We start from the raw sequence: 72,089 nt of genomic DNA on the forward strand, positions 1-72,089 counted from the left end.
AATTAAAATGGAAAACTTGGGTGGAAAACAAATTTCACATTTTGCAAACATTTATCTCCAAAAATGGAAGGAAACCAACTTTGCTCAACCTTTCCATCCCCAAAACCTTCATTTTTCCCAAGTTTGATTTGCATTTTTCATTAGAAATTATTTCCACCAAACCAAACATTCCTCAAGAATTTTTCTTGGGTTGGCTTGGGACATATTGATGTTGACGGGGGTTTATTATGAAGAGATTAACTCTGTGGGTTGGTTTGGTTGATTCAGTTTAGCAAGGAGGCAGGACATGTAGTTGAGGAGTGCAAATTGAGAGTGGTTTATGTTTCCCGACCTCAGCCAGCCTCACCGGTTCCAGAAGGTTCAGAAGAAGGGGGTTCCCCGAGGGGTTCTGCTTCTGACAATGGTCATTTCAGCAATATAGAGTCTGCTGCTGTAAGTTTCACCATGTTTTTCTCTTATTAATGGCTTGGCTGTTTGATACGGATTGGATTCTGATCATGATATGATTCAAATTACTGTTTGTCAAGTAAGCTCGACTGATAGTTGGGGTCTTACTTTAAATTTCAGGCATTAAGAGCATTTGGCGAATTCCAAGAGAAACCTACAGAGGTAATATAGTTTAACAGCTACAACCACTTTGATTTTTCCATTTTTTCAATAACTTGTCATTCCTATTCCATGAGAATCATTGTGTTCCACAATATTCCACATAAGTCTACTTATGTCTATTGGAAATGTTGGATATTGGCTTACAAACTCGCAAATAGGTAAGCTAAGAATAGGATGTTACATAAAAATAATATTAGCGTCCTTTATTTTATCTGTAATTCTGAAGGGGTTTGTATTTTGTATGCTGTCAAATTACAGAGGTGGATTTTTAGTGTTTTTCAGGTTACTTTCATTTCCATTCCCAATACTTACGTTTGGTAAAAAAGGTTAAAGATGCCTTTTGTGTGTCAAGTGTTTTGTTGGTGTGAGGGGATAAGAAAAGAGATTTCAAGATTTTATTCATGCTAAATGAAATTGTAATTGAGTTGGTGCATGCAGGAGGGTCATTAGTGATTAGACTAATAGATAACTGTGAAATTTGGATTTGTTAGCAACGGTGTAAATTTTTTGCATGTGCCATGAATGTAAAAGTATTGCTGCCAACTTGCTCTTATCTTTTGAGTTTATTAAACTGTTTGAAAGAAACCATATTTTATGATGTGGCTTTGTGTTTGTTTCCTATTGCTTTGCATCAGGAAGCAAAGTTGGTTTTGTAAAAGATTTTGTCTTTGTTGTTTTGTATATTGGTTTGTGGACAATGTTTTGGGGATTTGGTTTGAGGAAAAGTTCGTGAAGTTGGAAAATTTATCTTTGTTGCTTTATATATTCCTCCATCCTACTGAATTTGCTTCATTTTGCATTTTAGTCTGTCTCAACAAATTTGCCTAATTTTTTATTTTGGACATGACTTCGCCACTTTTACTCTCAATATACTCTCTTATATCTAAATTTCTACTACTTCAACTCATTATGTCTAACTTCTTAATCTTCGTACCAAAAGCAAATGGAGAAAAATGGTTGTGAGCTCAGAGAAGTAATGATTTATGGACAAATTTTTGGAGAGCTGATTGATCTTTTATTCGTTGTTTTCTTAGTTCTATAGAGAAAATGTTGGGTCTTCTTATGTGGTCATCACATTATTATTCATGTTTTACTCTAGAAAACATAAGAAACTTGGGAGACATGGTCCCTTTTAAGTATGTTTTTATCATCGCGGACTCATGAAATCACGTGTAATGTGTGAATTTGTATATGATACAAAAGGTCAATCGAAAACAACTTTATTATTATTACTAACTAGGATAAGGTTGCATACTTCTGAACTCCCAAACTCCACTTTAGGTGAAGCCGCTAAATGAAATTGGGTCAATGACATGGAAGGGGTTTGAACTTAAAATGTACATCTAGACAAGTGGAACCTTTTGAAGATCCAATAGTTTTTGGGTTCTGTCAAGGAACCAACTCAACCAAAATCTTAAGCTAATGGTTGAGGCTCCAGGATATGTTATATACTCTAACATGCCCCCTTACACGAGAGCCCATTGGGCTAGAAGTATGGATTCAACAGAGTCCTTCTCATACCTGGTGCTAATATTCCACTTTAAATGAGGGTGTTTGAGATTCGAACCCGTGACCTCTTGTCACACTAGCTTCTGATACCATGTCAAGGAACCAACTCAACCAAAAAACGCTTAAGCTGATGGTTGAGACCCCAGGATATGTTATATACTCTAACAGGTTCTTACATTTCTCATATGTGGTGCACTGCTTTTACCCCATGACTTGATTTGTAGGAGCTTTTTAGTCAAATTGCGCAAAAAGGGGATGAGTAGCTTAAGAAGTACATATTGATTAAAAGGATAAAGAAAGTTATAGAGGGAGGCTACGGTGCCTAACTAAATGAAGATTTGCCTTTTCCTTTGGTAGGACCGAACTGTTTTTGCTGTGGGAGGGGTGGAGGAGGTCACCTCTGTTGAATGCTTTACAATTTGTTCAATATCTTTGTTCTTGTGAGCAACTGGACTTAGATACTTGAAACACTCACTAGAGGGGAACTATTTCATACCTGACACATGTCTCTACATCTCTATTTAGTATAGACCCTGTTTTTAGTTTTGTCATATCACGTGTAAATTTTGGAAAACCTATTCTGTTTTGGGGGTTCAAGTTTATACTTTCTTGTCTTCTTGATGGAGCTTTATGGTAATTTTATTTGGATTTGGCCACCTTTTGAAATCTAATCTCTAGAGTGGTTAGTTGTGGATATATTAATGTGTAAATCAAAATGTGAAGTGCTAGTTTCTTCTGAAATGACATGCTTATTTGAATTGTGTTAAATTCATATGCTGTATGCATTCTGAATTTATGTAATTTGATACATAATTCAGGCAAAAGCTCTCATTGCTAAGCTGACCGAGGAGAAAAATGCTGCAATCCATCAAAATAAAAAACTTCGAGAAGAATTGGTAAGAGCTTTACTGTTTCTCTTTATCATTTTGTTTTTAGTTGGCGAAGCATGGGTTTGAAATCGACCACTTGTAAAATACATCCTTAAGTAATACTTTCCGCTTTCCATGAGATCTAAATTTTGATTCCTGAACATAACTCATGGTTTGTCCCATGAAAATTTCTTGTCAAGTGGAAATTCTAGTTAATATTGGAATGTTTGGTAAATGACTTTTGGGTTGAATTTTGGACTTTGGTTTTTGGATTAGTCAAAAAGTCTGAAAAAGATATAGTTGGTAAAAGACTTTTTAGGTAGGTGGCTTTTTAGCCAAAATGAAAGTTACTTTAGTTGGCTATTTTCATTGACTAATGGCTTGTTAGTCCATTTTTTTTTCTAATAATTAGCCAACGCTTATACCTAATTTTACTAAACATCTCCCTGAACTAACTTATCCGTCTAGCTTAAAAGCGTAGTGCTATGTCGTCATTCTTTGGTTATTATATTTGCATTAATCGGATGCTTTGAGAAGGATACATGTGAGATGATGACTTTTCTGAAGATCATCCCTTATGCCCCCATTCCCCTTTGTGTTTATGGGTTTTGTAGTCATGGAGAGGCAGCTCACAAACATACCTGAGCAACGGGTGGTGGTGAGTAAATTTAAATTTAGGATGGGTAAGCCCCTCAAATGAAATGATAATTATTAGCAAGGTCACATGTTGTGAAAATTTGAAAAAACAATTTTTAAAATAAAGAATTGAAAAATAAGCATGGGAAAAACTCATTTGTCAAAATAAGCGCCTCTGCGTAACATGTGGTCAGAGACAAGAAACCATTTAAAATCAGTTCAATAATTGCCCATTGAGCCATTTTAAAAGATTATAAGGCAAAAAAAAAAAATAAGAGAGGGCAATTCATGGTTTATTTTTTTCAAAGTTAGGTATCACCAATTCACCAAGGTTATCTGAATTATTGTCCAAGAGGCAAAGTCAATACCATAAGAAATGATCAATAGATGCAGAAGTTGACACGCCTTATCAGGGTATTTCTTCGATAGCTCAATCAATTGAAGATGAACTATCTGTCCTTGTGCCCTACCTAAGAAGTTTGCCAAGTACTTCCACCTTTACAGTGGCGAAGGCTGAATTAAATTAGCTCCTTTTTTTGTCATTCCTCCATCAGCATTGCCAGGGATGATTATTTAATATCTGGAAATATTAGGTTTCCTAAATCTTTTTCACTTAGCTGTGAAAGATACAAGCTTTATATAATATTTGGAAAATTCAAGGAAGATGATGTTTCTTTCTCTTTCAACCAAGGTAGTCAAGAATTGCTCGCGGGCGATTTCTATTTTATTTCTTTTGCTTTTTTTACCTTTTAAAATGGCCCGCTGTTACTAACAATTGGCAAATTATGAGTTGATTTTAAATGGTCCGTTGTCACTCAGCAGACAATTCCTTACCAAAGGTTAGGGCTCATTGACGCTATATTGGGAATTAAGTTTTTCCATGCCTATTTTTTAAATTTTTTATAGAACACTTTTTTTTTTTTTTATATTTTCAATATTTGTAATTTGTAAATGAATATTGTTCTTGGGACTTCGGTAGAGTTTTCTATCAAGGGACAGTGAGTGAAATTTTAATTTTGTTTTAGATTTCACATCAGGAAAACCCTGCCTTCCTGTTTTATTTGCTGATATATATTGCATAGGGTACTTTGTACTGTGAAGCATGTTTTATTCCTGCTTATACAATTTACTCTGCTGTTGTGACAACGCAGGAGCTTTTGAGGCGCAAAGCTCATAAAAGCCAAGGCGATGTTCCCTTTATGCTTGTAATATTAGTTGGCTTGATTGGAATTATATTGGGCTATATCATGAAGAAGGCATAAGGAAACCAGAAAAGGCAGGCAAGAAATTTCCTGTTATTTTCTATTATTATTTATACATCGGTAATTAGACAAGGAATGGATGTGTAATGGTGCTAGCTGTTGTCTTTGCAGACAAAGGGGAGAAAAAAATTTGTTTAGGTAATGTTCATGAGTTTGTATTTAACTATTCACTAGTATTCATGGACTTGTTGAGATTTTACTTTAATTTAAATTTTTTGGGGGGTCTAAACAGTTGATGTTTATGAAGCAACATGATTCTTTTGCTAATTTAACAAATTTTTTATTTCATTTCAGCCTCAATAGACCAGAAACAACTTCTATAGTCATCGTGTTTGGTACTTTTAAAGATTATACTCCAATATGAGGTGATAGTAATACACCAAGAACACATGTTGGTGAATAATAAAAGTTTGTTAATTTTTCTACAATAATACTAACTATTGATTAACCATAAATAATACCAACTTATGAAGTAATTTCCTAAAATAATACCAATTTTAATTTATTAACTAATATACTAATTTTTTTTGTCTTATAATCACATATAGTTTGGTTTTTAACATGTTAGGGATTTTCTTGGAAAACACTCCTTTAAGTTGTGGTATTATTCATGGTTAATCAATAGTTGGTATTATTGTAGGAATATTAACAAAAGATTGTATTATTGACGGTAAAAATTCCTTTGTTGCATGCGAGCAGTGATGTTTGCCTGATTGTTTCGTTATACAGTATTTTAGGTTGTATTCGTATTTCTTGAATTTGCCTCGTTTGCCTTTTTGGGCTATCCTAGTAAAAATACTCCATTGTCCATACAGTCATACTATGTCAAGATTCTTTGAAAAGCAACAAAAATGCTCGCGGAAATCTCAGTAGAACGTATGAAGCTTTATGGGATTCACAAGTCATTTAGCTTGCAGCTTTGAGCCTTTCGTTTCTTGCATGACTTCTTTCAATCCTTTGCTTTTTTGGATATGATCGGCTTCTGATCATGTACTTGGAGAACATCTTGTATACCACGGGTCAAATGCAACATCTATGGCTTCTCAACTTGTAGCTAACAAGACATACATTCGCTTGAATTAAGATGCAATAATCTAGTTCAATAAAAGACCAACAAGTTCAATTCTTCTTGTGTAACGGAAAAGGGGTTGAAATAAAAGCCTCAAAGAGGTTCAACAATGAAAAACAAAATGAAAATCAAATGCAAAATGAACACAAGTGTTTATTGAGGTATTTTGGATACCTCCCCCTCAAATGTAGTTTATTATATTGAGTTTAACAATTACAAGTAAAATAAACCTCTCCTTATCTTGAGAATAGTTCTTTCAAACATTACAAAATGCTAAAACAATGATGAACACTCTTAAGTTTCAATCAAAGTAATAGCACTCTCTCAAAGTGTGTGGTGCTCTTTGTTCTATGAATGATGTGTCCTTTTATAGAGGAAGAATACATCTTTCTAGAACGACATCATTACTCACCATAAACTCACATTTACATCACACTATTAACTATGACGATAAACATAGCAATAAACATGGCATTAACCAAAGGAATAGAATGTGCATCAATGCAAACCGTAGCTCAAAAGTCCCAAAACAACATCCTAGGCAAAGTGCTCGTTCAAGGCACTAAAGTGCTCGAACAAGCACCCTCATCAGAAACCAGAAGTTGCTGAACAATGTGCTCGAACGAGCACTCCCCTCTGACACCTTCTGTTTGCTATTTTTGTGTTGCCTTGATCGAGCAACCCACTTTCCATGCCTTGCCTCGTTCAAGGCATGACTCCTACACACTTAGTAAAGCCTCAAACGCCCCACATCGAGCACTTCATTGATCGTTCCAAACACTATTTCACTTACATACGATACATCCTTAAAGTCCATCTCCAAAGTAAAAGCTAAGGCATATTCGATTAAGTGATCAAATTCATCATTATTATTAAATGTTTTGGCACTTGCATCAACAGGGGTAATGCACGTGAACGACCACCATGACCTAATTATTTGTTTATATAGTTTGAGGCTTTGATATTATTGTCATAGATGAAGTAATTTTGTTTCAGATTTAATTTTTGTGGGATTTAAGTTTGTAAGTTAATGATTTTAATTATTGAGAGAAATTTGAGCGCATTAGTTTGATTTGTTTAATGTAGATTGTTTTTAGTTACTTTTCCTCTTAAATATGTGAAAGTGGTCCACAATGAAGGTAGGGGAAGGGAATTGCGTATGAAAGGCTGCTTTAGACTTTCTATTGATATATTCATTGCAAATGGTATTCCACAATTGTAAATTTCTTCCTGTTTCATAATGTTTGCTCGAATGGAACTCTTGATAAAATACTTAATATAGTGTTTGGAAACAAGTATTTCATTTCAAATTATCGATTTTAAGAATTTGAAAATGACAAGGTTTGGATAGTCATTCTCAAATTCTCAACTTTAAGTATTTTAATAACAATAATGGAATTTGATCCAAATTCAAATTTGAAAATTTTTGATTTGTCAAACAATAATTTAAGCCAATTCTAAATTTTCAAATGAATTCATTGTTTCCAAACATTAAAAGAACTCTCAATTTTATATTTGAGCTTAGCTGTTGGAGTTAGGGAGAAAATTTGAAAAAAATAAGACTATTTAACAACAAACTTTGGGTAAAGTTTATTCCCAAAATATGCGTGCTTGCCTTCAAAGCTAGATTTGGCATATACTCGCTGTTATTAACAGTGAACAAAGTATGTGCTGATATTTAAGTCAAGGGTTTATTCGCCGTTAGTAACGGCGAACAAAGATTTTGATAAAAAAAAGTCGAACGTTCTGTTCACTGTTACTAACGGCGAACAAAAGCAGATCTGGTCAAAGCAGGTCAAATTTTTGTTCGCTGTTAGTAACATAAAATAAAGGTTTGACCAAGTCTGTTTTTGTTCGCTATTACTAACAGCGAACAGAGACTTGACTATTTTTTGACCAATTTTCTAATTTAGCTGTTATTAATAGCGTATATATACCAAACCTAGCTTTGGAGGCAAGCACACTTATTTTGGGATTAAAGTTTACCCAAAACTTGAATTTTTAGTATTTTTGTTAAATAGTCTTATTTTTTTTCAAATTTTCAGTTAGGGATGGACATTGGTCTCGGACCCTAAGGGTCTAGACCCGACCTGATCCTAATTTTAAAGGTCTGTATCCACCAATTATTGGACCCCTGTGGATCCAAGTCGGATCTGGATCCATGACTTTAGGGTATGAATCTGGGTCCGGGTCCACACATCTAAGACCTAGATCCGACCCAGATCCGACCCGTGGACCCATTTACATCTTTTTTAAAGAAATTATATATTAGCTATCAGCCTATCACGTGTATTTAATTGTTTGATTTGGAATTTCGTTATATTTTTTAACTTTAAGTGATTTTAAACTTTGTCGGTTCATGTAATTTGAAATTTGGTCGTAAAAATTAAAAGACTTGATAAATATTTCGTTATAAGAGCTTGTATGTTGGAAAGCTTCATACACTTATTCGCTCAATAGTATAAAGTATCAAAAGATCCTTGTTAGTCGAAACTATTTAAATAATTTTATTCGAATCACCGAAAATTGTGTAATATGGAGTATATTTTTAAAAAATTTCTAGAAAAAAATAAAATTATTTTGGACTAAATCTAGACTCTAGACTTGCTAGATCCTTAGGGTCTGAGTTCGGGTCCAAAGTTTTCAAACCCTATGAATCTGAGTTGAGGTTTAAGTCCAATAAAAAAAATAGGGTTTGAATTTGAGTCTAGCTGAATTCTTTTTTAATTTGAAAAATTCTAAAAACAAGAAAATTTTTATATCAAAAACTACCTTAAACATAATCTTTCACAAAGAAAACTATTAAGAGTAGTTTTTGACAAAAACATTTAAAATTTAATGTATGTAATCATGTAAATCATTATCAGGTAATTTTCAGAAAGAATTTTTTTCATTGGTTTCGTTGAAATATTATTTATGTAGTTTTTAAAAAATAAATTTTACTAAGTAGTTTTGCACAGTAATCTTTTGTTATTTGAACCAATTTGTTGGTGCTGAACCATGTAAATTGCAACAATTTAAGGTTTTAGAAATTTTATTTTAATTTTCTCTGTTTAAGCGGTACATAACGAAATTAAAAACAAAAAATTACACCGAAAAACACCATTAACTCTTATAGCATAATAAAAAGAGAAAATAGATTTTAGGTTAAAACTTTTTAATTAATATAATTTGATATCCATAAATGACCTGGCATATATATACTAAAACAATTAGGTAGAGTTTTCTTGAATTGTGGATCATAATAGAATTATTATTAGACTAATTATAACTCTAGAATAAGAAATACTCCCTCCTATTCAGCTTATGTATCTCATTTTCTTTTATGGTCAAGGCACTTTAATTGTCCCATTTCTATTTTTGGTATGGGTTTTTGACTTTTATGCCCTTAGTAACTTTATCCTATTTTCAATTATACCCTCCATTATCCATACTAATTTTCCTCTCTTACATTAAAAAACCCATAATAGCACTCTCTTTTCTACCCTTAAGGTCCCACTTTTGACTCTCCTTAAAATCCGTAAAAAATCAAATAGGACTCCTAAGGTGAATAGGAGGGAGTATATTGTTATTCACAATATACTTTCATCCTCTTTTTGATTTTTTTCCAATGTCATTTCCGACTCTTGAATCACTTTAGGTTGCGTCGGTACTTTGCATTTCCGTTCCACTTTTTGTTCCCCGTACCAAACAAAATTCTATGTCGGGCAACATTGGCCTAATTTTAAATCTGATTGTTAAGATTTACTTCTTTAAGTATTTTTTAAAAAGGTTTAATAAGCAAAGTCTTTAACAATTAGATTCATGGTATGGCGCACACATAAATACTTAAATATATAATTGTATATATTTCGATCTCTTTTCCGGCATAAATGAAGTTCTTTTTGTTGTTCGTCACAACTTGTAGAACGTTGAAAGAACCTTTTTCTTTGATAACTTTTAAAAAATATTGTTGGGATTATTTATCCCACATTGAAAAATTAAAAGATGGTATGCATACTTTATAAGATATTAAAGACCTTCTTTCCATTGCCATATAGTTTTGAGATGGTATATATCACCTTTGCTTATAAAGTGTGTGCACTTGATTTTTCCCTATTAATATGCTGATGTTCGCAATAAATCCAACCTAATTTGACAGATACTCAACAATCACTTTGACGATCTTCTCTATTCAAGTAAAGAATGTCGGACTTAATATACATCACACCACGACTATTTGTTGCAATCACATTGATTAGTTGGTCTTGTTTGCAATCATGTGTCTTTCACTGGATCAATTTATTTCATGACGTCCCCGAGACAACCTTCTTACTTGAAGGTGATTTGTAACCGAACCATTTCACCTCGGTGAGGACTTAAAAATTAAATGAAATGACATTTGTGCATAAACATCTCATAATTTTTCTATCAACAGCTTCTGTGTTCTAAGTATCAAATGATAGTGTTTGAATCGCATGCTTAGTGTATGCTTCTTGATTGTTGTTAACTGAGAACCCTTTACATTTAGCATCTTGTACCTTTCAGCTAGTCTCTTGAAAGACCGTCTGTTTGAGAGACGCATCCCCAACCCAGACCATTAAAGATTAATGTCTACTTATCGTATTTTTAATGCCTTCTTACTTTCTTTTTAATGCTTACTTACCGTATCCTTAATCCTTACTTTCAGTATCTTAATTGTTAACTTACATCATTCTTAATGCCTAATTACAATATTTTAAAAAATATATGATGGGCTAGCCCAATTAGAGATGGTCTCTCACAAAAATTAGTGGGTAACTTTTCCTTACCCTTCAATACTCATATTTTGAATATTCATGAGTATTTTGCATCTTTAGATATTTGATTATTTTCTAGGCTTAAACCCGAAAAAATGTACTTGATCCTTGAGTAAAGCTTGTTGATTTTACTTTGTAGTGTTTGCAAACCCAAGTTGAAGATCCTTCAAATATATCTATTACCTCAAGTAAAGGAAACTTTGTTTCTTCTTTATTTTTATGCCCTTCATCTGGTTAAAATATGGATGAAGAGGGTTATATTTAACTGCTTTTTCATCCTCTCTTTATCGGGCATAAAAATAAGGGTAAACAAAGACTTGCCTACTTGATGAAGTAGATATATTGAAGGATTCAAAAGTTGGGTTTGCAAACACTGCAAATTAAAATTTACAAGCTCTTACACAAGAATCCAAACACTTAGCCCGTTTAGTAGGTGATAATAAATGGTGGTAATGAAAATGAAAAATTAGTGTAATTTTGGTTAAAAAAACTCTTGGCTACCTTGATAGTCATGCTTGTTCTACTTCAATCATCTCATTTTCTTCATAAAATTCACTTCAATACATTACCATTAGGAGATGTAGTATTAGGTCGTAATGGAAATTTGTAAATAAAAAAACTTTTTGTGATTATAGTTTTATTACCATGGAAATAATATGGAACTTTTGATGAAATTTTACACTATAAACATTTCCATTACCACTATTTAATACTACTACCAAACGGGCCGTCAAAGTACTCGTAAATAGAATCAGCGAGTAAGGATAAAGGTTTCAGATGCTAAATGTTAAGGGGTCTCGGCAAGGTTGAATCAGTCAACAATAATCAAGAAGCATACACTCAAGCCTGCTATTTCAACACCGAATGAGTTATCCATTGTTAAAAATAACAGTTTTTGGAATGAAGTTCATGAGGTGATTAAACACACTAAGCCACTTTACAAATAGTTGAAATTATGATGGTGAAGGACCAAGAATGAGGACATATGAAAGAATGGATAACATGTTATGAGAGGAGAAAGATGTAATAGAACACAAGTAAAAATCCAACCTAAATAAGATGGTGAGTATAATGGTCATTTGGTGAGATAAGATAACAATATCATTAAGAAAACTCACCCAAAAGACTAGCTTAAGTAGGTGAGAGAGCCTATTTACTCTATAAACCCCATATTAGTTGACCATACAACCGATGTGGAATAGAGTCCCATAACCTTATAATAGCCTCAAATCCATTCCACTACATTCGAACCTTCATAAGTTTCAACGTTCTCATTGATCACGACTAGCTTAACCCAGGCCACACTTTGAGTTGGATACTCGTTGGTCACGGCTACGGTTGGTCAAATAAACTATCTAATGGCATGAAGACTGACATACTGGTAACTAAATACTGCACTAAATCATCTAGTGCCTATGTTTAAGGTTTTTACACCTGAAATAAAAGTATATCTCAATTTAGAGGTTGTTACTTGTTAATGTGTCATCATCTATGGATCTTCTCTTGATGCATATCATTGTCTATTGGGATTAAATTTTATGATTTATTAAGAAAATTTTTTATCATTTCAAAATGCTGGTACTTGGTATCAGTTAAGAGGAATTAAAATCATAGTCTATGATACTTGCATGTGGTTTGCTTTCTCCTGCTGCTAGACCCTGCAGCAAATAAACCCACAAACATATTTTGTTGGGCAACCAATCAAAGTTTATTGTCCTGTATCCCACTTGGGCCGGGCTTGGCTGTTTCTATTATAATGGTAGATGATCTTGCGGCGTACCATTGCCTGGAAATCAATTCATCAGACTGTGTTGGAATGCTGAGGTTTAGGACTCATATTCTGCTGTAAGTTGGTCTACTTAATCCTTGTGTTTGTGAACAAGCTGTCATATGAATATTTCCAGCTTGTCATGTCTCTGGAATTTGAGTTGTTTGGTTTTTAGCTCAGTCAATGTGTTAATATGAACAAGGAGACTTGACATATTCACTTATAATTGAGCAAGATTTTGTACATAGCCCTTGCTTTTGGAAGTCATGAACAGGAAGACTTAGGGGGTGTTTGGTATACTTTATGAGTGTGTTTGGATTGAAGGAAATAGAGGAAAAGGAAAAAGAAGAATTTAGGGGAAGAAAAAATCTTTTATTTGAATAGCAAAATAGGAAGAAAGTAACTTGAAGGGTAGCAAATTGAAAGGATTTGATGGATATTTTGTTGTTAAGGTTTCAATCTCTTCAAAGTTGGAAAAATTTAAAGGAAAAACTCTTATCTCTCTTTTTTTCCTTTTATTTCCTCCTATACAAATAAGAGCTATTTCCCTTTCATTTTTCTTCCCTTCCTTTCCATTTCTTTTCAAAATTGTTATCCAAACATAATGTAAATTATAGAAAAAGAAAGTATTAGGATAAAATCAAAAATGAATTTAAATTGTAATCAAATCCGTTACATTCCCCAAAGTGTTTTGGTTACTGCATCTAATGAATATGGTAGATTGACCAATGACACGATACCCCATATTTGTTCTCACCCTTCAGATGGTGATGAATTATGAAAAAATTACTATTCAACATAAAATAAAGTTGTTTTCATTTATGCTTTGTAACTGATTATATTACGTGTCATGTAGGTATGATAACAAAGTAAGGAAATCATATACTCTCCAAAAACGAAAATGAAAGAGATTGAAAATAACCAAACGAATAGTAACACTAATACTATATCATGTCCGTTACCAACTAGCTAATTGAAATCTCTTTATCAAACACCCCCTGAAAGTTATTCAGCTGTAATTAATTTGCATTATTTTCTTTTAATTCGCTGGATTTGCCCGGTAAAATGATGCATCCATCTTTTATTTGTCTAATAAAGCCCTTTAATTTTCATCGGCAGGTGTAGTTTTTCATGTACTAATGCTTGATTATATATATCCTCTGGTGTTGGGAGATATTTCACGGCATTCCAAAGGTAAAACTATTAAGTAGCAAGCACATAAAAAGTAGAAAGCATTCGTGGTGTTACGTCCACTAGAAATTTTGTAGAAACAGAAGGCCCTTTTTATGGTTTCCAGTTGATTAGAGTTGGACCATGGTGTCATGATCAATGTCCCATGTTGTCTGGAGAAGTATATCTCTCTTGATTTAAGTATATTATTTTTATGATCAATTTGTATCACAAAATCAAATCGATCAATATAAAAATGAAATTACAAGTATAGTGAATTATTTTTATGAGTTGTAATATTTGCATTTTCAAACATTTTCTTAACAAAGTTGATAATAAATTTTTTACATATTTATTTTTCCTGATATTTTATTAACAAGTTTGATAATAAGTTACTGATATATTGATGATTATTGAAACAATTTCAAAACTTGATAATCTTTTGATTGAATTTTATGAAATTATATGAACTGTATTTCTATCGATAGAATCAAGAACAAGGTGTTTAGAGAGAAATTAGGCGTTGTTCTATTATCTGCTAAAATGCGTGAAAATAGATTAAAATAATTTAGACATGTGCAAAGATAGTCGACTCTTCCGTTAAAAGAAGTCAAGGAAAACCTAAGAAAATGTGGGTTGAGCAAGTAAAGAACGACCTGAGTGACCTGTGCCTCTTCGCAGACCTACACTAGTGGAAAAAACCTTATTTGTTGTGCAACAAATACTATAGTTCATTCAAGACGCAACATAAAATAAATTGAAAAAACGAGCAAAAAAAAGGAGTATATGTTGCGATTCCTGTAGAACCGTAACATATAATGTCTTATATGCTGCGGTTCTACATAAATCGCATCATATACCCCAAGGTTATTAGGATCGAGATTCTACCTAGGATCATTAGGATCATTGAGGGGGTAGGATCGAAATTGTTAAAATCGGATCGTAGACTCGTGTGATCCTACAAATATGCATTATATTTTGTGATCCTACAAGGTTATTATCAATTATATTTGTTCTCTTTTTAAGTTTTAAGGTGTATTTAAAAACTTATTTGACTTTATCTATTAAGTTTTGAAAATAAAGCTTTTACTCATCATTTTTAAACTGCAAATCAAGAAAAAATTGATATTTGTAAAGGCATTGATATAATTATTTTAAATCTGTATTATACGAAAATATTTTATGATTGAAATTACTCATAGAGGATCGGAACGTTGAATTGTAGGATCATAAAATCGTGTTATGATCCTACCACCATAATTCTTGAGCTAATTAGGATCGCACGATTCTACCACATTAATATTCTACCGACGATCCGGATCAATCGCCTAGTTTTGGATCATAAGATCGTAGAATCGTATATCAGAATCATGATTCTGATAACTATGATATACCCCATTTCTTTTTTCTTTTTTTTTTCAAAAAAAACTCGTCATTTACATAGAGTAGTATATACTCCTTTTTGTGTAAACCCACGATATTTGCTCTTCTTCTTCCTTCAAGCTCTTCTTCTTCTTCTTCTTCTAAAATTTGTGCTAGTGCTACTGCTCTTGTATAAACTCAACCCACGAAATTTGTGCTAATGCTACTGCTCTAAAATTCCGTCATTGTGAGTAGGTATTAAGGATACAGTAAGTAGGCATTAAGACTAATGTAAGTAGGCATTAAGTTTTAATGGGTTGGGCTTGAGAGATGTCTCTTAAATAGACGATTTCTCAAGAAACTAGCTGTTTAAGGAATAGTTAGAGACGTCTGGTTCATATTGTAGATTACTAATAATTTCTTTAGTTGCCTTCTTGCCCTAGTGTCTAGTTGCATCTTAACCATTCCATTTTGTTTATTTATATACTCATCGGTTTTTTTAAAGTCTTTTTATTGCTTGTGTTTTTCTTTTACTACAGTTTTTGTTCTCTTTTGACAATGTTATCACTCATATCCTCTTTATGCAGGGCTCTTACATGTTTGGGGGTAAAATCGACCAAATTTCTCTAGTCCTCCATGTGAAGGGAGTACATATATGAATTGTTCGTCACCTTCTCTTACCTAAACGACTATACTTTCGAGTGGGGCATTGGGTATGATGATGATGATGATGATGATGATGATAGGTCAAGTAGTTATTACGGATAATTTAAGTTAAAGTTTAAAATGTCTCAAATATCAGTTTAGAATACCTTAATTCGGCATTAAGGATACCTTAAGTGGGCATTAAAGAGACCTTAAGTAGGAATTAAGGAGACCTCAAGTAGGAATTAATTTTAAATTAAGTAGGAGTTATACCTCAAGTAGTCACTAAGAATAACTCAACGAGTTAAGAATACATCGAGTAAGAGGTTAGGATAACTCAAGTAAATATTTAAGATGATGATAATACACAAAAACATATTGAGCATAGTGATAGTGATGATAATACATTTAGTAAAGCTAAAAGCCAAGTTAGTGACCTAGAAAATATTGACATTTTAGGATCACTTGAGGGAGTTTCTCCTCAAATTTGAAAGATCTTGAGCAATTATATTTATCGCATGCAAGGGTAATAGAATTTAGTATTAAAAAATTAGACTCAACGATCAAGTAAGAATAGTTATTGATAACTAACAAGTACCTAGTTTGTTTTAGTGGAGGAAAAACTCAACATTTAACTCTTAGAAAAATAAAATATAGAAACAACCTACTTCATCAAAAAAATCAAGCTTGTTCCAATCACTAGGAGTGAGTGTAAGGCAAGGTGAGAATAAAACTAGATATAATTGGTGGCCTATACTATATCAAGCAGCATATAATATTACATACACATGCGTTAACAAGGGTTGGCAACAGATGCATAGGTTAGAGAGACATATATCTATTGTAGACACCCCACACACCCCCAGAACCGCCCCTATCATTGACATAAATCTTTATTAGTTGTAGAGAACTACCTGGCAAAGTTATGGAAAGAGATAGGCATGCTTTTAGAAAAAAATCTAGTACAAATTAGAGTTGATCAGAAATTCAGATTTTGGTAAAACTAGTGGTTATATAAATTTGCTCTTTTTGTTAGTGCAAGTGTCAAATTACTTATGAGTAACTCGATGACTCAATAAAAGGCACGTCATGTTGTGAGCAAAAATGAGGGTGCAAAGGGTTTGAGTGTATTGAACGTGGAGTGTATGGAGTGCATTGGAGAAATAGAAGGCTTTCGTCAAGGCAACAAGAGCTTCTACTAAGAATGTTAGACCATTCCTTGAATGAGGCAAGACATGGTAATTGAGTTGCTCGATCGAGGCAACGAAGAAAAACAAGCAAAGGAAGGGAAGAACATTGTGCTCATTTAAGCAAGGTGAGTACTCGTCCAAGCATAGTTGTCAAGCAAGGTGAGTAGCTTCATAAAGAAGTTGCTCAAATGAGCTAAGGGTTGGTTTGAACGAGTAGCTGCCTAGGATGCCTAACAATCTATTTCTCTTACGTTTTGGCATTGAAGAGGGCTTTATTTTTCTATATATTGATATATATGTTTAATGTTGAGTTTAAGTGTGGTTCTAGAAGGTGGTGTGGCCTATATTTAAGGAGCTTTAGACTTCATAAAACACAATGCACAACACATGTCGAGAGGGCTAATTCATAGTGAAAGGGCAAGAGTAATGGTTGTGCCCTATATTCTGTTTTTCATCATCTTCTACATTGTTTCTTACTCTTATTGGATCCAAGCACCCTCTTTCTCACTTTTCTCTCTCTGATGGGTCTTCTTAAAAAAATTGTCACTTCATTTTGTAATAGTTGTGCTTTGGTTTTAGTGAATTAATTACCTTTAAAAAAGGATAATGGAAATATGAGTTTGTGAGGGAATGCATGATATTTTACAGGTCTTAGGCAAATTGAAAGAATTGGACCCTCTCTATAAAAGTTTAATTTGAAACTTTAATGTGTGTTTGAAAAAATAAAAGTAACGGACCCTGTATGTTATAATTATCATTATAAATATAAACGTGTTATACACTTTTTAATTGATAAAAGAACTAATCATATTTGCAAATTTTTAAATGTCTATTTTATTAACAATAGTTTTTATATATAAGGGTTCTTTTTAACTCTAAGACCTAGATAAATGTCTATCTTACTTAAGGTTAATAATAACAACTTTGATTGTACTAATCTTGCTGCAATAATTTATTAGTGAGACTTAATATCGTATATACACTTTCCACATATAGTGTTGTATTTATTACTCAAAGGAAAATCATGAGAACGTAATTGGACACATTTGTATGTAACACTTGAAGAATCCAAGGAATAAATGCATAGAGACAGTGGTCGGAAGCCACGTGAAAGAGAAGACGGCCTTTCCCTACTTGATTTTTCCAATTGATAGAGAGATCTTTTAGGGCGCAAAGTTTTGGACATTTATATGATACTAATAATGCCACCTTAACTATGCCATTACCATTCACCAATCTATGAATTCTTCACTATCACCTCTAATTAAATAAGACACGACTATTTAATTGATATCTGACATCAGCACAATTTAATATGAGAAAATCGATATAGTAAGATTTCGAATCAGAGTCTAATCAGAGTTAAATCTCTTAAAAAGTTGGCAATCTGACTCTACTTCGACACAAACTCCAACTCAATCTAACAACTTACTTTGAGTTTGACATGTTACTTCAAGGTCTTAGAGTCAGTTTGAGTTGGAGTTGAAAAAAATATTATTTTTTATGATAATATTACTTTTATTATGAGCAAAGTCATAGTTAGTAAAATCTAATCCGAATCCGATTCTATTCCTATTGATGTACCTAATTTACACAAACTAATTTGACATCTGAATATTTGACAATTATAATAATATAATTACAACTATTTAGACAGATAACAACTACCCATACAACTACATTGCTTAAACAAAACCTTAAATTATCTCCAACTAATTAACAATATTTTTGTAGTGAAATAAACATAATTGATGAATCATGAGAATCATGCCAATTATAATAAATCAATTAATTATAAAAAGATATAAATTATTAGAAGCAGAATAATAGTTGAGCTCAACTGAAAGTAGCAGTTATTAACAGATATTTGGTGCATGATCTTAATTAAGGATCACTCTCATGTAATAAAACACAAGCAGGGACCATACTTGTTAAAAATGGCCCTCCACTTGAAGTTATTTGGTGTCTTCATTTATTCACAACAATAATAACTATCAAATACTACTATATATTATCAGCACAACATGCCACCAACCCTTTTCAATACACTGTTCTATATATGAGGACACATAGACATTAAGATATGAACTATATTGACATAATTTAAGAAATTAGCTAAATATGGAATGGAGAGCGAATCAAAAATTGAAAATATTTTTAAAGTTCATGTGTAATTTTAAAAATTATTATATTTTTTAATAATTTTATATTTATAGACATTAAATATATAGCAGTACTATGTAATTTAATATCGAGGCTTTTAATTTTTCGGAACCTTATGCTGTGGAACATGCTCAGAACCTTCCCTGATGGAGTTTGGAAGAAGCAACTCATTTATAAGTTCAAATGAGCAAGGTTCACTTTTAAAATCAATCACTAGTACTAATAGCATATTTGGTCGTTGGGAATAAATAATGGTAATAAGAATGACTTGTATGTTGATGAAATTTTGATGATTAAAACATATTATTTTATAATTTTTCATTATTATCTTATACCACCTTTTCAATCTAGAATAAATTTTGCAAATAAAATGAGATGGTTGAGGTTGAACAAACATAACTATTAGATTAATTTCTCATGTCATTTTCTTACTAAATTACAATAGAATTTTATTATCATTCTCAACCATTAATACTGACAACCAAACTAGCTATAAGAGTTAATGGGCCCTTTATATAGAAAGTCAATTTTGAACTTCAAAGGGTGCGTGGCAAAACAACATTAAAGACAAACCGATATATTATAATTATCATTATAAATATAGCTTAGGCGTGTCATATACTCTTCATCGATGAAAGAATTAATCATAAATTGCAAATTTCTTTAAGTGTTTATTTCATTAACCAAAATTTTTAATATTAGGCCCTTTATAACTCAAATTTATAAAATGATATATTGTCTTCTCTTCATCCCATGTAGAACAATTGACATATAGGCAAAAATGAACACTTCACTATACACTATAAGTATATTAATATTTATTATATATTTCTGAAGAAAAAAAGTGTGGTTCATGAGTAGATCCACTTGATTATGTAGCTTTGCTCCTGTTACTGAATATAGTATATGGTTTGAAAAACAAACTCAAAAGAAGGGAATTACATAACCTAATTAAGTTTACATGTAAACTTTGTTTAAGATATCAATTATCAAACATAGAAGATAATTAAGGATTAATGATGGTTATGGATTGGAGATTTGCGATGGGGAGAAACATAATCCATCACCACGGCGTCTTCCACAGCTTCGCCTTCATTTGGATTAGTTGCCTCTTTGGTCTCATCTTCTGACTCGGATTCCATCATTGATCTTGGACTTCGGCCTTTCAAACCCTACCAATTAATACATAAATGACCCGTTAGACTATGTCAGAGGCGGAGTAAAGATTTTGGAGTATTTATTTATTTTTTCAATGTCTATCAAAATGGAGCCCTTTATTATATCAAAAGATTAAAAAAATTTCCACAATAGGAAAATTAATTTAAGACAACAAAATGAATTGTAAAAGTATATTCTAAAATTACTTCAAATATAAAAAAGTTTAAAAACAAATCACTTAAAAAGTGTTACTTAATTAGAACCCGGTCTGAATAACATTGTTTAATATTTAAGAGAGCCCTATGTGATCGGCTACCCAAAATATGCTAAGAACCGGCCTTGAACTATGTTTGGATACCATTTTTTGTGGCAAGTAGCTAGAAGGAGAGTCCGAGGAGGAAAATGATTAACTAAGTTCAAAAATGATTGAAGTTTGTTGAAGCAATGTTTATTGTTGTCCACACGTGAGTTATCTCACATTATTGTTAAACGAAAAGAAAGAATATTACTTTATAAACTCAAACAATAACACCAATTAATGTCAATTGGTTTTAGTAGTAAACTTAGCTTGTAAATGAATTACTTATTTTCTTCTTTGTTTGGCTTTTCCAAACCCACCTCTTAAATTCGAACAAAGTTTATCATGAACATTATTTATGTATATAAGCAATCTAGACAGGGTTACCTGTTTTTCCATCACTTGGCTTGTGTTCTTGTCCAAAGTTGCACTTGATGTGACTTGAGTTAACTCTAAAAAAAGTTCATTTGTAAATCAGTTCACATAAATAAAAGAGATCACTTAGGGCAAGCTAATTATCAATTATTTTTTGGTTTCCAATACTATACTTGAACATAATTATAAATAAGAATATATGAACACTGCTAGAAATCTATTTAACGTACCGATAGAGAATATATAAAATCACATACCAACATAAAATTCTTGATTTATTTAGTACGAGATAAGCTTATTATTTGTCATTGCTAGCTTATAACCAATACACGCCTCTCATGTAGAAGAGCGTAATAAAGTACAATACAAGATAAATTTTAAAACATAAATCATCAACTTTAATTTAACTTTTGTTTAAGATAATTCTGTAACAAATTTCCTAGTTAACGTGTTTTTTTAGTTAAATAGGGCAAACGGCTAAGTCACGGAGGAGAAAGTAAATCTTAATACATCAATTATCAACTTTAAATATCGTTTATATGGAGCCATACACTATAATTTCCTAGTTAAGTTAGTCATCCAACCTAACTCTTATGTGCATCACTTACACATGAATTAATATATTTATTCATGCATATGAAGTATTAATACTTAATAAAGCCGCCATATGATAATTAGTTGTATATCAATGATTTCTTACTAATGAATTAATGTATGAATGTATAACATATTTATACCTGAAGATGCTGCTTTAGTGTCCTTAAAAACAAGAGATCCCTTGATCTCCATTTCATGTGCTAGCTTTGTTTTCTCTATATCATCCTGCAACTATATATTACAAACCCAAATAAATATACATGAGTTGATCCGCATGCAGCCATGCATAATAAAAATGAATATACATGAGTTTTTTTTAATATACATTATGGACTATATTTCTCTTTGCCCTCTCTTTGAAGGGGTCGGGTATGCGGGATACTGGGTTCAAGGCAAATCTATGCCTAGTCAATGATGTCAATGGGCAGCATTCAATGACTTATGTATTAAATAAACCATATATATACCTAGAGATATTAATGTATATACTGGTTAAGTTGGTAGGAGCTTTGCTAAGGGATAGTATTGACCCGGGTTGAAACCTCAATAAGCGCATTTTTAAATATTATCAACATTATTTGATTTTATTATTAATTAAATTCGCCACTGACTGGGTTGATGATTATGACTATGACGATAACTATGATTATAACTAGTGAATTACCTTGTTATAGGAAACAAGATCAAAAGTATGCCTTGCACTCCATGCATGCATAGGAAGTACTAGTAACATGGCCATAATATGAGCAACAATTGACATGGTGAAGATGATGATGATGTTGATGAAAATGTTGGTGATTCAAAGATGAATGTCTTATTGTATGTAAGGAAAACTAATTAAGTTCAAGAAATTCTAAAGAAGGTAGCTAGCTAGGGTATCTTATTTCTTGAGTGTTTGTTTAGTGTAAGATAGATAATAACAATAATAATAATAATAATAATAATAATAATAATAATAATAATAATAATAATAGAAGTTAGCAAGTATTTGTAGTGGTGGATAAGTTAGAGAATACAATGATCCTAGAGTGCATTTATAAATGCAAGATTTTGTAGGGAAAAAATTAATGAATAAGAGAAAGAAGGAGGTTCTTAATTGCAAGAACATGGAGGTGTTTTTTTCATGATGAATCTTGATTTTGCCAATACAATATCTTTAGAGACTACCCTTGTCCCCTTTCTTTCTAGCACTTTCTCTTGTGGGGGCTATATTATAGCCCCACTGCTACTAGTATATACAAGTATGTGGGACTATTTGTGTCAAAGAGATACCAACGACCTATATCTTCATTGAAATGGATGCATGATAATTTCTCCTAAGATAAGAATAGAAGGATTTTGAAAAACATATATAAGTACTCCCTTCAATTCAGACTAACATTTCATTTGCTTTTTGGACATTATTCATCTCTTATTCTTAATTTGTATTTTATTATTAATTTACAAGTTAAAATATAGCCATGTGAGATCTTGTTTTATTCGTCTCAATGCAAGGATTATTCATATCAACTTTCCATAATTTTTAATAATGCACAATTAAAGATATTAAGGATTGAATAAGTGCATTGGATAAAATATATAAAATAAATGGGACATTAGTGCTGAATTGGAGGGAGTATTTTTCTGTCTATTTGAGTTTGTAATTGAAAATAATGTTATGAAGAAGAATGTCACATTTAGCAACAGATATAAAAGGACATTATAAGGTGGTATCTTCAAATTCAGATTTGATTATTATTTGTTTGTTGTTTATAGGTTTGTTTGGAATTGGCTGATAATATTGTATAGTATAGATTATTAGTTTGTTGTGGGTTGATTATTGGTTGTTTATTAGTGAAAATAGGACAAAAAGGCAAAAAAAAACCCCAATAAAAAAATTGACTAGATTAACTACTTCATTGCTCTAAAATCATTGTTTCAAGTAACTGAAACGCTATTTGTCAAACTAAACTTTTTTCTATCTGACTAACCAACAAAGTAACAAACTAAAAGAACCAATAAACTGACAAAAATAATTATTTTGCCACTTTACTAGCTTTTTTTGTGGCTTTTTAAAAAATAAGACATATTAAAATGATAAATTCTTTATTAAGATCGTCTCATCGTGAAATGACTTTATATATGGGCTGACCCTAAAGCTAAAACTGTTGGTTCTCTTTTGAATTTCATTAATTTTATCTCTAAAATTACAATAGTTTAATATTTTGGGCTGCTTGTATGAGCCCGTCTCACGATGAGACGATCTCATACAATACTTGTTGAACTTCAAATATAATGAACGAATTCTAAATTGAAATATTAATTGACATACAATATCCTCATCCAAACTTAATTACTCAAGTTAATATGTGGTGGTAAAAGCTATGAGTTGATCTTGCATAAATCTATTTAGTGCTACGCACTAATTTTTAACTTAGAGAGCAACAGTTAAGAAGTATGGATAAGTAGAGTGAAAAGTAAAAAAATAAATAAATAAATAAATAAAATAAAGGTCAAGAAATTAAAGGATTTCTTTTTGGGAAATAATGCACAATCAAAACATTATACACTAAGTTTATATTATACTTATTTAAAAGCGTTTTAATGATATTGAGATAATATTAGAATTAGTATATACTCTCTCTGTCTCTTTCATTTTACATCGCTTTCCATTATAATTTGTCTTACTTATTTTGCACATTTTCATTTTTTGCAATATATGTACCCTCTCCTATTCTTTTAATTTCATCCACAAATTTATAATAATAACTTTCCATCTTAATCACTCGTGCTATCTTCCACTTGTGTTTTTGTCTAATTCTCCAACTTAATTTTCCTTTCCACTAAATTTCACTCATTTTGTAATAGACACGAGAGATGGAGGAAGTAATTATATAGAGAAGAATTGTGACTAATTTTGTACATCCACCGTTCTTATTTACTTCAAAAATCTTAGTCAATCACGGTTATTTGTAAATAATCATAAAAAAACAAAAATAAAATCAATAAAATAATAAAAATAAAAAATAAAATATTATAAAATGATAGACCTATGGTATAGTGCCACATACCAGTGATTTACATTGATGTAAATAATGGTGAGTGATTTACATTGATGTAAATAATGGTCATTTACCTACACACTTTTTGCGCATTCTAATGCGTTTGTCGAATTATTATAAATAATTAAAAATTATGAAACTTTGATATTATGAAAACATGTGTTCAAATTAATAAAACAAAATCCGACATAACAATGTTTTTTCTTATATGAAAGCCACAATATGCAAAATACTTTAAATGATAAATAGTATAAAAGTTAATTTTGTGAAAGTAATATAAAAAAGTAAAGAAAGTATAAATCTAAAAACAAAGGATGGGTGGGGGGGCGGTTTGCCCATTTGTTACCAAAGTGGAACACCATTTCTTGTCCTGTTTTTTGAGGATCATAATGTGGGACATGTCTTGTGTCTCCCTTCATCTATGTTACAACTCATAATTCATTATTTCAAAATCTTGAATTTTCACAATAACCTAACTAAGCTTATTTTCTTGCAGGATTTACTGAGCTACCTACATGTTAAAAGGTGTAATTTAACATTTTTATTCCTCATTTTTTGGAAATAATGTCCACTAATAGTAAAAATGGTAATTAAGTCTTGTTTGCACCATTTTCTAGTTAGTCTAATTTACTGTTGATTTGCATGCTATTACTATTTGATAGCTAGTCTTTTTTTTCCCCGAAATGTAGCGTTACTGCATGGGCAATGCGCCTTCATGAGTGTGCTATGGGAATTCTAATTTAGTAGAGTGCATAATTGAAGCTACATGCATCTTGCAAAGGATTTTACAATTGCATGTATTAATCTCACTATCCACTAAAATCAAAGAGAATCATTGCTCATTATTGTGAAATTTTAAGATATCTTATATACATAATACACTATTATGTATTCTCATATAAGAGCCTTTTGGACTAGAAGTAACGACATAACACGTTGGGATAGGGCGATGAGCTAGCAACCAACCCCAGTTGTCGCCTAGCACAAAAACCAAAAAGAATGTTGAAAAAAGGGACGATGCAATAGCGACCAACCCCAGTCGTCGTCCTATTTCAGAAATCACTTGGCAATGAGATGGCCCATCTGCGATGAAGGGTTGTCGCCCTTGTGCAGTCACCTTTATGCCGTCACCTTTTACGCATTTATTTGTACTGTGAGGGAAGGAAAAGGTATTGATTTTATGATTTTCTGTTATGTTGGTTTTTGATATATCATGTCAGAATAATACTCCCTCCATTCTCTAATGTTCTTCCCATTTAGAATATTCCACCTTAAGTAAAGAGAAGTTTAATTAATGTATTTAACACATATTTAGAAAATAAAATATATCCTTATGAGATCTCGTTAGATTCGTCTTAAAGTATACCTTTTTATCATGTATTTTTTATAATTTTTTATTATGTGTATTTAGAGATATTAAGGTTTAAAATTTGTTTTGAAAACTGTGTAAAAAGTAAACGGAAAGAACAAAAGAAACGGAGGGAATATCTACCAAAAACTTGATCTGAAGGTAGAATCCCAAAGTTGGACAAAAAGTGAATATCTTATTAGTTGTTGGTAACGACGAACAAGACTTTATTATTTTTTTTCCTTGAAAAAGTTATAATTATAAAAATTAAAAAAAAATAAATAAATAATGTATCATATGTAGACCTGGGAAAATTTGATCCGACCCGAAAATGAACCCGGGACCCGACCCGACAAAACCCGAACCCGACCGACCCGAAAGCGACTTAATCCGAAACATGACCGACCTGATAATTACCCGACCGAAAATGACCCGACCGAAAACCGACCCGTTTTGACCGATTTAATATCAATTTTTAGAGTAATTTCAATGTTAGAATTCATTTCAAATAAAATTTTAGTTTTCAAAGTATTTCAACATATTGAGTATATCACTTGAACCCTAAAACTCATCAATAAATCTCAAAAAATACGTATTTAACGTCTTTTTAGCCATCGTAATTATTTTTCTTTAAAAATAGGACGTTATAATCATCTTAATTGAATACATGTATCTTGTTAAATCAGTCAAATGAGTTTTTAATTCTTCTACATTTCATTAAGCAAATCAATATAATTTATACGAACGTTTCGCACGTTTGAATGAGCTTTTCAAAAAACGAATGTCGCTACCCTAAATTATAAAACGCGTATCTTATAAGACGAAATAAGTACTTAGTTAGTTGTATATCTTTCCAACATGAAAATTGTGAGATAATTTTAACGTCATTTTTATCTAACGTTACAATTATAATAAACAAAATAACTTTTATAAAGCGCGTATCTTACAAGTCTTTCAAAATAAGTATTAATTCCCCTATTTTTCTTGCACTTAAATGAACCTGACATACCAACTATTTTTTGAAAATCGTACATGTAATTTCTCTAATGATTTTTTTTAGACATTTTAATGATTTTTTTTTATGTTGAATTAGTCGATTGGATATTCTAATGTTTTATGGTAACCCGTTGGGTCAATCCGAACCTACCCGAAACCCAGAGTAATCCGACCTGAAATTGACCTGATCCGAAATTGACCCGACCCGAAAATGGATCGACCGAAATTGATCCGACCCAAAACCCGACCGACCGACCGTTTTCCCAGGTCTAATCATATGTTTGTATAAGCGAACAGCTAATACAATATTTTTTTAATTAACACTACATATTCACCATAAAATATGGTGAGGAACAATAAAAGCAAAGAATAACGTTTAATTTATTAATATAAAAAAACTAATTGACATTTTTCTTGGATTAGCTAGCTTTAGTTGATTAATTAATACAGATAAATAAATGCTTTGTTGTGTGGGATCTGGGGTAAAGCTGTAATTAAACGTGTAAATAGTTGTATTTTAGATGAAATTAATCAGCATAAAGTACGGTGAAGAACAATAAAAATAACATATCCCATATAAATCCATATTATCTCAGGAGTACTACTTTCTTTCTATCATCATCATCTTAGTCATTGTGTTAATCATCTTACTTAGTGTGTTTCATTTATAAATGTTATGATCAGGACCTGGGGAGGAAATGATTGCAGCTGTTATGAATGGTGTGACTTGAGTGCACAATTGGTGTGCATTCATGGTGACTCTTGGGATGGAATCCCATAAGTATGTCATGAATGGGTGTATTAAGATGAGTCTTGATGATTGTGGTTTATAATGATGATTAAAGTATGAATTAATTAGTTAATCATAGAAGTTATGGGACTTAATGAAGAAGTGTAAAGGTTTAATTCAAGATGCTCTACAATGCAAAGTCGAGCAAAACTATCAGAAGCTCACTGAAGTGCCACTCGACCAGCTCGCTCGACCGAGCGAGCTTCAGAATGAGTTGAGCGAGCAGACAAAATGCAACCAGACACTTCCTGCAGCCCGCTCGACTGACCGAGCGAGCCTCTACTTTGGTCGAGCGATGTCTCTGATGCTCCTAAGATGCTGTTTTTGACTTTTCAAGTTCTTGGGGATGTTTCATCATCATTTATTCATAGTTTTAATGTACTTAATGTTACTTAGTGAGATCTCTCCTATAAATAGAGAGCTCTCATTCACATTGTAATAACATCAACATCCACAAAATACACCGCAAGCCAAACACTAGCCTATATCTCTTCTCTATTGTAATTCTCCATATTTGAGAGTTCTTTGAACTCCTTTGATAATATAAGAGATACTACACACCGGAGGACGTAGCCTTAGTTAGGTGAACCTCGTTAAATCTTTGTGTCATTTTATTTCTTTACTTTCTCCTACAAACATCGATATCATTGATAGCGTAATTTGTTTGTCACTAAACCTCATACATTCGATCTTGGCAATATTGGAATTTGAAACACATTGTTCGAACTCTAATATAGCATCGTTTTCAGCAGCAACTCATACTCAGAAGGAGGATGCAGTCAAAGAATCTCTCAACTCGGAAAAGATTGGTCAGAAATTAAAAATGTTTTGTTGTATGAGATTTGGAAAAAAGCTGCAACTAAAAATGTAAATAGTAGGAGTACTATTTTGGATGTAAAATGTGGTGAAGAACAATAAACATGTAAATAACTATATTTTGGATGCAACTAATCGTCATAAAATATGGTGAGGAACAACTAAAAATAAATAATATATCCCATATCCATCACATACTAGTTTATTTGTATCCCATCCCATAATATTAAAAAAAAACACTAAAATAGACATTTTTCAAGGATTAGCTAGCTTAAGTTGATAACATGGAATAAATGCCAATTTTTTATGTTAATTAATCGAACATTTATCCCATATTATTCTCTGCTTTGTTTTATTTCATCACATTTTATGCCGATTATGTAATGTTTATTAAAAATTAACGTATCATTTGTTATTTTTTATTTTTTTATTAAATGTATAATATTTTTTTTAAAATATATAATAAAGTTTTGTTCATTGTTAGTAAGATACTTGAGTTTTTGATAAGTTTTTCTCATTTGTTGTTACTAACAAAGAACAAAGTTTGTCTAATTTATTGGGCTATTATTTCCCTCCAGTAACGCACTTAAGCGATTTTACGAAAGATCGCCTTACGGTGAGATCACTAAATTAATCAATTAAGGTCATAATTAATACTTTTGAAGTCAAAATTGATATATTTAAAAGTATAACTGATCATTTATAACTATACTATCAGGTCAAAATTGACCACTTTAATTTTCATTGGTCTTTTTAAAATTATAATAGACTCCTTTAAAATTGTAAGTTTTAATTAATCAATATATAGGTGGTGACTTATAATTTAACAGTATAATTGATCACTTTAAGTGAAAATTAATCACTTTAAAAAGATCATAATTAATTTATTTAAAGTTATATACTTGAAATTGATCCATTTTAAGTCAAAATAATTCACTTTAAAAGGTTATAATTAATCTATTTAAGGTTATATACTTTAAGTTGAAATTGATCACTTTTAGATTAGAATTGATCATTTCTAAGTCAAAATTGATCACAACCGCAATCACAGAAAACAACCAAAAAAACCATCAAATTGAAAATAAGGCAGCCTATATGTATTTGGTCTCACTATGAGTTATAGGAAAATGTGAAAGAAATAAGCAAAATTAACAAAAAAAAATAAAAAAATAAGCTTCGAGTAAACTTAATTTCAAAACTAAGCATCTTTACGTCCGAGCCTAAGGATAGATTAGTTCGTAGTTACTAACAGCGAAAAAAAAAATTGGTCAAAAATTGTTTGTTCGTAGTTATTTACTACGAACAAAAGGATACAATGTCATACCGTTAGAAGAGACAAAAAATGAAAATTATGTTTGTTCGCAGTTGGAACAAACATGTTTTTAATTTTTTTTGTCTCTCCTATTGTTACGACATTGTCTCCCTTTTGTTCGCAGTAATTAACTGCGAACAGACAATATTGACTTTTTTTGACCAATTTTTTGTTCGCTATTGGAATTGTGAACTAACTTAACCTTAGGCTCGGATATAGAGACGCTTATTTTTAGAATTAAGTTTACCCTGCTAATTTTTTTATTTTTGTTTTGTTAAATTTGCTTATTTCTTTCGCATTTTCGAGATATAGTTTGTGTATTTTTTTTTCTTTATAGGTGTGGTTGTTTCCACTTTAAAGGTTTGATTTTAGAATTCATTTCAATCCTAAATGATTCGCCTTCATCCTTTTTGGTCTTGTAATCGAGATATCCGATCTCATCGTAAGATGACCGTATATATAGATTAAATAGTCCAACTAACATAAATAAAAAAAATATAAACTTTTTATTTTAAGATTGCCCTCCGCTATTTAAATATTATTGTTAGTAATAGTAATAAAATTTTATGTCAACAAACAAAAGCATGCCTTAGCATCAAAGCACAAGATCTTTCAAGAAGTCATAAACTGCACCACTAAATCCATGATCTGAAGAAATTATATACATCATTTTCAAAATGTTTACTCTTTCGAGTGCGCAAATGGAAAATGAGTATAAGTATAACTATAAAAACAGAATAAAAAATAATCCCTACTAAAATTTGAAACTTAAAAAAGAATCACCAAAGTGAATGATCCATACTCATACTAATCGAAGGCGAGAAATCCGAATGTGTTCTCGCCACTGTAAGTTACGTAGAGGAACCCATCTTCATCTTTTTTCTCTTCATATACAGCAGACACGATCGACCCTATCAGATCCATAATTACGTTGATTATGAGCAATGTTAAATGATAAAAAACGCACAGAAAAGGGAGAAGAAAGTAGTAGAGAATTACCAGTAGATGGAAGGACGTTGTCCACGAAAATAAAGATAGCTTTTTCTGGACTAAGCTTAATCCTCTTGCGAATCACATAAACGAATTGTCCAACAGTCAAGTCGGCTGGGACTAAGTATCTGAGAATATCGCCAATTAACACTATCATCCATCACAGTTTACGAGAATTTGATTATATGCTAAACAAAGGGAACAAATGTCTTACTTCTTCTTGTCTATGCTTGGGATATCACTACTTTCCGCCTTCTCCACAATCACCTTGAAAAACACAAGAAAAAAAAAACATGTCTCGACAATTTAGTAAAGCCGGTAGATCATGTTCAATAAAGCTGATGATGCAAAATATACATCGACAACAGAAAATATTAGCATACATTTGAGATCTCAGCAATGTAACAACAATCATGTTCCATAAAGCTGATAATGCAAAATAGAAATTTCACGACAAAAAATATAATCACCGGAAAAACCCAATAATACTCAACAATATTTAGTGTTAAATACAATTATAATCTCTCGGCAATTCTGTATGGGGAATGGAAAGAACAAGGAAACTAATTCTGAGGAAATAAAAATATTCTTACTGGTATTCTATCTGGGTATTTCTCTCTGATCCTTGCAGCCTCTGCACGTCTTTGCTCTAAAAATAACGACGAATAATATTAGTTAGGAAATTTGGAATTCAAATGCCTCAAACCATCAAATATCAATAAAAAAAAAAAAAAAAAAACCAGAATTGATCACATGAACCACCTACCAAGACTATTTTCTTCCTTGAAGGATTTCTTTGTCATTTTTTCTGAAATAATGGATCCAATATTTCAGTTGAGCAGCAATGAAATAATGCTAGTTAAAGAACAACAAAATAGCAGTTCATAGAGTGCAGATTTTCAGGTTAGAGTCATTAGTCTTATCACAACAGAATCAACCACCTAATATATTATACTACAAGACCTGTACTTGGCTAAATCTTTCAAACTCGACCTTAAATCGAAAGTTATAACACGAAAAAGGTCAAGAATTATTCTATTCACCAAAAATCTGAGCTTGGAACCATTACTATCACGACCCGTTTGATAATCGGTATTAAATGGTTGGAATGGTAATAAAATGTTAGTATAATTTTGGCAGGAATATCTCTCGAAAAATTTAATAGTTATGCTTATAATCCTTCAACAATCTCATTTTCTTCCCAAAATTCATTCCAATCCATTACAATTTGATAATGTGATATTAGATGGTAATGAAAAATGGTCGTGGAAATCTCAGAAGAATGTATGAAGCTTTATGGGATTCATAAGTCATTTAGCTTGCAGCTTTGAGCCTTTCGTTTCTTGCATGACTTCTTTCAATCCTTTTGATTTTTTTGGATATGATCGGCTTCTGATCATGTACTTGGAGAACATCTTGTATACCACGGGTCAAATGCAACATCCATGGCTTCTCAACTTGTAGCTAACAAGACAAATACATTCACTTAAGAATTAAGATGCAATAATCTAGTTCAATAAAAGACCAACAAGTTCAATTCTTCTTGTTTAACAGAAAAGGGATTGAAATAAAAGCCTCAAAGAGTTTCAACAATGAAAAACAAAATGAAAATCAAATGCAAAATGAACACAAGTGTTTATTGAGTTATCTTCTCAAATGTAGTTTATTATATTGAATTCAACAATTAAAAGTAAAATAAACCTCTGCTTATCTTGAGAATAATTCTTTCAAGATCACACAATGCTAAAATAATGATGAACACTCTCAAATTTCAATCAAAGTAATAGCACTCTCTCAAAGTGTGTGGTGCTCTTTGTTCTATGAATGATGTCCTTTTATAAAGGAAGAATTCATCATTCTAGAACCACATCATTACTCCCCATAAACTCACATTTACATCACACTATTAACTATGACGATAAACATAGCAATAAACATGGCATTAACCAAAGGAATAAAATGTCCATCAATGCAAACCGTAGCTCAAAAGTCCCAAAACAATATCCTAGGCAAAGTGCTCGTTCAAGGCACTAAAGTGCTCGAACAAGCACCCTCATCAGAACCCACTGGAAGTTGCTGAACAATATGCTCGAACAAGCACTCCCCTCAGACACCTTCTGTTTGCTATTTTTGTGTTGCCTTGATCGAGCAACACACTTCCCATGCCTTGCCTCGTTCAAGGCATGATTCCTACACACTTAGTAAAGCCTCAAACGCCCCACATCGAGCACTTCATTGATCGTTTCAAACACTATTTCACTTACATACGATACATCCTCAAAGTCCTTCTCCAAAGTACAAGCTAAGACATGTTCGATTAAGTGATCAAATTCATCATGTGTTTTGGCACTTGCATCAACAGGGGTAATGCAAGTGAACGACGTAGATGAAGTAATTTTGTTTTAGATTTAATTTTTGTGGAATTTAAGTTTGTAAGTTAATGATTTTAATTATCGAGAGAAATTTGAGCGCATTAGTTTGATTTGGTTAATGTAGATTGTTTTTAGTTACTTTTCCTCTTAAATATGTGAAAGTGGTCCACAATGAAGGTAGGGGAAGGGAATTGCGTATGAAAGGCTGCTTTAGACTTTCTATTGATATATTCATTGCAAATGGGATTCCACAATTGTAAATTTCTTCCCGTTTCATAATGTTTGCTCGAATGGAACTCTTGATAAAACACTATGTTTGGGAACAAGTATTTCATTTTAAATTATCGATTTCAATTATGAAATTATAAATAAAAAATTTGATAATGACAAGGTTTAGATAGTCATTTTCAAATTCTCAACTTTAACTATTTGAATAACAATAATGGAATTCGATACAAATTCAAATTTAAAAATTTTAAATTTGCCAAACGAGAAATTTTAGCCAATTTCAAATTTCCAAATGAAATTATTATCTCCAAACATGACATAAACGAAATTTGGAAATTTCCATCAAAAATGGAATAGAGAAGATTAATGGATAAATTCCATCATATTAGAAAACTGAAATTAAAACAAAATCAGGCAAATAACAAATTATTAATAGTAGTTATCAGATGATGGATACTAAGTAAGTGATCACCCATGAATATATGATTATACCCAACAATAAAAAAGCAAAATTAAGAAAATTTAAAAGAGTTTAAGAATCATCAAACCTTAAAAATGGTAGATAATCAACAAAGGAAAAGTGTAACAAAAAAGGGAAAACGAAGAACAGAAAAGGAGTTTTTTGTGTTATTGTGAAACCCTTTGTTCGGTGAGGTGGTTTAAGGATAAAGATTAGAAGATTGGTTCTAAAAAGCGATATCTTTCTTTGTTGTTCCAACCATATATATATATATATACATATTAGTAATGAAAATGAGATTGATTATTGTTGGGTTTTTCTTTTTACCTTTTCTTAAGGCTTTATTTCAGGATGGTATGGTAGTTGACTGAAGATGCTCATGTAAGTTTTTAAGGCATATTAAGGCCGCAACGCAACTAAGGATGTTTTTTTTTTTTTTTTTTTTTTTTTTTGTATGGTTATCAACTCCACTATTGAACTGCTTTTATTAACTTTTAGATGGATCACTTTATTTTGCTTTTTTCATGCACATATTATTGTGAAAGACGCACACTTAAATAGGCTAATTATAATAAATTTAAAAAAATAAAAATGTAGATTTCTTATTTTAAGATCGTTTTTTTAAGAAACGGTCTCTCATAATAATAGCTGTTTTTGATCATACAATAACTTGTATGATGGTTGCATTGTTGCAACCTTGTAAATGGGCTAAATAGTCCACGACTAATTTATTTATTTTAATATTTTTATACCCAATTTAAAATTTAAATAATCAAATTCAAGACCTAAAACGCTTAATATAACACTTAAAAGATTAATCGATTTAAGTCGATTTTGTTTTAATTCTTAAATTAGGTATTACATTTTTTTAGAAAATAAATCCAATTTCAAGACTTGAAAAACCAAATCCAAGGCTTAAAAAACCAATTCCAACGTTATTTTGCATTTGGCCTTTTGAATCTCAAATTTGGATTAAAAAAATTATATAAAAAATGAATTACAAATTGGGCCTTTGTTGAGGTTAATATTGACAATTTAAGTATTGAAATTGACTTTTTATATTTTGGAACAATTGGTCTTGGACGAGATCGTCTCAATATGAGACGAATAGCCCAATTAGCCCAAAATTTAGTTTTCCTCAATATGCGCTTAGTATTTGATTTATTTAAGGTTATAATTGATATCTTTAAGGTCAAAGTTGATTTTTCAATTGATCATTTTAAGATCTGAATTGATCATTTTTAGATCAAAATTGAATTTTTTTTATAACAAAGCAGTCACAAACTCTTGATCATTTCCAAAAAGCATTCAATTAATGGATCATTTTAAGGTCTAAATTGATCATTTTTAAATCAAAATTTAAATTTCTATATCAAAAGTTGCCATGAAACTTGATCATTTCTAAGAGCATTGATCGAATCATTTGGCAAAACATAATCGAGATCCACATTTCCTCCGTCTTCACATCAAGGATAAGCAAAAACTACAGCTACAACTTTATTTCTAAGTCCATTATGAATAGAAACTCGTTAAGGAAAGAGCAATATCACTTATTATTGATCGATTATAAAAGAGTGTACTCTTATGTTCCATTAGAACTATTATGTTGCATTGAATAAAAGAACTTATATTGTACAATGTTTTAACACTATTATTGATAGTTTTATTGACCATTCATTAGTTGTTTGAAATTTTTAATTTTAATTGATCTGTTTAAGTTTTACTTTAAGTTGAAATTAATATCTTTAAGGTCAAAATTGATATCTCTAATGTCAAAATTGATAACTGCACAAAAAATGCAAAAACACGAGGGAAAACATGTGAGGCTGTTACATGCGCGGATTAGGCGGACCCAAATTGACGGTCTCATAATAAGACTGTCTCGTCCAAGTTTTTGTGATTTTGGAGTGGACAATTTAAAGTTTGATTTTCAGTGATTTAAACAACTTATTGGATTGGGCTGGTGGTGATCTCATCCATGAGGTCGTTGCAGAGGAGAATGGTTGTTTTTCATTTATAAATGAGCAACTCTTGTGAGAGATCGTCTCTCAGTCTAATAATTGTATTGGTTGGGTTCTTTAGTCCATACATAAAAAGCGTTTCACGAAGAGACCATCTCAAACAAGAATTTGTGTTTATAAATTGTATAAATTGTTAAGGAGTTGTGTTACTTTATTGGATGTTTATAAGTGAAGTTGCTCAGAAAATTTTTAGGCAAGTTAAGGCTGCAAGTAGACCTGGAACGGTTTATCAGTCAGATTTCAGGTCGGATTAGTTTTGATTAGGTTATTTTTGGGTCGAGTCAGTTTCAAATTGGGTTAATTTCAAGTTGGACCACTTCGGGTTTCGAACGAGTTCGGATTGACCCAACGGATTATTATTTTTTCTTATTTCATCCATAAATTCTTGTGAGAGACGGTCTTTTTGAGAGACCATCTCTAATTGGGCTGGGCCATTATATATTTTTTAAAATAATGTAAGTAGGCATTAAGAATAATGTAAGTAGACATTTAAGATATTGAAAGTAGGCATTAAGATTACAGTAAGTAAGCATTAAGGATAATTTAAGTATGCATTTAGAATACGGTAAGTTTGCATTAATCATTACTAGTTGGGCATGAGATATGTCTCTCAAAGAGACGATCTCTCAAGATACTAGCTATATTTTATCATCAAATTTGAAAATAGATAATCTTTTTTTCATACTAAAAAAACGATATCCAAATGAACCAAACATAATACAACAATTTAAATATTAAAAATACAAAAGTAAAGAACATGTTAATAAAGAAACATTTGTTTTTTTTCTTGTGCGTCTGAATGGAAAAGTTTACCTTTTTTAACAGTTGTAAAATCCAATGGGTATAGCCCGACCCTGATCCAACCAACCTGTTTTCTAATGAATTTCTCGGGTTCGTGTCAAAATTTCCAAATTTCATCTAATTTTCAAGTTCGGATTAATTTTTCCCACATCTAGCTGCAAGCAAGGATCTCCTCCTCTATGGTTAGCAACTCCACAATAAACTACTCTTATGTGTGTTTAGGCTTTATTTTGATTTGACCGTTCTTTTATTTTTCATTTATAAATAATAAATTGTTGAGGAGGTATGTTAGGCTTTATTTTTTAGGATTTGTGTTATTTTATTTAAATCTATTTAGATAATTTTATTCAATTAAGTTCAGTTTGTTATCTTTTTCTCACATTATAACAATTCATTTAGTTTTTCATTAACTTTGGCTCATTTAATTTTTTTTTATTTAATTTGTTTTTTAGTTTAGCTCATTTATGTAATAATGCATACAACTTAGAGCTCGCGACTTAAGGTAATATTTGCTAAGCAAACATTCAACCTTTAAAATTTTTGTGTATTGATGAGAAAAGGTAAATTGAGAAGATTGGAATACTCAATAATCTCACTAAACTGTAGAAGTTGTACAAATTCTTTCAATTCATAAACATTTTATAGGTTGCTCAATAATCTAACTTTACAATGATCTCAAACAATGGAAGATAAATTAATTTAATTCGACTACGCAGTTCCGTCTTTTTGAGTTTGAAAGCATTGTTGTTTACCCGCCCGTGTCTACTAACCTTCGGTCTCTTTTACACATCAATACTCAATCGGGTATAGCATTTAGTATATACCCATGCGAGCATCCGGTTAAATTCCTTACTTGTGTTATGACTACATCTGTACCACAAGTGATGCTTTATAGTGATAAAACCTACTTCTTACTTAAACTTATACGATGCATCAAATTAAAACAATCCAACCATCAAGAATCAATCAACCTCTCATGCCTATCCCATTAAACCTTAATGTTCACTTATTGTATTCTTAATGCTTACTTATGTTATCCTTAATATTTACTTACAATATACTTAATGCCTACCGAAAAAATTCTTAAAATGTCTCCTTACAATATTTTTAATGCATACCAAGAAACTTTAGCCTACTAACCTACTTACCATATCTTTAATGTTTACTTAAAATATCTTTAATGCCTATTTACAATATACTTAAGGATAAATTACCTAGAATAATCCAACATTTTCATGATTTTCCTACAATAATCCCATCTATTGATTAACCATGAATAATCCCAAATTAGGGAGTATTTGTCTAGAGTAAATTTAGGTAACTCGATGACTTGCTATAGTAGGTAATTCACTAAAAAAGTAAACTGAAAATTAATTTAAAATTAGAGAAAATCACTAAAAAAGTAAACTGAAAATTAATTTAAAATTAGAGAAAAATTTTAAAAATTTACATAAAAAATTCTAAATGACAAAAAAATCATTAAATTATTTTGAACATTTTTTTCAACATTTTATTTTAATTTACTTTTTATTAAAAAAATAAAACTTGCTATAGCAAGTCATCCGATCACGGGGGTTACACTAGGAAAATACCCCTCAAAGTTGGAATTATTCATGGATAATCAATAGGTGGGATTATTGTAGGAAAATCATGAATAGGTTGAATTATTTTAGATAATTTTTCCTATACTTAATGCTCACCGAGTAAGTGTTTAAGTACTTACAAAATTTAAAATGCTTAACTATAATATTCTTAATGTCTACCAAAAAATTTAATCTCGTATTAGTATCCGGTTAAATTCCTCAACAGATTCATGTCTTTGCTCTCTTGTAATCAACAGCCTCCTTAACTCCGAAGTCTGATCGTTCCAATAAGTCCAATTTTTCCTTCTATTAAGTATATTTACATGAAACACTTTAATAGATCAACATTTAAAGGAAAAAAATTTAGTGGACAATATGTTGGAAATACTTTATATGTAAGATAAGATTTTACATTGATAAAATAGTAGATTGTGGATTTGTACATAAATTGGGTAAACTAATCCTCTTATTACCATATGGTTTTGGGAAACAATGAACATCACCAAGTGTACGTGCAAGTCAACGCTGTTGACCCGTGGGTGTGTTGGCACGAGCCCATTGACTATTTACCAAATTCGTAGAGACCATTTTGCAATTTTTCATTTGGTAGGATCTTGCAATACTACTTAATTCAAGATTCTAGATCGTAGAATCATAACACAATTCTACCATCCCACAATTCGATCATAACAATCCAACCATCAAACATTACATTTTATTAAAGAATTTTCATCTGATAATACCCTAGTCCATATAGATTTATTCACTATTCATAAAAATAATCAACAAACTAGAGATCTCGTAGACGGATTACTAAATATGAATGGAATAATATAGACATAAAATAAATGTAAATTGAAATTAAGCAAGAATATAGTAGAATAAACTTACCTAAAAACAACGAATTAAAATCTAACCAGACCGAACAAAATGAAAAATTATGAATCGACAAAGAAACAAAAATGAATTCGGGTAAAAAATGAGTTCACAATTGCAATTAAAAGATTAGAAAATATTGGGAACAATATAGCCTTTAATTTTTTACAAATAATAATATTAATTTTTTGATTAATCATAAATATTATCTGTATGTGCTGAAACATAATCCTTAGTCTTAAGACCCTGAAAGAGGAGAAACCTTAATCACCACCATAAACGAAAGGAAGGACGAAACAACCATTCCCTTTCCCTGGGCAAAGACAACTTAGCTCCCTGGAAGACCAAGCTTACTCCTCAGCTAAGTACGACAGGACTCACAGAAGCAACAGGGTCAAACCAAAAGGACCTTGACAAAGAGTGAAGAGCCTTAATACCTGCAGGCTGGTTGTAACGGAAATGATGACGTGTCAAGAGACAACTGCAGTCATACGCAGAAAAGCTGTCAATGCTTGTATAAGGCAAGGCATCACACCTACCTCGTACCCTACTCATGTAGGTGCACTAAAAGACAAGGAGGGGGGGACCGTGGTGTAAGAATCAGCAAATCACCAAACCTCACATAGACTTGAGGAATATCCCATTTCCCTTTCTACTGGTCGCAAGAAAGATTCTCTCAAGGTAAAAGCCTAAAATGCCATTAGGGTTTTAGGAAACCTCTCCTCATACCCACTATAAATATACGATACCATGCATCACGAAAGGTAGGATAACTTTTTACACTGAATACCAAGCATTCTTCTCTCAGAAAAAGATAGTTCTAAATCTCTAAAAGCTACATCAATAATTCTTTCATAATCCCTACTGACTTTATCATCGGAGGAAGACCCCCGGAGGACCCCTCTCCAGCCCTCGTTTGCTACCTTGTGCAGGATACGGAGTGAAACAGCCGGAAAAGCAAATTCAGATCTCCCCAGTTGTTCATAACAATTGTGAATCCTAAAAGGCATTCTCTTCAACTTTGTTGAGAGTGTTAATTATTCACTTCACAGCCGGAACATTTTCAATTATGAAGTGTTTTCCATTAGCATCCTTAACTTATAAGTTACCCACAATTATAGGTAATTCACCCCCAAAAAAAGAGAAAAGTAAACTAAAATCTATAAAAAAAAATACTTTTGAACGCGGATCACCAAAAAAATTTCTATTTGATTAGAGAAGAAAACTCTTAATATTAGATTTATACAACTGAATTGATAATATATAATTTTATATATGAGTAGACTGATATTTTATTTTTAAAAATTAAAATAAGAGTAATATGTTGTAATACAAATTTACTATTCATTTTGATGGATATATAATCTTTTGAATATATAATCCACACCTTGTAACCTTCTAGCTTAGGTAATAAATCATTATTTCTTCTTTTGGTTGATATTGAAACCTTCATTACTTATTTAATATTTTTTTACATAAATATCTTCTTATGGCCACCGGAACAATTAACGCTTGTACAAGTACAATTTATGAGGACCTCAAATGAAAAGTACAAGAGTCTGGGTGTTCAAAATCAAATATATTAGCAATTCGATTCGGATATACGTGATTTTTCGAATAGTAAAATAATGTGGTTTCGATCTTAGTAATTAAAATATTCGGTTTTCTCAAATTAGATAGCAGGATAACTGATTTATTTAGCTTTATAATTGCCAATATATACTTTATGTTTATTCTTTTGTATTTGTAGCTACTTTAATAGTTAGACTCATTAAAATATTTAAAAAATTCTACATGGTAACTCTGAGATTTTAGATTTTCCACGTGGTAACCAAAACTTTTAAAAAATTCACGCAGTAATCTTGAGGTTTACCAAATTGTTCCACCGTGACCTTTTTGCACATAAAACGTTAGCAAACGTTAATTTCGAAGCTTTAAGGCTTTTGTACGCCTATTTATGCGACTTACTATTTTAAATGCTATCAGTTTTAACCTTTTCTCCTAAAAAATAAATCCTAACTCTACTATCTTTAAATATGAAGAAAAAATATAATTTAAATGAAAGAAAGTAGAGTTACCACGTGCAAAAAGGTTTGCTGACGTTTATTTGCATATATGTATTTGAAGTTTTGAGTCTTTTGACTATATTGGTGCTTTATGAGATTTAGTGTAAGGTTTTGAGAGTTTTATATTTTAAAATAAAAATATAAAAAAGAGACAAAAATATAAACTCGAGACATGATGTTTAAATATTTTAATTTAAAGTCGATTTGAATATTCAACTTAAAAAAGGACAAATATGGTTAATTTAAATCTGAATTTTATGTACATCCTTAGATAAAAGACAATGAAACACATTAAAGGCAATAAATCACAAAATAGTTTGACTTAATGTAAACATTGTAACAAAAAGCTTCTTTATCCTATTGAATAATGGGTAAATTTGTGAATCATTTTGGATGTCCTCTTTAGTAATGTAATTTGTTCTATATACAATGTTTCTCATTAAATATATTTACCTTCTATAAACGTTGATTTAATTTAGCCAATTCACTCATGTCTTGATTCATTTTCCACCTCATAATCTTATCTTGGTCTCTATATTTCTTTAATAGTTTTATTGTGCATCCATATATATGTGACTAACCATGTATTAGCCATAAAATCATTTTCCCATTGGCCAACTAACCACAAAAGGTAAGTTACGTCTTATTCTTTAATCTATAATAAACACTGATTCTTTATTGAGGTCGTCTGATCGTAAGATGATCTTAAATGGGCCAACCAAAATTCTAAAAAAGTTGTTTACTATACAAAGCCGAATTTAGATTTTCCTTTTTTGTTTTTTATGTTTTTATGCTAATTTGCTGTTTGTATGGACTCGTCTTACGATAAAATATTCTCAGGAGGGCTTGAAATTCTTAGTCTTCATGCCTTGTATATTGTAAATATTTACGGTCTTCATGTATTCATAGATAGATTTGCTGCAAAATAACTGAATATTATTGTTGAATCATTTTTGATGTTGATGTTATCCGAATTCACTGCATATCTTCCTTTCATCGGTCGAATTAATGCGCCTAAACCTCTCAAATCGGTTTGTCGATCGGTCAGTTAGGTTTGACCAAATAAAACATAAATTTATAATAAATTTAATTTTTTAGAAGTAATTTGCTATTTCAAATAATTCATTTGAATTTTATTCACATTTTAAATACTAATAAAATTTAATGGCACAACTTCAAAAAAAGTAAAATCAATGCTTGAGATTTCTTAACTGTATGTGGTATCAATTATTATAGAATTACCCACAAATAAAAATAAGTTGAGAATTTTATTAGCCGTATTTTTCTTTTCTCCTTAATAAAGTATGATGTAATTTTTCAACCCTACTCAAATCCTAATCATAACCTCTATAAACAGGTATAATGATAATGATAACCAATTAAATTCCTAAATTTTAAATTAGCTACACTAAAAGAAAAGGATATAATTCATATTATATTAAAATTTAAATATATAAGAAAAATATTATTGATTATGCATGACTAACTTTGATTTTGATGGTTTTGGTGGAATGACAACAGAAATCAATGGATTGGAAGAAATTAGTTAGTATTGTGGTGTGGTTATTGATCTTAATTGTTTTTAAAGTGAGAGGTGCAAAATTGTCTAGGAAAGAAAATCTTGATTTGGAGAAGCAACTTAAACTCCTCAATAAGCCAAGCATCAAGACTATTAAGGTCACTTTTTTAATCCTTTTATAGTTCATTTTCCAAGTTATTTTCCTATTTTTTCTATTGAAATCTAGATAAAACTACACATAAGTAAAATCAATAAAAGAAATCTTCTCTATCACTAATTAAACCAAAGAAAAGAATTATATCAAATGGTTGAAAGTGTATATATTCTTTTAATTGCGTCAATTAATTTAATGTGTGATTAATTGCAGACAAAATATGGAGATACATACGACTGTGTGGATTTTTACAAACAACCTGCTTTCGATCATCCTCTTTTGAAGAATTATAATTTTCATCCCGAGGTTTGTAATTTCAATGTTTGTTACTTTTCCGTTTTATTATACTTTCAACTAATAATGACACTTTATACTAATATGTCACAGTCAGTTACAAGTATTAATTAAAGACAGAAGTAATACTTATCTATTAATGATATATGTGAGCTAATTAATGAAAATATTTTGTTTGGATTTAGATGAGACCAAGTGTAGTTCCTAAATGGAGGACAAATGCTAATACCTTTTCAACCCAAATAAGAGAAGCAAAAAGGTTGAAATTGAAGCATGGAGGTTGTCCAAAAGGGACAGTTCCAATCAGAAGAGTAACCAAAGACTATCTTATCCAAATGAGGCAAATGTCTAAACGTTTTGGTTCAAGGCTCAAATCTAATGGTTTTGAACCACAAGGAATTTATGTAAGTTTAAATTTTTGCACCAATAATGTTACTTTGTTCAGTTTTATGATACTGCCACAACATATAATTACAGAAAAAAAAATTAAAATTAATAAAAAAATACATTGATACATATTTAGGTAACGTATTGATAAACTGAAAACTAAAAATAAAAAATTATAATAAAATCATGCAATTAATTTTGTATAGATCGAGTTAATTTAGGTAATTTAGAACTTTGATTATATTGCATAACGAATATTTACCTAAATGTATAGTTGACAAGTCATTTAAGCATTAAAACATGGATTGAGATGTTAAATATTAATTCGTTAAAATAAAATAACTATTGATGAATGAATTAAGTTTATACTTAGTTGATTTAAATTAATTTATTTGATTTTATTTTTAACCTAATTAAAATTTAATCTATTTTAAAACATCATTTAATAAACTAAAATTAATATATTTTTAAAAATGATTCCTTACTTACATATAAAATATTTTATTAAAACAATTAAACTGTTCAAAATTCTTATTTAATTAATTAACTGTAATAATATATACTTTTTCCTTAATTGCAGATATTATAATAATATTAATTTTTTTTCCTTAAATGCAAAATTATAATTGGAAAAGGGATTTAATATTGGTATATGCTAAAGGATTTGTGATACTTATGATAGTTGACACATTGTAATTGAGTGATTTTAAATATTAGTTTATTTGTTTTCATTTTTACTTTAAGGTTTAATATTATAAACAGATATGATTAAAATGTGTAAATATTTGATTGATATAATCATTAATTAATTATTTCCTTATTTAAAGAATTAAAATGTAGACATTTTTAATCCAATCAAAAAATAACAAACGACACAATCATCTTAAGTGTGTCATTTATTATTATACATTAAAATAAAATTAACAAGATTGTAAGATGATTAAGTAAATTTTGAATTAAGGTCAAAGACCTAAATGTGTGATGTTTGATTTAGTAAACTGTGTTAGGATTATAAGTTATTTTTATCCAAAAAATATCTCAAAAGAGAAAGTATCATAATGAGATTGTAAGAATGACTCGGTTGCCTTTCTCATTAATGATAATGCCAATTTATACAAAATTGTCACTATAATTTAGGAAATTGAATATTTCCTAATATTCTACATAATCACAAAGATTATACAAAATAATGCAAGAAATCAAAGAGATATTATTCTATGATATTCTAAGATATTCTAAATAATTCTAATATTCTAATACACCCCCGCAGTCGAATCGGGCGGTTTGAAGACGCTGAGACTGGAATGAAAATCATCAAATAATACTTAAGGAAGGCCTTTGGTGAAAATGTCAGCAATCTGATAACGAGATGGAACATGAAGTACTCGAACATCACCACGTTTAACTTTTTCTCGAACAAAATGAATGTCGATCTCAATATGCTTAGTGCGTTGATGATGGACCGGATTACCAGCTAAATAAACGGCACTAATATTGTCGCAATAGACAAGGGTAGCTGTGTTAATAGGACAGTGCAGCTCAAGAAGTAAATTGCGAATCCAGCAAGTTTCAGAAACAACATTAGCAACACCACGATATTCAGCTTCAGCACTGGATTTGGAAACAGTAGGTTGTCGTTTAGCTGACCAAGAAATTAAGTTATCACCTAGAAAAACACAGTAACCAGAAGTTGAGCGGCGAGTGTCAGGACAGCCACCCCAATCAGCATCGGTATAAGACAAAAGAGTTGAAATATGAGAACGATGTAACTGCAAACCATAGGGAAGAGTACCCTTGACATAGCGAAGAATGCGGTGAATAGCAGCCATATGTTCAGTGCGAGGATCATGCATATAGAGGCAAACTTGCTGCACAGCATATGAAATATCTGGGCGAGTGAAAGTAAGATACTGTAAAGCTCCAGCTAGGCTACGATACAAGGTAGGATCTTCACAAGGAGAACCAGCATTAGCACAAAGTTTGCCGGAGGTAGCAACAGGAGTAGCAACAGGATTACATTGAGACATGCCAGCCTTTTCAAGAATTTCAGAGGCATACCTTTGTTGAGAGAGAAAGAGGCCAGTAGAAGTACGAGTAACAGCAATACCCAAGAAATAATTAAGAGGACCCAAATCCTTCATGGCAAATTCAGAGCTAAGTTTGGACATAATGGACTCACGAAGAGAATTTAAGGAAGCTGTGAGAATAATATCGTCCACATATAATAACAGATAAGCAATATCAGAGCCATGACAATAAACAAACAAAGAATTATCAGAAATGCTGTTAGAAAAGCCAATAGTAGTTGCAAAAGTAGCAAACCGATGATACCAAGCACGAGGAGCCTGTTTGAGACCATAAAGAGACTTACGAAGAAGACAAACATGATCAGGACGAGTAGAATCACGAAAACCCATAGGCTGATGCATGTAAACAGTCTCAGTTAAATGACCATGTAAAAAAGCATTCTTAACATCAAGCTGATGAATAGACCAAGACCTGGAAAGAGCAATACTTAAAACAATGCGAATAGAAGCAGGTTTCACAACCGGACTAAAAGTCTCATCACAATCAATGCCTTCCCTTTGAGATTTACCATCACCAACAAGACGCGCTTTATATCGCTCAAAAGAGCCATCGGACTTGGTCTTGACACGAAATACCCATAAAGATCGAATGATATTAGCATTAGGAGGACGCGGCACCAAATCCCAAGTATGATTTTCAATTAAAGCATTAAACTCTTCTTTCATTGCTAACTTCCAGTTTGGGTCACGAATGGCATGTAGAGGAGATGTAGGTAAAAGTGAAAAGGAAACAGATAAAGCTTGAGAGTAGTATTTGGGATTGGGTTTGAAAATACCATGTTTACTCCGCGTAGTTATACCGATGGATGAGGAAGGAGGAGGGGAGTTGATTGGGCTGCGTGAGGCAGGCCCAATAAAGAAGGGGGAGGAAGGGGGCTGTTGGGCTGGGCTGCGTGAGGCAGGCCCAGTTGAAGGGAGGGAGGAGGATGTGTACGGGATTGGGGTGTGGGGATCTGGTTTGCGGCTGGCTGGGGGAGACTGGAGTTGGGCTGGCCTGGTAGTTTGGAGAAGATGAGAAAGGTGTTTTAGCAAAAGGAAAAATGGTCTCATCAAAAAGAACATGCCGAGATATAATGATTTTACGGGATGAGAGATCATAGCACTTGTAACCCCTATGAGAAGAGGGATATCCTAAAAAGACACATGGAGCGGATCGAGGTTGAAGTTTGTGAATGGTAGTAGAAGGAAAAAGGGGAAAACATAGACACCCAAAAACCCGTAGATGAGTATATGTAGGAGACTTACGGTATAGAATATGAGTGGGAGTAAGATTACCAAGAAGTTTAGAAGGAAGAATATTGAGGAGATAAGTGGCCGTGTTTAAGGCGTGAGGCCAAAAAGACGGAGGAAGAGAGGCATGACACAAAAGAGTGCGAATGATATTATTTATGGATCGAATTTTTCGTTCGGATTTGCCATTTTGGGATGATGTGTAAGGACAAGAAAAACGAAGTGAAATGCCTCGACTAGTGCAAAATTGACGAAACATATTATTGTCAAATTCACCCCCGTTATCGCATTGGAAAGATTTTATATTAAGCTCAAATTGGGTGTTAATAAAAGTATGAAATTTCACAAACACATCATAAACTTGAGATTTGCGATATAACGGAAAAGTCCACAAAAAATTAGTATAATTATCAAGAAAAAGAACATAATATTTATATCCCGATGGACTAGAGATAGGAGATGTCCATAAATCACTATGAATAATATCAAAAGGTTTAGAACTCATAGCCATAGAATTAACAAAAGGTAATTGAATGTGTTTCCCTAAAGGACAAGAATGACAAACAAAATGAGGATCTTTATTACATTTAATTAAACTAGAGGAATACAAAGAATTTAAAACCGCATTGCCCGGATGTCCTAAACGGGAATGCCAAATACTAGAGGAAAAAACGGAAAAAGCTGATGATATTGAGGATGAAGGAGTAGCTCCATGTGCGGATGGAAAAGGATAAAGATCACCCGTGCTATTAGATCTCAGGACGATGCTCCCCGTGGCCAAATCCTTCACAGAAAAGCCAAAAGGATCAAATTCAACGGAAACCATATTATCATGAGTGAATTTTCGAACGGAAATGAGATTTTTAATAAGTTTAGGTGCATGTAAGACATTTTTGAGGGAAAGGGATTTTTGGGAAAAAGGAAAAGAAACATGCCCGTGACCAAGAACTGGAATTAAATTACCATTACCGACGACAATAGCATTATTAAATTGATGCTTTAAAGGAAAATAAGGAAAAAGAGTACCTTGAGAACGAGTCATGTGGGATGTGGCACCGGTATCCATATAAAATTGCTCATCCGGAGTAGATAAAGAAAGAGTGTTCATTGCATGATCGATGTCCGTAGGAATAAAATTTGAAGAATTATTAGTCCCGGTGTGATAGCTTTGTGCCGGACGTGGCCCAAGAACACCATCAGAATATCCATTTTTTGTAAATTGAGGAGCCTAAGGTGTAGTAGGAAAGGGGGCAGCAGGCTGGGCCCAAGTATGTCCAGCCCAAGAAGGTCTCCCATAATAAGAAGAAGAAGGAGAAGGACTTGGGCCAGAATAATGTATGTTGGGCCGAAATGAATGGGAAGCAGTAGGCCTTGGATGGGGTTGCTGCCAGCGTCCATACCCACTGGTGGAGCAATGGTGGCTGCCGCGGTGGGTCCGGCCACCACGACGAGGGTGGCGGTGGCCACCACGGTGGTGAGAAGGGTCGCGGTTGATAAATGGAGTGGAATTTTCAGAAAAAGTACCTTTGTTTGAAGCAAGAAGAGCCGAATCTTGAGCGGGAGAAGTATGCTTATGATTAGATCGTTCTTCTAATTCCAACATAGAACGAAGAGTATCAAATGAGGGAATAGGATTCATATGTTGAACCAAAGACCGAAAAGTTTTGTACTCCGAAGTTAACCCATGAAGAACTTGAAGAGCTAAGCGATTGTCGGTGATGGAAGTACCAAGATTATTAAGAGAAGTGGCAATACTTTCAATTTCATTGCAATAAGACTTTACATTGGAAAAGGTGGATAAAGAAATGTCATTAAATTGAGATTCAAGATGAAGGATTCGGGATGTCTTATTATTTTGAAAATTGTTCTCAAGACGAGTCCAAGCATCAAAGGCACAATCATCGGGACGAACTATAGTTTGAAGAAGAGAGGGATTAATAGACCCATAAATCCATGTTCTAACAATGTCATCAAGACGTTGCCAATCGAAATCTTTAGGAACTAACACTTTAGAAGAGTCATCGGGAAGAATATGAGATTCCACAAGGTGAGCACGACAATGATGCTTGAATAAAGTGACCCAAGTATGAAAATTGGAACCATCTTCATTAAGTTGAATGGGAATACTTGTTTTAATGTTAGTAATCAAAGTAGCGGGATGAATTTTGGTGGGAGAGGCCATGAAGAAGAAAGGTGAAAGAAAAGAAGGAAGAAGAGAAAGACAAGGAGATAGAAAAGGGAGTCAGGATCAAAAAAACCGAAGCTTCTGATACCATGTAAGAATGACTCGGTTGCCTTTCTCATTAATGATAATGTCAATATATACAAAATTGTCACTATAATTTAGGAAATTGAATATTTCCTAATATTCTACATAATCACAAAGATTATACAAAATAATGCAAGAAATCAAAGAGATATTATTCTATGATATTCTAAGATATTCTAAATAATTCTAATATTCTAATAGAGATGGACTATGTGAAATTTTGATTTGGAAAAAATGAGTAGAATAAATAAAGATGAGAGGAGTAGTATATTTAATTATTTATTGAGATTTTGCTAAACATAAACATAAAATAAAATAGCATATTACATCTAATTTTTATGTAATAGCATATTACATCTAATATTAATAAAATAATAACATGGAGTATTAATTTACATTTAATTAATTTATAGTAAAAACACAACTCACATATGTGTATTGAACGAGTACATATATTAGTAAATTAATTCTATACATTTATATAACAAAACTATTTTCAATAATATTTTATTTTTTTTTGAAAAACTTCGTATTTTATAATGCTTATTTTTTAAAATGTTGAATAATGGAATTGAACTAATTGATTGAAACTAGTATTCAGTAGTTCAATCCAAAAGTAATACAGTGAAATACAAAGGAGTAGGAGGTGCATTAAGCGTCTATAATGTGACGGTGGGATCAACTCAGTATTCAGCATCAGAATTCACACTTCTAAATGGGCCTGATGTAATACAATTTGGATTAATGGTAAGCATTTTTCAATTTGTAATATCAAATTTCAACAATTTTTTTAAAAATTTATTAAGGACTTCAAGTGTCTTTTTTATCTTGAAATTATTCTCAAAACGACATGCATGTCAATACATTTTTCAATTTTTAATAATTTTAGTGAACTAATCTGAACATTGTAGACATTGATACATTACTAGTTGTAATTTGCAAAAAATAAACATTAATATTTTAATTCGCAAAAAACTTTAAGTTTAAGATTATAATTCACAAATATTTCTTGATAAATTATTGACTAATATTTACAAGCACTATTTTTGAACAACTTCATAAAATTAGGCTAATTCGATGTTAAACAAGGACAATCGCACAAGAATGTTTCAATATTTGGAAGTAAGTGAACAATTCTTTCTTAGTGAAAATTGTTTCTGTAATTATCAATTTAAGTTTTTTATTAATTTTTAAAAGTTTTAAAATATTTTAATTATTTAATTTTTTTGTTAGACCAGGACATCACATTGTTATGATCTATTGTGTCCCGGGTTTGTAAGTCTTAGACAAGATATTCCGATTGATGCAATTGTAGAACCCGCATCAAAAATTGGAGGACCGACATATGAATACAATATGTTTGCATTTCAGGTAAATATATGTTGATAATGAATAAATAAGGGAAATTATCGATGGTATTATTAAGTTTCTGCACTTTATAAATGATATTTTTAAGTTTTTCTGATTATCAAAGATGTCCTTGTGTTATTGAATATTTTACAACCGTAATCTTTTCTAATTTTTTTTATCCAAAATCATCCAAAACCCTAACTTTTTCTTTTTCCTTTATATTATAATTTAAAAAATAAAGGAAAAAAGAAAAAGTTAACGGTTTTTGACGGTTTTGGACGGAAAAAATTATAAAATGTTACGATTGTAAGACGCTCAATAATATGAGGGTATAATAGATAATCGAAAACACCTTAGGAGTATTAATAATAAAGTGCAAAAATTTAGGGGTTCTATTGATAATTTCCTACTATATAATCATTAAGGTGAAATAGAAATTAAAATTTAATTTGTAATGAATAAAGGTATGTTTGGTAAAGAAAACATTTTTGGTTAGCTTTTTGATTGATTTTTTTCTTTTGACTTTTTTATTAGTCAAACAATCAAAAAAAAGTATTTAATAAATGAATTTTCAATAGACTTTCCAAAATTAACCACTCCCTTTGCCTCATAAAATTTGCCTGAGTTTTCTAATTGCTTATCCAACTAAATTTGCTTCATTTTTATTTTTCCAATGACCCATATTTTTTTAATTTTTATCCATACATTTAACCTAACTTTGTATGTCATCTACATATTTTTTTCCACATTTCTATTTTTGCTCATAAAACTATTTTTCTTTATTTTTCCGCTCATTGTCAATGAGATAATTTTCACGAGACAAAAGAAGTAGTTTTAAAAATAATTTTTGACTTTAGACCCATTATTGATTTAATTAGCAGGCAACAATTAACAACTAATTTTACAAAATATTTCTTAACTTAACATCCAACAAATCAATTAAGACTACCAATTAGTTAAAATAATCAACAATTTTAGCCAACAATTATTTCTCAAATAAATACTATACCGGTATCAAATTAATTTCAATTTTTTTTTTGTTGGTTGACAATATATACAAAGGATCCAATAAATGGGAATTGGTGGCTAGAAGTGGAAAAGTTGGGAATCGTAATAGGATTTTGGCCACGAGCAATCTTTAGTGGATTAAAAAGCTCGGCATATTATATTGCCGTTGGTGGGGAAGCATATAGTCTACACAACAAGCCTCTACCATTGATGGGAAATGGTTACCACCCATATTGTACAAATACAAATATTTCTTTATCAGCATTTTGCCAAGGTTTTGTTGTTGTAAATACCAACTCAGATATAGTAAATCCTGAAGACACCGAAATTTTTAGCACTTCTGAAGATTATGCTACCTTTGATTTGGGAGTGACCCCTTCGTGGGGTCGCGTTATTTGTTTTGGTGGCCCTGAGTGATTTCATCAAATTGACTCAGTTTAATAGTTGGGTAATTAGGTAAAATCTATGTATTAAGTAATGCCTTAAATGTTGTATGTGATAGATGTTATTTGTAACTATATTATGTAACTATTGTTGGTTATGTAATCAAGTTAATGCAGTATTAAGAGAATTAAGATGACTCTATTACCATGGTCTGCTTTATCAAACATTATTATATAGTGAATTTTGTTAAGCATACAACCCCAGCCTTAAGAGGTAGGTTAGAGGGGTAGGAAATAATCAAAGCAAGGAAGACTAAGATAACAAGTTAAATAAAGAGAGATGAAATAAGGAATGAATAAAGTATGAAATTTTGATAGAGTATGTTTTGTGTTTATTTTGTTTTTGAAGGTTTTAACCATTCGTTGAACTATATAAGCATTGGGGATATTGCGTTATAATATAGGAGAATATGATCGTTGTAAAATTTACTAAAACCAAAAACAAAATTTTTCAAACCTAACCAATGTTTAATATAGTTATTAGTGGCAAGTAAGGATCGACTCCACATGAATGGTTCTTAATTCAAACTGTAACACTCCGGCCCAATGGACCATTGGCGATTATTCATGGAGACTGTAGACTGGCCCCACAGAGCAACACAAGTCTTTCCAGTGCACTTTGCCCTCACTGGTGCGCACCCAAGAAAACTTTCCAGGAGGTCACCCATCCTAAGATTACTCACCTCTAAGCACGCTTAACTGTGAAGTGTTTAGCAAATGAGCTCACATGAAAAGAAGATGCATCTTGTTAATATGAGTAGTCTATCAATTCTTTTTCATGCTAAATCAGGCTATCACAAAAACAAGCAAATTGGTGTACAAGAAAGCATTAATAATGGAAAGCTTAATATGACAAAGAAGCTTGTATTAAATCGTTTTACAGTGACAAATATCTAAAATGACTCTTAAACAATTTAATTGATGTTTTTGGATTTTTAATAAGATTCAAATTAGTGTTAAATCATAGAAACGTGTTACTATTATATATGCTTTATTTGTCCTTTTATATTTGTCAACTATAGCATAATCACACATCAGTAACAAATGAATCTTTAGAGTAAGAAAGTATTATTATATTTGTAAAAATATAAAGTGATCATGGTAGTATTGAATAAAGGTTTAAAAAAGGGGATAATCTATAAAAAGATCATTCAATAAACACTTTAAATTAAAAAATTTAGACAATAATAATAGAAAAAACTTAAAAATATTTATTACTATTATAATCAAATATCAAATAACACAAAATGCCCAAGTAGATTATATATGTAAAGATTCAAAAAAAACTTTAAAAATAATTAAATGTATTTGTGTAAGTAATAGATTATCTATAAAAAGCTTGTATTAATAATATGTTTTGTCTTTTGGAATTAAGACATTTATTGTTGTTGTTATTGTAAATAATTAATGTGTTATTCAATAAATATGTATCTTAATTGTTTAAGGTAGAAAAATAAGTGAATGGGGTATAATTTTTTATAAAATTTTGTAAATCAATTAAATTAATTTTATGTAAAAATATATTTATTATAGACCATCAAATATCAGGAAGTGAAGACTCAACTCTCTTAAATAATAAGGAAAGATTAAAGACTTAATTCTCTTGGATGATGATAATTCAAAACACATATTGTTTAAACAAATAAATTAAGTAATTACATTTAATTGTTTAAGTAAGTTTAAAATCATATTTGATACACATTTGATTTATATTTTTAAGTAAGAAGTCGATGGAATATGCTTAAAGAACTTAAGTTTATTTTAAAGTGATTTTATAAGTTCTGAAATGTGTTTCAAAGTCTTGAAGATAATTACGTTCTTAATCAGGTTAGTTTCGTAATTATATTTGAAATATTTTAATAGGTCAATGTTCCTTGAAATTATATTTGAAATATTTTAATAGGTCAAGGTTCATTAAAATTAACATTGGATATTATTTGAATAAAGTTTAAATATTTTGTTATACATTGTTGCTTAACGTTTAAATATTTCATATTTAAACTTAGATTTAAAATATGTGGTTAAAATCAATTTGATAATTAAATATAGTACAAGGTACACATGTTTTATTATTAATTGTACACGGCTATATTTAAGCAAGATCTAGATTTACTATTATTTGGATGAAATTTGAATTTATGCTAAAAATAGTAAATAGCGATCCTAAAAAATAGGAATTAATTTAAATGGTTATTTAAATGTTGATAAATCTGGTTTATGCTTATTATTCAATATCTTGTATAAGTACTAACATGGCAGCATAGCATTGGACAATTACAAACACAATGACGAAATTATTATTAAGCTGTCAGTACACGTCAGTTTGAAGATAACCTCAAGATCTTGAAGTCAGGCGCTGAAAGACCAGGTCAACAGAAAATAACGGATAGGAGCCTTCTTGTTTTTGAAGATGTGTTGAGGCGTACACTATATATATGAGGCTTCCGTCCAGAACTAAGACAACATCTTGATACACCTTTTCTTTCAACTTTCTGTTAAGATTTCTCTAAGTGTTTAAAGAGTTGTAATTCTTAGTTCATCTAGCTCTTACATTTGTAATAGGCTTAAGAGTTCAAAAAGAGTTAGATTAAGTTTAATACGCCTAATCAAGAATACTTTTCAAAGTGTTCAACTTGTGAATCTCTATTGTGAGATTTGGGATTTTGCTTTTATTAAAGGGACTTGTAATACGGTTCTTCAAGGGGAAGAACGTGGTGAGAGGAGATAGTGAGATCTTCTTGGTTGTATTAAAGTCGGATTAATAAAAGGCGTTGAAATCCTACGGGTTGAAAGAGAACCCATAGGCGGGGAGTAGGTTGGTTAGAACCGAACCTCGTTAACATATCGTGTGTTATACTTTAAAGTTTATTTTTCCGCACATACGTTATAGTTTACGAATTGGCTCAAAACTGTTCCAGCAGACAAGTTTTGACAGACTCCTCAAACTCTTGAGACAAACTGCCAGAAAACTTTTAAAAGTCCAAACTCTCTATTCACCCCCCCCTCTAGAGAGTATTCTACCTCCTATTAACTTTCATTTGGTATCAGAGCTAAGTTTCACACAAAAAGATTAATATCTTGTGATGGATCCAATAGGAGAAGGGTTGTTTGCTCAAGGTCGTTCGTGTTCAAGACCACCTTTGTTTTGCGGTACAAATTTCTCACATTGGAAAACCTTGATGAAAATGTTTGTGATAGATCAAGATATGGAACTTTGGGAAATCATAACTAAAGGACCTAAGATTCCCATGAAAAAGGACGCTCAAGGAAATGATGTAATAAAGTCCGAGTCCGAATATTCACAAACAGATTTGGAATGGGTTTCCAAAAACTATAGAGCAATGAATCAATTATGTTGTGCTTTGAATGGTACTGAGTTCAATCGAGTTTCTTCATGTACAAGTGCTAAAGAAATATGGGACAAGTTGGTTGTGACATACGAAGGAACAAGTCAAGTAAAGGAAACAAAGATCAACATCCTCATGCATCAATATGAAATGTTCAAGATGAAAAAGGATGAGAATATAAATGAAATGTTTACTCGTTTTACTTTGATTACTAATAGTTTGAATTCTCTTGGAAAAACTTTTACTAATGCAGAAAAAGTCCAGAAGGTCTTAAGGTGTCTTCCAAGATCCAAATGGGGTCCAAAAGTCACCGCCATAGAGGAAGCTCAAGACTTGAGAGTTCTATCGCTTGACGATCTCCTTGGAAAACTCACAACTCACGAACTTACCCTACATGATGATGGAGATAATGATGTAATACCTTCCATGAAAAATCTTGCATTAAAGGCAAAGAAACATCATGAATCCTCAAGTGATAGTGAAGATAGCGATGATGAGGAAGATCCATTTGTGTTAATTACAAAAGGTCTTGAAGGAATTATGAAGATGCGAAAACGATTTAAGAAATTTAAATCCAGAAATAAAGGTAAGTCTTCTAATTCTAATTCAAATTTTAAGACTAACAAACTTGCTTGTTTTGAATGTGGTTCTACAGAACATATCGTAAAGGACTGTCCTAAGAAGAAAAGGCAATCCTACAAAAAGAACAAAAACAAACAAGCGATGGTTGCAACTTGGAGTGATTCCGAAGTATCATCCGAATCTGAAAATGAAGATGGACAAGCTCATGTATGTCTTATGGCTGAAAATGATGACAATGATGATTTAGATCAAAATCACAAAGAGGTACGTGAATATCTTAACACATGCACAAAAGATGAATTGGTTATAACACTCCTAAATATGTTTCAAATTGAGAAAATTTTAAAAGATGAGAAAAACACTTTGGAAGATCGAATACGTCATTATGCTGAAGGTTGTGAAGAAATTATAAATAAAAATAATTCGCTAAAGGCTGAAAAATCAAATCTTGAAAAGACTGTCAAGGTCTTGAAAGAACAGAATCTCAGTCAGACTAAACAGCTTATTGATCTTAAAAATGAGAACAATGATCTTGAAGCCAGGATCAAAACCTTGAAACTGGAATCTGAGAAAAATCTACAAGCATTAAACAAGCTTAATGAGTCTGAATCTAAACTCACTAAAATGCTTACACAACAAAAATCAACTAGTGATAAACGTGGTATTGGTTATAATCATGTTACACATAACTATAAGAGTAAAACCACATTTGTAAAAGGTGCAAATAAACATAAACGTACTCCTACTTGCACATTTTGTTGCAAAAAAGGACATATAAGATTTGCATGTCCTTACAGACGTAAAGATGATTATATTATCAAGAATTCCTTTCCTTTTGAATTACGTGAACAGATAAAGCAAATATGGGTTCCTAAAGGAACAAGACCACCCAACATGGTCTATCCCGAATATGGTTCCAAATTTGTCACTTGGATAGCCAAGTAAGGTTGAGAAAGGTTATTTTCTTTTGTTTTGTAGGATAAACAAAAATGGATTCTAGATAGTGGATGCTCGAGGCATATGAGTGGTAAAATATCTTTATTTTCTGAAATTAAAGAAAAATGCAATGGCTCAATCACCTTAGGAGATAAAGGTAAATGCAAAATTTTAGGCGTTGGTAAAATTGGTAAGAATCCATCTAAAACTATTGACAATGTTTATTTAGTTGAAGGTCTAAAATTTAATTTGCTAAGTGTGTCTCAACTATGTGATAAAGGTAATGAAGTAATTTTTGACAAAGAAAAATGTGTTGTTAAAAATCCTAATACTGGAGATACTCTCATTACTGCTCTTAGAAATGATAATGTTTATGCTTTACATACTAACGAAATTGCAGTGCAAAATTTCAAGTGTTTGAAAGCTATTACAGATAATCCAAAACTTTGGCATAGACGTCTTGGCCATATCAATACTCACACCATGCTGAAGTTGGTAAGTAAAGATTTAGTTAAGGGACTTCCAGCTCTTGACTATAAACAATGTTCTATTTGTGACGCATGCATTAAAGGTAAACAAGTAAGAAGTTCATTTAAACCGAAGAAAATGGTAAGTACATCAAGACCATGTGAACTATTACATATTGATTTATGTGGACCAATGCGTGTACGGAGCATAAGAGGTAAATCTTATATCCTAGTTATAGTTGATGATTATTCTAGATTTACGTGGGTTGATTTTCTAAAGGATAAAAGTGAAGCCTTGAAACCGTTTTCAAGACGTTGTAAAGAGATGCAAACTCAACTGAACCTTCCAATAGTCTCGGTTAGAAGTGACCATGGAAGAGAGTTTGATCAATTAGGCTTTGACTCCTTTTGTGAAAAATATGGTATAACCCATAACTTTTCAGCTCCTAGGACACCTCAACAAAACGGTGTAGTTGAAAGGAAAAATCGAACTTTAGAAGAGATGGCAAGAACAATGCTTATTGAAAATGGATTAGCTAAACACTATTGGGCTGAAGCTGTTAACACAGCTAATTATGTCTTAAATAGATGTCTTATAAGACCCATACTTAAGAAAACTCCTTATGAGTTATTCAAAGGAAGAAAACCGAATATAGCATACTTTAGACCATTTGGTTGTAAATGTTTTATTCATAATAATGGTAAAAATAATTTAGGAAAATTTGATGCTAGAAGTGATGAAGGTACATTTCTTGGATACTCACTTAATAGTAAAGCTTATCGAGTGTTAAACAAACGTACAGGTATAGTTGAAGAAAGTATACATGTTGTTTTTGATGAATCCGAAAATGAAACTTTAAGTGAAGGTTTTAAAGAGTTAAACCTTAATAAACATTTTGATGATTTAAGTGATAATGAACTGGATATTAAAAATGCTAGTGCAGTTAAAAAGATTAACATGCAGGATACCATACAAAGTATTGAGGATGAAGGAAAACAGGTTGTTAACATTGAAGACTCACAGTCTGATCTTGAGACCCAACCTCAAGATCTTGAGATAGTTCCTGAACATACTGTTTTGGGTACACCAATTAGAAATACCTCAAATGAAGTAAGTACAAGTTCATTAAATGAAAACACACCATCCATACTACGAAGAAGAACTAGAAAGTCATATCAACATCCTCCAGAGAATATTATAAGTGATCCAAACAAAGGTACGCAAACTCGATCCTCTCTTAAGAATCTATGTGCATTTTCTGCTTTTGTTTCTCTCATAGAACCTAAAGATGTTAAAGAAGCATTACAAGAACCAGAGTGGATCATTGCAATGCAAAATGAATTAAATGAATTCGAAAGGAACAAAGTTTGGGATCTAGTTGAAAGACCTCCAGATCGTACTATTATTGGAACAAGATGGGTCTTTCGAAATAAACTCAATGAGGATGGAGATATTGTAAGGAATAAAGCAAGACTGGTAGCTCAAGGCTATAATCAAGAAGAAGGAATAGATTATGATGAAACTTTCGCACCTGTGGCAAGGTTAGAATCTATCCGTATTATGCTTGCTTTTGCTTCATACATGAATATTAAACTATATCAAATGGATGTTAAATGTGCATTCTTAAATGGATACTTGCAAGAAGAAGTATATGTTAAACAACCACCCGGCTTTGAAAATTCTGATCTACCTAATCATGTGTTCAAACTAAATAAAGCATTATATGGCTTGAAACAAGCTCCAAGAGCTTGGTATGACAGATTTAGCTCACATCTACTTGAAAATGAATTTCAACGAGGTAAAATTGATAAAACTCTTTTCATTAAAACTAAAGGAAAAGATATTCTAGTTGTTCAAGTATATGTTGATGATATATTGTTTGGAGCTACTAATGATTCTTTGTGCAAGGAATTTTCTGAGATTATGTGCAAAGAGTTTGAAATGAGCATGATGGGAGACTTAACATTCTTTCTTGGACTACAAATAAAGCAAAAGAAAGATGGCATATTTATTTGTCAAAGTAAATATGTTAGAGATTTATTGAAAAAGTACAATATGGATCAATGTAAAGAAGTTAATACGCCTATGAGTACAACACTAAGTTTGGACCAAGATATAAATGGTAAGAGTGTTGATCAAAAGACTTATAGAGGTATGATTGGTTCTTTATTGTATTTAACTGCTAGTCGTCCTGATATCATGTTTAGTGTTTGCTTATGTGCTCGTTTTCAAGCTAACCCAAAAGAATCTCACTTAACAGCAGTTAAGAGAATCTTTAGATATTTATATGGGACTAAAGACTTTGGTCTATGGTACCCTAGCTGTGGAAATTTTAGTTTGATTGGTTTTTCAGATGCTGATTATGCTGGATATAAAGTTGATAGAAAAAGCACCTCAGGATCGTGTCAGTTCTTAGGAAATTCATTGATCTCTTGGTATTCTAAAAAGCAAAATTCAGTTGCTTTATCTACAGCTGAAGCTGAATACATAGCTGCCGGTGCATGTTGCTCTCAAATTTTATGGATTGCTCAACAACTTAGAGACCTTGGAATTGATTTCAAAGGCATACCAATAAGATGTGATAATACAAGTGCAATTTGTATTACAAAGAATCCTGTGCAACATTCTCGTACAAAACACATTGAGGTACGTCACCATTTTATAAGGGATCATGTTGAAAAAGGTAATATTTCTTTATCTTTTATATCTACTGAAAATCAATTAGCGGATATATTTACAAAACCTTTAAGTGCTGATCGTTTTGCTTATATACGTATGGAACTTGGCATGCTAAATGACGTTGCATAAATTAAGGGGGAGTATTATCAAAGAATAATATCAAAGAATAATGGCATATGAGTAAAAGGGTTGAAACGATAATTACTTAAATACCAAGTATGTATTAAGGGGGAGCATTACGTATTATTATGATTATATATATGTGTTTATGCATATTTTTGAGAATTGAAAATTTGATTTCAATTTCTTAAAAAAAAAATAAAAAAATTATTTGTTTTATATATATGGGATTTATAATTGAATACCTTTAATTAATAAAGGATATTTAATTATTTTAAAACAAAATTGTTTGTTTCGATTAGTTGTGAACATCATCAATGCGTTAAAATTGTGTTCATTATTTTGGTTAATAAATTCAATTAATCTCATAATTGTATTTTTGAAACTGTTCTTAAAATCTTGAAGAATGTTTCTGAAAAATGATAAAGTCTCGAAAATGTTTTTATATATTATTATTATTCGTGCTTTTCATTTCATTATAACTTAGAAATATGATTTAGGTAAATATGGTTTTGACTTTCATCAAGGGGGAGATTGAAGACTCAACTCTCTTAAATAATAAGGAAAGATTAAAGACTTAATTCTCTTGGATGATGATAATTCAAAACACATATTGTTTAAACAAATAAATTAAGTAATTACATTTAATTGTTTAAGTAAGTTTAAAATCATATTTGATACACATTTGATTTATATTTTTAAGTAAGAAGTCGATGGAATATGCTTAAAGAACTTAAGTTTATTTTAAAGTGATTTTATAAGTTCTGAAATGTGTTTCAAAGTCTTGAAGATAATTACGTTCTTAATCAGGTTAGTTTCGTAATTATATTTGAAATATTTTAATAGGTCAATGTTCCTTGAAATTATATTTGAAATATTTTAATAGGTCAAGGTTCATTAAAATTAACATTGGATATTATTTGAATAAAGTTTAAATATTTTGTTATACATTGTTGCTTAACGTTTAAATATTTCATATTTAAACTTAGATTTAAAATATGTGGTTAAAATCAATTTGATAATTAAATATAGTACAAGGTACACATGTTTTATTATTAATTGTACACGGCTATATTTAAGCAAGATCTAGATTTACTATTATTTGGATGAAATTTGAATTTATGCTAAAAATAGTAAATAGCGATCCTAAAAAATAGGAATTAATTTAAATGGTTATTTAAATGTTGATAAATCTGGTTTATGCTTATTATTCAATATCTTGTATAAGTACTAACATGGCAGCATAGCATTGGACAATTACAAACACAATGACGAAATTATTATTAAGCTGTCAGTACACGTCAGTTTGAAGATAACCTCAAGATCTTGAAGTCAGGCGCTGAAAGACCAGGTCAACAGAAAATAACGGATAGGAGCCTTCTTGTTTTTGAAGATGTGTTGAGGCGTACACTATATATATGAGGCTTCCGTCCAGAACTAAGACAACATCTTGATACACCTTTTCTTTCAACTTTCTGTTAAGATTTCTCTAAGTGTTTAAAGAGTTGTAATTCTTAGTTCATCTAGCTCTTACATTTGTAATAGGCTTAAGAGTTCAAAAAGAGTTAGATTAAGTTTAATACGCCTAATCAAGAATACTTTTCAAAGTGTTCAACTTGTGAATCTCTATTGTGAGATTTGGGATTTTGCTTTTATTAAAGGGACTTGTAATACGGTTCTTCAAGGGGAAGAACGTGGTGAGAGGAGATAGTGAGATCTTCTTGGTTGTATTAAAGTCGGATTAATAAAAGGCGTTGAAATCCTACGGGTTGAAAGAGAACCCATAGGCGGGGAGTAGGTTGGTTAGAACCGAACCTCGTTAACATATCGTGTGTTATACTTTAAAGTTTATTTTTCCGCACATACGTTATAGTTTACGAATTGGCTCAAAACTGTTCCAGCAGACAAGTTTTGACAGACTCCTCAAACTCTTGAGACAAACTGCCAGAAAACTTTTAAAAGTCCAAACTCTCTATTCAACCCCCCCCTCTAGAGAGTATTCTACCTCCTATTAACTTTCAGGAAGTTCTTTCATTATAGCTTAATGAACATTTCTTAATTAGAAAAGAAAAAGATTGGAAAGATTTCTGTTGTACTGTCGATATGTGTCAAAGAGTGCTTCATAATTAGTAGATCAGCGCTTCTCTTGGGAGAATGTCTTTGTAAGGACAACTCTTCAGGCTCAGATCCAATAACTAAAAACAAAAGAGAAAAATCTAAAAATTAACGCGCGCGTTTGACCCGATTTGAAATTGGTGTTATAACCTATTAGAGTTGGTGTTATAACCTATCAAAGTTGATATTATAACCTATTAAAATTGGTATTTAGAGTTGGTGTTATAACCTATTAAAGTTGGTATTATAACTTATTTGGAGATACCAACTTTAATAAGTTATAATACCAATTCTAATAGGTTATAATATCAACTTCAATTGATTATAACACCAACTTCAAATAGAATTACACAACGCGCATTTTTCTAGTAGTTGTTTTTTTTATTAATAATGGGCCGGTCCATTTGAGACGCGTCTTTTATAAAGACGGTCTCAAGTAAGAATTTGTGTTAGTAGATTGTATATATAGATAAAGAGATAGATATATAGATAGATTGTATAAATTAGATATAATTTTATAATATTTTGAAAATCAATCAAATTAATTTTATATTAAAAGATATTTTATCATAAGTTAACAAAAAATCAAAAAGTTCTTTATTATAGGTTGATAAACATTGTTTGATTAGAAAAACCCGCTTAATCAGAAAAGAAAACATAGCAGAATAAATTTTTCTTGTAGTGTTGACATGTGTCAAGTGCTACTGCTTCTTAATTAGAAGATTGTACATAAATTGATTGGAAGATAGATATATACTCACTCGTTTTTTTTTTCTTCCCATTTACTTTTTGCATAATTTTCAAAAAAATATTTTAAATCTTAATATCTCTAAATATATACAATAAAAAATTATAAAAGATACATAACGAAAAAGTATGTATTAAAACGAATCTAATGAGATCTCGCATAGATATATTTTATCTTCTAAATATGTCTAAAAAAAGATAATCAAATTTCTCTCTAGCTCCTTGGGATAGAATATTCAAAATGGGAAGAACATTAGAAAACGGAGAGAGTATAATATATATTAAAATATTAAACAACTAAAGAAGAAAAATGAATGCTTTATTATTTAATGGCAAATGCTAACAAATGCGTCAGATTGTTCTTTAACAAGAATAATATATATATATATATATATATATATATATATATATATATATATATATATATATATATATATATATATATATATATATATATATATATATATTTGAAAAACTAAATTAGGAAACAAGATAAAAAATAAAAAATATAACATATTTTAAAATGTAATTTTATGATAAATTCCAAATTTTATGTTATTATTAGTTTATATAATTTTTTTATATCATATTAGTTAATAAAATTAATACTTATATATATATATATATATATATATATATATATATATATATATATATATATATATATATATATATATATATATATATATAATTGATAGTTAAAATACATTGTAACTTACTATTCAAAATTGATTTTATCTTTAAGAAAGGTCGATCCTTTTTTGATTAGGTGAGCTAATTAGCTCAATTTAAAATTATGTCAAGGTTAGATAATTTCATTCGTTTCAAAATGCTTGCACCTTTTGAGCATTCACGCAGTTTAATATATTAATTTAATCCGTAATACTCGTATTTTTAATTATGTATAATTAAAAATTATAAAAAATTAATATTCGTAATTTTTGCATTAAGACGAATCAAATAAAATCTAATTTTAATATATTTTAACTTATAGATTAAAAAAATTAACCACAAATTAAGTCTAATCAGTAAACAAAGAGTATATTATCTTGTAATATAATTAGTAAGTAAAATGAGACCTAGAAAGCATATTTTAATGATAATTTGTGTACATCATATTGGCGTTTGGCGTTTGGCGTTTGGCGTTGTGTTTTTGCTAGACAAAGATGTCGACCAGATCGAACTTGTACAAGAACCCTTCTTTTGCCTACAGAAGATCTTACAGTCTCTCCTCTGTTCTACAAAATCTTCAAAGTAATTTTGTTATTTTTGTTCCTTTCTCTTTCTCAAATAATCCCAATGCTAATTTAACTAATTAGCACCAAATTGTTGATGCTAATTGCTCTAGTGATGTCTTTTCTTTGCCAGCTTATAATACCGTTACCGGAAATACTCCGCCGACGAACGAATCTCCCGTCACTGCCGCCGACGATTCCACGCCTCGCCCTAAGCGACGTCGTCAGCAGCAGCCATTAAAGCCTCAGCAAGTTGTAGTTGAAGATGATCGTCCTTTGTCTCACCAGGATTACATTCACTTAAGAAGGTGAAATTTACATTTTATTTATTTTTTGTGAAATAATTTGGAAGAAATTGGAATTTTTACTTCACGAATTCTGGAATTTGATAGGCAGGAAGCGTGTTCTTCTCACGTAATCGAGAAATTAACTCCAGATGTATTGGTAATTGCTTCCGAATTTTTACTTTTTATGTTCTTATTGATTACCTTGGTTTTAGATTAGTTATTTAGGTCTATTGGCTTTTGGATTTATTTGCATTTGTGGTAATGTATTTTGACAGGGATTCTCTGGTTCTGGTCTACAATTGGTGGATTATGGGAGCGATAGTAAGTAGTGCTCGTTTAGTTTTTGCCATTTTTATTAATCTTTACATCTTTGAAGTGGAGGAACACTTGGTTAATAAGAATTACTATATTATTAGAGCAATAAAGCCAAGCCACAAACAGTTTGTGTAACAGAAGTAATTTTTCTAGGAAAATTTACCCAGGATAATCCAACCTATTCACGATTTTCCTACAATAATCCCAATTATCGATTAACCATGAATAATCCCAACTATTGACTCACTTAACCTGTGCTGTTGTTGCTCTTGTTTTTACCGGTGCAACAGGTAATTTTCTGGCATTTAGTCAATAGTTGGGATTATTGTAGGAAAATCGTAAATAGGTTGGATTATTCTGGGCAAATTTTCCATTTTTTAAAATATTTATCTTTTTTTTTATATTCAAAATGACTTGCTACAATAGGTAGCAGGTCACCCGGGTGTACCCAAGGCAAAGACCCTCCTAAGTTCGGATTATTCATGGTTAATCGATAGTTGGGATTATTGTAGGAAAATCGTGAATAGGTTGGATTATTCTGGGTAAATTTTCCATTTTTCTATGAGGAATGGTTTATTGCTCTTAATGGTTACTTCTGGTACAATTTGTGTACCAGAACCAGAAGTAATCTATGAGGAAAAGAATTACTTCTGGTATCTTGATTTGTTATTAACTTTTCCTTATTGGTGTACCAGAAGTAATTTATCTATGAGGAATGGTTTATGATGTTGACTATCTCTATCCTGTATCCGCAATAATGTATGACATTCACAAGTTGAAGGTGTAAGGAATAAGGATGAGTTGAACAAGAGGAGGTGCTGGGGTGTAGGGCGGAATACCGTTAATCACGTGTAGATATCCGATTTTCATATTGATTAATCCACACCTTGTTGGAGGCTGTCACTCTCCATTCTATTTAGATAAACTCTCTGCAATTTTTGACCAAAAGTTAAAATCAAGAACCAAGCACAAACAATCTTTTTGTTTAATGAGGGAATGATTGTCACAGTGCAGAGTTTTTATATGAAATGAGGAGACTAGCTTTGCAATGGTCTGTATACCTTTTAGAATATGATACATGCTATTATGTACTTGAGAAGTGAAGAAATTTAAGAGCTTGATTGATTTACGCGGGAAGTTTGACTACGGGTGGTAGAATGTCATTCTTCGTTCTTGTTATTGGGTCATCTTTAGGTTCAGAACTCTTCAAGTTCTCTTACAGATCAAACGAGATAGGTCATCGTAATGTCTCTTTTCAGACTAGAATCTCTATTTGGTTTTTGTTTCGAATTGGTCAGGGGCTTTTTTGCCTTGGACAATTACCTCATAGTGAGTCATCTGCACCCACTAATGATATAAATATGACTGTTCGTTGCTTTAGCTTTACTCACATCAGTAGCCTATTAGTAGCCTATTTCTATGCGGGTCTTGTCAAAAAAGGATTAAGTTACTAGCGTATTAGGTGAAACAACTTATTTGATCTATAAGCCCCTTATGACTTGCTTACACAACCAATATTGCACAAGTCCTATTACTTGCGATGGGATCAATTCCATTACAATCAACCCGCCATAGGTCCCAACATCCTTGTTGGCTTGACTAAATTGGTCACATTTGTCTTAACTTAGACCACTACTAAGAGCACTCTTTCTAAAAGACTAGCCTATTAGGTGAGATTTAAGATATCTTGTTTGATACATAAACTCACTTATTTCCTACACAATCAATGTAAGACAAGTCCCATAATTTGCAATGGGCTCAAATCCAGTACAAGTTTCAACCTTCAACTTGTCTGTCCCAACCACATAAAACTTTTTCTCTTATTTTGTCTTTTTTGATCCTAATACCCTTTATTATGTCTTTATTTTGAATTCTATCCTTAGTATATGTTTACTCAATGATCTTAAAATAAGTATCTTAGTTAACCTCAATTTGTTGTGATGGTCTTTTCTGAAAGAAGTACAAAATTCAAACCTAGAGTTGTACTTGACTAATGGAAGTTTGTTGATTTTCCCTTTTGACCTTATTAGCACACTTCGGTTGCATAAAATTTGAGTTGCCACTCTCCATTTGAGCTACTTGCTTGAACCCTATGCTTAACATCTTCATCAATATCTTTGTTATTGTGAATAATTGAACCATTGTGCCTAATCTATCAATAACTCTACTATGATCCTATGTGCCTAAACAACTTTCCATTTATTATGTCTTATTTGCTTAATCTAAACTCTGTTGATTCTAATGCATATTTTCACATTTTTAGCTTAACGTTCACCTTATCTCTATTTTTGTCTACAAATACGATATTATCAGCGAACAACATGCATCATAAAGTTATTATTGTATGTTGAATGTTAGCGAACAACATAATTATGGGCTTTTAAGGGCTTCTTTAGAAATGCTCGAGTCCATGTTAGGTTATTATTCTATGCTGTAGTCACTTTTGCTGAATTTTTTTCAATTGTCTTATCGAATTCTATTGAACATCCTTTCACTTCTTTACTTTTAATATCAGGTGATGATGGTGTTTCAAAGTCAAATGAGCTACGGGGAGAACCAGCTTCAGGTGTCTTTCGTAACCCTCTCATCACAGGACTATAATTTAGTTTGATACTCCCACCGTTCCTATTTGATGTTCCCATAAAAAGTTCATGAGAATTAAGAACAATTAAATCTTTACATGGTGGAGATATTGTTTTATTGAATAATAAATAAAGTTAATGGAGAAAAGTGAGGATCATAAGTATTAAAAAATATATAAAATAAAGTTAGTGGAAGAAGCATGGGATCATAAACATTAAAAAATGTTAAAATAAAGTTACTGAGAAGCATTCGGGGACTATGGAAATTATAAAAATGTTAAAATAAATTTAGTGAAAAATATGTGGAACCATATGCGTCAAAAATATTAAAATTATGGTGACTAAAGCTATTTATATCCAAAAAGTTTGATATATATAAAGATTCTTTAGGAGAACAACAAATGGAACTGCCTAAATGAAAAAAAGGAACACCAAATAAAAACAGTGGGAGTATAAGATTTACCATTTTACTATGAATTGTTGTATAGCAAGTTTATTCCAACTTAGTTGTTAGTTTCATCTTGTCAAAAGGCCTTTTTTAAGTATGTTTTAGGAAAGAGACATTGTAATTAATGTTTTATTGATTGTTTTCTTAGAAATTTCAAAATAGAATATTTTGAGCTTGATGTTTAGTGAATATCCTTATGTTAAAGCGTTATGTAAATGAACTTTACAATATCCTTTAAGGAATGGTATCAATTTTGGTATACAGTCATTTATGTTAAATGGTAAGTATTAGAATTGATATGTAATATATGTGTTGTTCAACTTAAATTATTTTCCATGAACAAAATCAGTTGGACGGAAGTATAAATTAAGATCTTTTCGAAACTACATTTAGTTATTAGTCTTTTATTTTGATCACTACAAATGTTTCATCTCTCATTCTTCATAAATTAATGAGCTATGGTGTTCAAATGTTGCACATGGACTAGACCTTGATGAAGATAGAAGTAAAGTAAGAGGAGAGAGAGAAGAATGAGACATAAAGGAAAAGGCCATTGAATGTGGAGGATGAAGATAGAGGCCCGACTTATCCGTTTTTTTTATCTCTTTTACCTTGTTATCTAACTTTTTTTCCCTTTTTCATCGTTTTCTAATGGATTTTTCCAATGCCCCAGTAGATATTAGTTTTGTACTTTGCCGAGTATTCTGCAAATGCCATCATCAACTTTATTAAGAGTAAAGTTTGTTAGTGGGAGAAAAGATAAAATACAAGAAACAGGTGGATGAGTTGAACAAAAAGATTAGATGAGTAGACTTAAAATTTGAGAGAGATGTAGCAAATTTAGTTGGATGGACGAAAATGATAAATGTAGCAAATTTAGGATGACAAATGTAGTATTACTTCCTATCTCTTTTATGTAGCTTTAAAGTTTCTTTTTCTTTATTTTTATCAGTACTTGCTGTTTATGTTGCTTAGATCTTGTTACTCATTTTTATACTTGTTTTATGAACTTTTACACACTATCATTCCTATTTTATTTCAATCTTTTTAAAATAAATTATAATGTTGTATCCGATCATTCCTGATTCATTCTATTTAGCGATTCACGTTTCCTTTCCATGTTTCCATTATGAAACGGATTTCTTTTTGGGTAAAAATGATCCTACCTTGTAATTACTTGGATCAAGGCTTTGGCATTGTTGATTACATGTCAGTGATGTAGTTGAGTTTTCTCTATGACAGCGATTCACGTTTCCTTTCATGTTCCCCATGGGCTGCTTTTTTTCTGTAACTTCATCACTCTTACCATGATTATTCTTTGATTTGAGTTTTCTCTATAATTTCGAGGATGTGAAAGAACTCACCAGGAAGTTATGTGGTGGAAACCATTGTGGTTCAATTTCATGGAATTTCAGTCTGCTTTTCAATGGTCAATTGGGCTTTTGTACGCTGACAAACTTCATTTACTGAGTTCATGTGAAACTGAATAGTATTTATGCATAGAAGTTTAAAGTATCAGGACTCTATAGAAATGATATATCTACTTAATCAGCATTTCATTCTTGTTAGACTCTGTGCTCTCTTTTTCAGAAAAGAAATTCTGTTTCCTTTTTTGGTCTATTCCATGTGGACTATTGTGGTCCTCTTGACTCATTAAGTTTTCTCAAACTAATATTTTTTTCTTACTTTTAGATCATATGGAGCAAGTTGAGAATATAAAAACTAGAAATGAGCAGCGATATCCTCTTCCCGGAGAGCCTATCTGTGTTATTTGTGGTAGATATGGGGAGTACATATGTGATGAGGTATAATGTATTATTATGTTCAAGCTTCCATGTTTATATGGCATCCTAAATTTCTTGATCGCACATATATGTTAATCTGTTGTGACACGGTGAAATTATTTGGTAGACTGATGATGATATCTGTAGCATAGATTGCAAGGCTGCATTGCTAAATCAAAAGCATGGTGACCATACCAGGGTGACAATCTTTCATTTTCTTGTCTTAGGCTCTTGAAAAGTTTGAAGATATGTTTCTAAAACAGATGTCTGACATTGACAGGGTGCTGTTAACAGTGAAGCGTCAAAGTCGTCTTCTTTCAAGCCCCACGAATCAGTAGTAATGGCTGAATTGGGTGAAGATTCTTGGGATTTTGATCGTAATCGATGGTCTAGCAAGAAATCTTGCTTATCCACTTATGAATGGTAAATTTTACTACAATGTAGGAATTGATTAAATTGCTCCCTAAATTGTTTCGCACCATTCCCTTCCGGTAATAATGGAAAAAGAATCATGGCGATAAGTAAAAATATACAGTACCAAGTTTGTCCTCATTTCTCATGTTACGAAGGCAAATGATGTTCCCTTTACCCTTCATCTTAAGTTAAAAATATTTTTAATATTATTTTTCTGGTGACATCTCTCGAGTTTTTTTTTTTTTTTAAGATTTTTATTTCTTATCTTTCTTGTAGCTGGAAGTGCAATAAACCTGGTCATCTTGCTGAAGATTGTTTAGTCACCAAACCTTGCCTTCAACCACTTGGCTTGACTCAACCCAGTAGTCAGGTGCTCTTTCAGCTTCTGTATTTCTCTCTGATCTCATGATTCGTCCTTGGGCTTTTACTTGTCCTCGATCCATCTTTGGTTGATAGTATGTATCTCTAGAGATTATGCATGTCACAATTTTGGTGTGGCTAAACTTCCTGATTGTACATTTAGGGTGCAGTTCAGCAGAAGAGATCCATAAATATATCTACAAATCTTCGTGAATTGTATAGAAGGTTTGTGTTTCAACTAAAGAAATTCGTGCTTTCGTTGGGGATATTCAGATTTTCTTTTCCTTTTTCCTTGGCTTCTCTATTGCTCAATCTTTTTATAAGATGACCTTCTATGATACAAGATACTATACTGTGGGTGAGGCTAACTTCCATTATGGGTCCTTCATCGAGGCACTTATAGTCATAAATTTGCCATTACTTGACGATCCTTAGTTCAAACCCTTGAAGCCAATTATCAATTATCATAATAAAAAGATTCCACTTAAAAACAATTTCTTAAAGCAAAAAAAACTTTTTTATTATAATCTTGTTTTCAAACATATATTTTATACATAATATATCTCGTACCCAATCGTTCCCGAGTCAATCTAGGTTGCATTCCTTATTCCTGTTTCCCGTTCCGAACCAAATATCATTCCAGGTAACAATGATTTGTACAATTGCAATGAGATGTTTCTTAAGAGGATGGAGCTGAAAGATATTTTAGTGTGGGGAGGCATTTTTAAGAAAATGAAGTAAATCTATTTTTAAGAATTGCATTCTACCTCTTTTCTGTCATATTTTCTTTCGTAATACCTGTCTTGAAAAGGATGGTGCTTACAATTTCTATTATGTATTTGGATATATATATATATATATATATATATATATATATATATATATATATATATATATATATATATATATATATTCCCAACTATTGTCAGCTTTCACTATTACATTGATAATGATATAGGAGTTTGTGAGGGTATTAAATGTTTTATCTAGTTTTTGCCTTGTTAATGTATAATTTAATTTAACCCATCTTTTTGGATTAAGGCTTTGTGATTGTGCTATAAAATAAAGTTCAATATAAGTCATATATCATTTTGGTAGCAATATAGTGTTTCAATTTTCTACCTTCTCTAACTATTGTAATGATAATACACGTGGTTGCTGTGTCACTACTCATTTATGTAATAATCATATTTTAATCTTCTTGTATAATTGTCCTGACTATCAACTTCGTGTGTCAGATGCCATCAGATAAAGAAGACCATGTCAAATGCCAAATGCAATTTGTGCTGTAATTCCATCTCCTTGGCAACCTGCCTTGATTGCAGTACCATTATCTGTGACAGGTACACTGAAGCAATGACCCCTTCCATAAATTTAGGTCATTTGTAATTGTTATTGAAGACATGCCTCTTTTTTTTTGCTCTTCCTGTTTGTACTTTGTCTGTGTGTATGACTTAAGGCTTCTTTTTATTTGAATTGGTATACATTTCTGTCTAATCAACGTGGTAGTGTGCTAAACTAGGTCAATGGTAGGTTTATCTACTGAAGGTTTTTTTTTCCTATATCAGAATTGATTACCTTATTATTATTGCATTATAGGATTCATTTTTTCTATGTTGATTTGTCAATTGATAATAAACATAATTTCAGTGCAGGCCATCTGTTTGCGCATATATCTACTCATCCTGCTCACCATCATATCTATTCTCATAAACTTCAGCGCTTAGTAAGTAACTCGTTAAGAGAAACCATCTCTTTACTCCTTTTTACC

General features: G+C 31.3%; 5 protein-coding genes across 8 annotated transcripts in view; 3 read left to right on the top strand and 2 right to left on the bottom strand.

The window, feature by feature from the left end:
- Positions 1-6,158, top strand: part of LOC130799713 (vesicle-associated protein 1-1-like) — a 7,486-nt gene extending 1,328 nt beyond the window's left edge. The window contains exons 5-9 of one of the 2 annotated variants that reach the window (XM_057662918.1): positions 268-432; positions 568-609; positions 2,937-3,014; positions 4,775-4,903; positions 5,701-6,158. In XM_057662918.1, coding sequence (XP_057518901.1) covers positions 268-432; positions 568-609; positions 2,937-3,014; positions 4,775-4,885 — 396 coding nt within the window. In that variant the 3' untranslated portion in view covers positions 4,886-4,903; positions 5,701-6,158. Of the gene's footprint in view, positions 1-267; positions 433-567; positions 610-2,936; positions 3,015-4,774; positions 4,904-4,996; positions 5,174-5,700 lie in introns of those variants that run through there. The other variant, XM_057662917.1, reaches the window with a different exon arrangement.
- A 13,642-nt stretch (positions 6,159-19,800) lies between these two features.
- On the bottom strand, positions 19,801-22,415 carry LOC130799726 (uncharacterized). Of its 2 annotated transcripts, none has more exons than XM_057662929.1 (4): positions 22,123-22,415; positions 21,599-21,683; positions 20,874-20,938; positions 19,801-20,202 (listed from the first exon to the last, which is right to left on the bottom strand). In XM_057662929.1, the coding sequence occupies exons 1-4, from the start codon at positions 22,216-22,218 to the stop codon at positions 20,044-20,046; spliced, it is 405 nt and encodes a 134-aa protein (XP_057518912.1). In that variant the 5' UTR covers positions 22,219-22,415; the 3' UTR covers positions 19,801-20,043. The 2 variants fall into 2 exon arrangements, with proteins under 2 accessions (XP_057518912.1, XP_057518911.1); XM_057662928.1 differs by having other exon boundaries at positions 19,807-20,202; positions 21,599-21,689; positions 22,123-22,411.
- Positions 22,416-30,299: 7,884 nt separating this feature from the next.
- Positions 30,300-34,154, bottom strand: LOC130799736 (autophagy-related protein 8f-like). 2 transcript variants are annotated; one of them, XM_057662940.1, is made up of 6 exons: positions 33,900-34,154; positions 31,518-31,559; positions 31,345-31,400; positions 30,966-31,018; positions 30,761-30,879; positions 30,300-30,672 (listed from the first exon to the last, which is right to left on the bottom strand). In XM_057662940.1, exons 2-6 carry the CDS (start codon positions 31,552-31,554, stop codon positions 30,569-30,571), a joined length of 369 nt encoding a protein of 122 aa, XP_057518923.1. In that variant the 5' UTR covers positions 31,555-31,559; positions 33,900-34,154; the 3' UTR covers positions 30,300-30,568. The 2 variants fall into 2 exon arrangements, with proteins under 2 accessions (XP_057518923.1, XP_057518924.1); XM_057662941.1 differs by having other exon boundaries at positions 31,518-32,215.
- Positions 34,155-49,009: 14,855 nt separating this feature from the next.
- On the top strand, positions 49,010-51,873 carry LOC130799244 (uncharacterized). The gene is made up of 5 exons (XM_057662350.1): positions 49,010-49,070; positions 49,703-49,845; positions 50,167-50,220; positions 50,332-50,469; positions 51,511-51,873. The coding sequence occupies exons 1-5, from the start codon at positions 49,010-49,012 to the stop codon at positions 51,871-51,873; spliced, it is 759 nt and encodes a 252-aa protein (XP_057518333.1).
- A 12,123-nt stretch (positions 51,874-63,996) lies between these two features.
- Positions 63,997-72,089, top strand: part of LOC130799669 (uncharacterized) — a 10,322-nt gene continuing 2,229 nt past the window's right edge. The window contains exons 1-12 of the mRNA XM_057662844.1: positions 63,997-64,147; positions 64,262-64,436; positions 64,521-64,572; positions 64,691-64,736; positions 67,246-67,296; positions 69,453-69,565; positions 69,672-69,743; positions 69,825-69,967; positions 70,235-70,328; positions 70,482-70,543; positions 71,557-71,661; positions 71,969-72,044. Coding sequence (XP_057518827.1) covers positions 64,060-64,147; positions 64,262-64,436; positions 64,521-64,572; positions 64,691-64,736; positions 67,246-67,296; positions 69,453-69,565; positions 69,672-69,743; positions 69,825-69,967; positions 70,235-70,328; positions 70,482-70,543; positions 71,557-71,661; positions 71,969-72,044 — 1,077 coding nt within the window. The 5' untranslated portion in view covers positions 63,997-64,059. The remainder of the gene's footprint in view (positions 64,148-64,261; positions 64,437-64,520; positions 64,573-64,690; positions 64,737-67,245; positions 67,297-69,452; positions 69,566-69,671; positions 69,744-69,824; positions 69,968-70,234; positions 70,329-70,481; positions 70,544-71,556; positions 71,662-71,968; positions 72,045-72,089) is intronic.

The sequence above is a fragment of the Amaranthus tricolor genome, chromosome 14, assembly GCF_026212465.1.
Source record: "Amaranthus tricolor cultivar Red isolate AtriRed21 chromosome 14, ASM2621246v1, whole genome shotgun sequence".
In the NCBI taxonomy this organism is placed as follows: Eukaryota; Viridiplantae; Streptophyta; class Magnoliopsida; order Caryophyllales; family Amaranthaceae; genus Amaranthus; species Amaranthus tricolor.

Coding starts and splice junctions, on each gene's coding strand:
- LOC130799726 (XM_057662928.1), bottom strand. CDS start 22,218: ATGTCAATTGTTGCTCATATTATGGCCATGTTACTAGTACTTCCTATG. Junction 21,690..22,122: donor ATCTTGTTTCCTATAACAAG/GTAATTCACTAG, acceptor TGTAATATATAG/TTGCAGGATGATATAGAGAA. Junction 20,203..20,873: donor GCCAAGTGATGGAAAAACAG/GTAACCCTGTCT, acceptor ATTAATTGGTAG/GGTTTGAAAGGCCGAAGTCC.
- LOC130799736 (XM_057662940.1), bottom strand. CDS start 31,554: ATGACAAAGAAATCCTTCAAGGAAGAAAATAGTCTTG. Junction 31,401..31,517: donor CAAGGAAGAAAATAGTCTTG/GTAGGTGGTTCA, acceptor CGTTATTTTTAG/AGCAAAGACGTGCAGAGGCT. Junction 30,673..30,760: donor CAACGTCCTTCCATCTACTG/GTAATTCTCTAC, acceptor TGGATCTGATAG/GGTCGATCGTGTCTGCTGTA.
- LOC130799244 (XM_057662350.1), top strand. CDS start 49,010: ATGAAGAAGAAAGGTGAAAGAAAAGAAGGAAGAAGAGAAAGACAAGGA. Junction 49,071..49,702: donor ACAAGGAGATAGAAAAGGGA/GTCAGGATCAAA, acceptor AGTATTCAGTAG/TTCAATCCAAAAGTAATACA. Junction 49,846..50,166: donor TAATACAATTTGGATTAATG/GTAAGCATTTTT, acceptor TCATAAAATTAG/GCTAATTCGATGTTAAACAA.